The 72,089-nt window shown below is 40.0% G+C and overlaps 1 protein-coding gene across 2 annotated transcripts; it reads left to right on the plus strand.

The window, feature by feature from the left end:
* Nucleotides 1-6,221: 6,221 nt before the first annotated feature.
* On the plus strand, nt 6,222-45,734 carry LOC121395073. Of its 2 annotated transcripts, none has more exons than XM_041567615.1 (5): nt 6,222-6,256; nt 8,018-8,267; nt 8,342-8,553; nt 8,939-9,010; nt 44,833-45,734. In XM_041567615.1, exons 2-5 carry the CDS (start codon nt 8,135-8,137, stop codon nt 44,839-44,841), a joined length of 426 nt encoding a protein of 141 aa, XP_041423549.1. In that variant the 5' UTR covers nt 6,222-6,256; nt 8,018-8,134; the 3' UTR covers nt 44,842-45,734. The 2 variants fall into 2 exon arrangements, with proteins under 2 accessions (XP_041423549.1, XP_041423547.1); XM_041567613.1 differs by lacking the exon at nt 44,833-45,734 and adding an exon at nt 9,285-10,388.
* The last annotated feature ends 26,355 nt before the right edge of the window (nt 45,735-72,089 follow it).

A 72,089-nucleotide genomic window follows, 5' to 3' on the forward strand; every position in this document is an offset into this window, starting at 1 on the left:
ATGCTGCAGGGTAGAAATTTTGAGGTGATTTTTGGAAATGTCAACAAAATCACCAAATTTAGGAATGGTTTGCGGCTTTGTACTTTGGAGTACAAAGACATGCATACCCAATTTAGATTCGTGGGAATGTGTACTTTCTGAAAATATATAGTTTTCTGGGGTGAACTTATTTTTTTCTACTTTTGACTCTCCCAAAATGATGTAAATGTGTTGATTTTGCTGTACCTGAAATGACAGACCATATGGGGGTCTTCCTTTTGGGGCCCCTGTATGCCATGTGCTTGGGTACACCTATACATATTGGGCATCAAACTGTTCAGAGGACCTTAGGCTTTCATATTTGGGGTGATTTTGCTTGATACCTAAAAGTATGTGGGTAATACAATGCTGCAGGGTAGAAATTTTGAGGTGATTTTTGGAAATGTCACCAAAATCACCAAATTTAGGAATGGTTTGCGGCTTGGTACTTTGTAGTACAAAGACATGCATACCCAATTTAGATTCGTGGGAATGTGTACCTTCCGAAAATATATGGTTTTCTGGGGTGAACTTATTTTTTTAACTTTTACCCCACCCCAAAACGTTGCAAATGTGTTGATTTTGCAGTATCTGGAATTACAGAACTGATAGCTCAAATGAGGTGTCTACATTTTAGGGCCCCTATATGCCACTTGCTTGGGTACATGTGAGGCATGGGGACATTTTCTCAAAGAAAAATACTCTTCTTGATGAAAAAAAAATCAGAGGTTTATTTAACTTTCCAGACCTCCATAAAAAAACAATAAGAAACTTTTTGTTAACAGTTCAAAAACTTGCAAAGCAGACTGTTACACATAAAAAAAATGATTTCTGCATCATACAGCACCACTTGTTTAAGCCAGCACTTCCAACTTGTGCTTTACAAATGACTCCCCTGCTTTCTAATCACTCCAGCCTTTTATAGGAGTCAGAACTCCCAACATGCACTGCAGCATTCCCTTTAAATTCCAGGAAGTGCTGCTGGCCTGCCTCTTAAGAGGTGCAAGCCACCACACCAGGCTGTATCACAGGTAAAACTTTTAACTTCAAAGCTGCATTTGCAATCACGCTGTATTTTAAAATCCTTCACAATATAGTTACCACAAATTACATTTCCTATGCATATGTGTACATTGTAGCATTTATCTTACACATTTAAATGTAACACAATAGCAGTTAGGTTTTTTTAACACAAGCTAGTTAATTACATGCATGGTTCACAGGTGCTGACAGATTTAGAGTAGAGAAAGGAAAGTGCATTAGGTGGCCAGCCTAATGGAGAAGAGGAAAAGTAACAGAAAGGAATACCATTCATCCAGCATAGGTCTGTCAGTCCATGTGAACACTTGCATTAAAACCAGTGTGACAGATTTTAGTACATATTATATACAATTTGAAGCTGTACCATTCACATCTCCACATTCCTCCCTCCTTAAAAGGAAGCTTGTCCTTCCGCAAACATTACCTCAGCACCATATCTGGACAAATGGTCAGCATTCAGGTGCTTCTTCCCTGACCGATGACCAATCTCAAACTTAAATGGTTGTAATGCAAGATACCATCTAGTGATTCTAGCATTTTTGTCTTTCATAGTATTTATCCAAGTTAGAGGATGATGATCTGTAATTAAAGTGAACTCTCTCCCTAGTAAATAATAGCGTAAGGCTTCTAAAGCCCATTTGATTGCAAGTCCTTCTTTTTCAATAGTTGAGTATCTCTGTTCACGAGGGAACAGTTTTCGACTTATGAAAAGGATAGGGTGTTCCTCACCATCTATCTCTTGACTAAGGACTGCACCCAGTCCTACCTCTGACGCATCAGTTTGTACAATAAATGGTTTTTCAAAATTTGGGCTCTGTAAAACTGGTTCCTTACACAGACAATTTTTTATTTTCTGAAAAGCATGTTCACATTCTATTGACCATGTAACATTCTCTCGCTTGTTCTTTTTAGTTAAGTCAGTCAGTGGGGCAACTATGGCAGAAAATTCAGGTATAAAGCGCCGATAGTATCCTGCAAGCCCAAGAAATGACCTGACTTCTTTCTTTGTAGCTGGAATATTGGCAGCCTGAATAGCGTGGACTTTTGTGACTTCTGGTTTTACTTTACCGTTACCCAAAATAAATCCAAGATACTTGGTTTCGTAAAAACCCATTGAACATTTTTTTGGGTTAATGGTAAAACCTGCCTGCTTTATTTGGGCAATTACTTTCCTCAAGTGATCTAAATGATCTACCCATGAATGACTGTAGATCACAACATCATCCAAATAAGCAGCACTGTACCCTACATGGTCCCGTAGGAGTATGTCCATAGCCCTTTGGAAAGTGGCTGGCGCACCATGTAGTCCAAACGGCATTGTTTTAAATTGATACAACCCACTAGGCACTATAAAAGCAGTTTTCTCCTTAGATTTGACATCTAGAGGGATCTGCCAATACCCTTTGGATAGATCTAAGGTAGATATGAACACTGCTCCACCTAGCTGATCAATGAGATCATCTATGCGTGGCATTGGGTAACTATCAAAAGTGGAGATTGCATTAATTTTACGGAAGACAATGCAAAATCTTGTTGTTCCATCTTTTTTCCCAACCATCACTACTGGGGAACACCAAGGACTTTTGGATGGTTCAATAACCCCCAATTTTAGCATCTCTGTAACTTCCTTTTCCGCTGTTTTCTTAAATTGTTCAGGCATTCGATATGGCTTTTGTCTAATTGGAGCATGAGTCCCAGTATCTATCTGATGGGATACTAGGGACACAAGTCCAGGTTTACTCATAAACACATCAGCGTATGACTTAATCAATTCTTTTAAGTCTCCCTGTTGTTCTTTAGTTAACTCAGGGTTAATTTGCACATCCCTCCACTCAGTCTGACTCTTTAACAGATTATAAATCTGTTCAGACATATCCTCTGTAGACTCTGAGACAATATTGTAGGCAATATTGTTCTTAGTTTTGGTTTTAGGTTCAAACCAACGCTTTAGTAGATTTACATGATATACTTTACTGGTTGATTTTTTACCTGGAGTTTCAATTTCAAAGTCAACAGGACCAGTTTGACGAAGGACCTTATATGGACCTTGCCACTTAGCCAATAGTTTATTCTCACAACTAGGAAGCAGGAGTAAGACTTGATCACCAACTCTAATGGTCTTATTCCTGGCATGCTGATTATACCATTTTTTCTGATTTGTTTGTGCCTTCTCAACATTTTCATGTGCTACTTTTACCAAGATCTGCAACCTCTCTCTCATTTGTAACACATACTCAATAACATTTTTCTGATGACCAGATTTATCTTCCCACACTTCTTTTATAACATCTAGAAGACCTCTGGGACGTCTACCATATAAGAGTTCAAAGGGACTAAAACCAGTTGACTCTTGTGGCACTTCTCGATATGCAAATAATAGAAATGGCAACCATTTATCCCATTGTTTTGGATCATTATGCACAAATTTCTTAAGCATTTTCTTTAAAGTCTGATTATACCTTTCTACAAGGCCATCTGTTTGTGGGTGGTATGGGGTTGTTCTAAGTGGCTTAATACCCAAAAGTTGGTACACTTCTGACAGTAAGGTAGATGTAAAATTGCTACCTTGATCAGTAAGGATATGTTTTGGTAGCCCAACTCTACTAAACACATTCAAAATCTCTTCAGCAACCCTTTTAGCTGTAACTGTTCTCATTGGTATTGCCTCAGGATACCTTGTGCAGTAATCCACTATTGTAAGAATAAACCGGTTACCTTTTGAGCTTTTCTCCAATGGACCAATTATATCCATGGCAACAGTATTAAATGGCTCATCAATTATGGGTAGTGGTACCAAGGTAGCTTTAGGGGGTACAGAAGCAGTGTACTGGCATTCTGGACAAGAACGGCAATGAGCTATAACATGGTCATATACCCCTGGCCAGTAGAACCGATAAAGGATTCTAGCTAAGGTTTTCTTGTAACCTAAATGACCAGCTATGGGAATATTATGAGCCAAACTCACTATTTGCTCTGTAAATTTTTTAGGTACCACCAACTGTTCTACACGTTCTCCTGTCTTGGGGTGAACACATACCCTATACAGTTTTTCATCTTGGACTAGATAATAGGGTGGCACAAGTCCCTTTTCATCTGCTTTACAGTTCTTTAAACCCTGCTGATATAAAGATTTTAAACCAGCATCTTGTTTTTGTTCTAAAGCAATATCAGTGTCCCATAGTCCGATACTTATATAGTCACCTGTATCCTTGGCAGGATTCATCACAAGTTTCTTCCTATGGACATTAACTTGCTGTGCTGGGAGAGTCTGTCTCTTTGGGGAGGGTGATACCACAATATCCTCATGAAAAGGAAAAATATGTCCCAAGGCATCGTTGGGATCTTCTTCCTTTTTCTCTTGTGATCTGGTTGTCACAGCACAGAGTTGTTCTTCACCTTTCAATAAGTCATCAAACCCAGGAGCGGTTCTCCCAAGTATAACTGGAACTTGAAGATTAGGAATAACAGCAGCTTCTACTGTGAAGATCTTTTCCTGAACTTGTAAATCAATGTGTGACCTTGGGTAGGTTTTTGTGTCACCATGCACACAAGTGATTGGAATCTTTGGAAACACTTTCTTTTGAGTGACCAAATCAGCCTTTACCAAGCTGAGTTTACTTCCAGTATCCAACAAGGCATTTACAGGGTGTCCATTAAGTAGTGCCGGCATGGTGTAGTCACTGTAACCACAAAAAGAGGAGTGAGTTGAAGCCCTTTTAATCTTCTTGGGACAGAACTTGGCTATGTGTCCTCTTTTTTGGCATTCAAAGCAAACCATTCCCATTAAATCAGATTTTGCTGGTGCCTTAGATTCCTGCTTTGCTATTTCACTTTGCACTTGTGGCTGCTGGAACCTCCTGGTATGTCTACCAGCATCTTTCTTGGCAAGTAGGTAGTCCTCAGACAATGAAATAGCTTTCTCAGCAGTTTTTGGTCTGTGTTTCTGCACCCATGAACCGACATCCTCTGGCAAAATTTTAACAAATTGTTCCATTACAATTGTCTCTGTAATTTGTTGATGGGTCTTCAGTTCTGGCTTCATCCATTTTATATACAGGTCTGTGAGACGAGTGAAGACTTCCCTTGGACTATCAGCAGCAGAGTATTTTAACTGACGGAATCTCTGCCTGTAAGTCTCCTCACTAATATTATAACGTCTTAGGATTGCCTCTTTCACCCGATCATATTGTGCTGCTTCATGGATCTCCATATTACTGTAGGCCATTTGGGCTTGGCCTGTAAGGTATGGAGCAAGCCTTACTACCCAATGTTCCTTTGGCCACATACAAGCAAGTGCTACCCTCTCAAATGTTGTAAGGTAGGCCTCAATGTCATCTTCTTGAGTCATTTTGTTAGCTTTGGGTCTTTCCAAGGAGACACTGCTACTTGTCGAGGAGGGACTACAGGTTGCTCTGGTCTCAGCATCTGGATCAGATCTTTCCAGCGTTCATCCTGTTTGTGCAATTCAGTCCGATACATCATTGTTTCCTCATGATGTCTCCTCTCAGCTTCAGCTTGCTGCACTGTCAGCCATTTCATCAACTCAGTAATACTCTCAGATAAAGTCTTTTCTGGAAGTGCAGGATCAATCTTTTCTGTGGCACCAGAAATAGTGGTTTTACTTTTCCTTGGAACAGCGCCCTCTAGTTCCACTTCTTTTTCAGATCCACTTGCCATTTTAGTCTGCTTTACTTTAGGTCTGGCACCTTGGCTCACAGCTTCTTTGCCTGCTACAGTACGCCAGGTACGGGTCTTGTACATAATTCCTCTAATTTTAAGTTGATGTATTTGGAGCAATACTCTTCATTAACCATCCCACTTCTGACACCATATGTGAGGCATGGGGACATTTTCTCAAAGAAAAATACTCTTCTTGATGAAAAAAAAATCAGAGGTTTATTTAACTTTCCAGACCTCCATAAAAAACAATAAGAAACTTTTTGTTAACAGTTCAAAAACTTGCAAAGCAGACTGTTACACATAAAAAAAAATGATTTCTGCATCATACAGCACCACTTGTTTAAGCCAGCACTTCCAACTTGTGCTTTACAAATGACTCCCCTGCTTTCTAATCACTCCAGCCTTTTATAGGAGTCAGAACTCCCAACATGCACTGCAGCATTCCCTTTAAATTCCAGGAAGTGCTGCTGGCCTGCCTCTTAAGAGGTGCAAGCCACCACACCAGGCTGTATCACAGGTAAAACTTTTAACTTCAAAGCTGCATTTGCAATCACGCTGTATTTTAAAATCCTTCACAATATAGTTACCACAAATTACATTTCCTATGCATATGTGTACATTGTAGCATTTATCTTACACATTTAAATGTAACACAATAGCAGTTAGGTTTTTTTAACACAAGCTAGTTAATTACATGCATGGTTCACAGGTGCTGACAGATTTAGAGTAGAGAAAGGAAAGTGCATTAGGTGGCCAGCCTAATGGAGAAGAGGAAAAGTAACAGAAAGGAATACCATTCATCCAGCATAGGTCTGTCAGTCCATGTGAACACTTGCATTAAAACCAGTGTGACAGATTTTAGTACATATTATATACAATTTGAAGCTGTACCATTCACATCTCCACAGTACACCTATATATATTGGACATCAAACTGTTCAGTGGACCCCAGGCTTTCATATTTAGGGTGTTTTACATTGATACCTAATGATGTGTGGGAGATATGATTCAGGAGATTGGAAGCTTTGAGGTCATTTTTCAAAAAATTCACCAATTTCTATAAAACATTATAACTTTAGGAAACAATTGCAACTTGGTAGTTTGGAGTACAACGATATGTTTACCCATTTTTGATTCACCAGAATCTGTTCTTTCTAGTAATGGGTAGTTTTCTAGGGTAAACCTACTGTTAGTGGAATGTTTGGCCTTGAAATCAGAAGTATGCTGTTTGGGGAGTGGTGCTTTGGAAATTTGGTACTGTACTGCTTGTAGATTTTGATATATACAAGTGAGAAATCTCCATAAAACTATATATATTTGGTATTGCCGCGTTCAGGAGACATAGACCTTTCCAAATCAAAGCTGTGTTCTCATACATAAAGTAAATAATGTTTCTGATATACAGTATGTGATTGTTCTTTGTGAAACATGATTTTTTTCATTTTATTGGACACTTAGAAGCCTATATTTTTTTTACAGAAGTAGAATTACACCAAAATTCTTTCATATTTTGAAAGTTCAGGTTGTCCTGAAAAAAATATATATTGTTTTCCTGGTTAAACTAAAAGACAGCCCCAGGAAAGGCCCTTAAAGTGAAAGAGTGCAAAATATCTAAAAACTGCTTGGCAGTAGATGTTCGCATCTAGGACAAAACGGCTGGCAGGGAAAGGGTTAATATTGTTCTTTTGTATTTGTGTACTAAATCCCCCTTAAGCCAGTTTGTTCATTTCGATGCAATTCCCTGAGGGTTTAAGACTTCTCTATCTTTTGTTATGCTTGTATTCTTCTTTCTCTGGTGTTTTGGGGTCTGCCACCAATCCTCCGTTCTAAGATCATTTTCTTCTGAAACTTTTTTAGGGTTCCATCCTGGTAGGTTTATTCTCTCGATCCCCATTTGAGTTAAAAAATCATCTGTTTCCCCGGGCAGTCTTAGATTAAACCATTGCCCATCTTTTTTTGCAGAAAGGCAAAACGGGAACCCCCATTTTGTTTGGATGCCAGCACTCCTTAGTGTGTCTATCAGTAGTTTCAGTAACCGTCTCTTTTGTAATGTTTTACCAGAGAGGTCCTGTAATAGGAGGATTTCAATGTCTTTATATTTTACACCCTTTGCCTCCCTTGCTTTCTGCATTATCTCCTCTTTTATAGTGTAATCATGTAGGGCACATAATAAATCCTGGGGTGCACCTTGTGGTGCGTTTTTTGCTTTAAATACTCTGTGGCATCTGTCAATCTTTAATTCTTTATCTTGGTCCCTCTGCAATATATTATTGAACAGCGAGAAATTCCCTGTACACATTGAGGGAGATCTAAAAGCGATAGCGCCCCGGAGGGATGTCAAAGAGGAAGAGCTAGCGGACACGCCTACAGCAGGGAACCAATCACTGCGCTCCTTATGCAAGGGCTCATTTACATACAGTTATCAGTGAAGCTGCAACACAGCCAGGAAGCAGCCGGCTTGAAGGGATCTGCTACCAGCCGCATCCACACTGACATTGAATTACACGCTAATCTTACAGCGATACCAGGTAAGCGTATTATCGGCGAAATCTCCAAAACGTACTGTGAGGTATTACACTATTCTGCACACTTAACCTAACAGGCACACGAACGACGGCAACAGATCCGATGTACTTTTACTTTCTGCGATATGATCTCTTTCTAAATGAAGCAGCCGGCTTGAAGGGATCTGCTACCAGCCGCATCCACACTGACATTGAATTACACGCTAATCTTACAGCGATACCAGGCACACGAACGACGGCAACAGATCCGACGTACTTTTACTTTCTGCGATACGATCTCTTTCTAAATGTGAGTAGAACTGCCATTCAACAGCAGCCTTGCATACAAAGAATAATACACCATAGAGGCTTTGTATATTCTTGTTCCTATAGGATTCCCCCGTGTATCTTCAGCGCACCTCCATCACCCCTATGATATTATTGAATATGTGTTGTAATACATCTCTTAAGTCATTCTGTATTACTGTCTCTGGTAAGCCTCGCACTCTTATATTACTTCTACGGCTCCTATTTTCATAATCTTCAGTCTGCCGTTCAAGGTCTGCTATTTGTATAGACTATGCATGTATTTTATCATTTAGAGATTTAGAGTATGTTATTACCTTTTGTTGGCATTGTTCCAGTTGTTCAGTTCGTATTAACATACTGACAAGGTCTTTTCTTATCTCTTTCAGTTCGTCATGCAGTGCCAGCGTCACCTCCTGCAGCATCCCTTTGATCTCAAGCTTTGTTGGAAGGCATTTCAGGTAAGAGTGCATATCTGTCTCCTCCTCACTGTCTATGTCCGTCGTGTATGATGAAAAACTCGGGTCTCTTGAGCTCCTTTCTATCGCTTGCTTCCTGACCGGCGCCATTTTCTGCTCTTTAGGTACGTCCTTGTGCGCCTCTTTTCCTTTTGTTAGGAGCTCTGCGATTGAGTTAGATGCAGGGTTACTGGCTACTTTACGCTTTGTTTGCTTTACCTTCGGTGATTGCAGTTGTGTGTTCGGCTTGTTATGTCTTCCCATTTTGTTTTCGCAGGGTTTTAGGAAGGATACCCCATATGCAGCGTTAGCCCCTAGGCCATCGCGGCCATCTCGATGAGCGTTGCGTGCGCGTGTGTGCGCGCTCAAGCACATGAGCGTCAATCCTCCGTCTCCTCCTCTCCTGATCTGCCCCATTTTGCCTTTAATCTGCACAAATCCTGGTTAACTAGCCAGACAGCTTCTCATCATCTGATGGGGACACCCTTTCCCTGATCTGCCCAATCTTTGCTCCTGTGATGTCACTGGCCTCCATTTCACAACATGGCGATAAAATGTTTTTCAAAAGGTAGCAACCATAGTGGTTATCCCTTTAAAATAGTTAAGACTTTACTCTGTAGTGAGTTGGCAGATTGTACACTGAATCAGGATTGGACAATAAAATCTCCTCAGAATTTCAAGAAACCTGTCTCTACCCCAGCATTTCTAGCTTGCAGAATGCCTTGCTTTCAAACCAAATGCACAGGGATACAGAGGGAGCCCCTGCTGCAGCAGCCAGCCAGTCAGATCTGTCGAGAAGTTAAAGTGCAGTGTGTGATTAAAGGAGCTGCAGTAACAGAGAGCTGGATAGCTTTGAGCATTCAGTCTAAAGGGAGAGGTTACCCTGTGTTCAGTTCAGCTGTTAGATGTCTTTTGAAATCCTTGTATGTTTCTGGTGTGAAGAACAGGTCTTGCTCGTGTACCTGCCACATGGGAGCGGCTACCAAATCCAAAGGGAAAGGTACCTTGGGGCAGGTAGCTCTACCTGGGGACATAAGAGCTCTTGGGGAAGGGAATTGAACTGTGTTAATATGCATTTATCCACCCAGAGTGGAATGTGGGACTGTGTCAATGAAAGACTGTGCCAAGGGTTTGATAGTCACACCGGTTCCCCAGGGCAGAGTTAATTGTGTGATTGTTGTGATCCTCAGTGCTTACTAGGTGGAGGCATTGCGCTGTAAATCCCAGTTCCCAGTATCTTTCATATGCAAAGGGTTAATTGCTGTTTAAGAGTTACATATATGTGGGTGAAATAGCACTTTACTTAAAAAAAAAGTTTTTCTGATCTAAAAAAATTGCTTTTTGGCCTTAGCACTTATCATTTATAGAAAGATTTATGAAAGCTCACAATAAATTCCAAAACAATTGCAGAAACTGAGAGTTCCTGAATTCATTCACATTTTCTGCAGTTGATTACTTTGGCTCATTAGTGTAAGTTTAAAACACTTGTTTTTTTTTTTGTTTTTGTTTTTTTAAAAAACTATTTAGAGGCAAGCCAGCAAGTCAAAAACTCATTTGCAGTTCTTGCAATCATTTTGCCAGAATCTGGATGCTCAAGCATTTATAAATCTATCATTATGCACGACTACTGCAGCCAAAACTCATCACCCTAAGAAAACCATCACCACAGCGAAGTATGATGGTGGCAGCATTATGTTGTGGAATGCTTTTCAGTTCTAGAATAAAAATTGGTTAGTCTGTAAGAGACCTGAGACTAGGGTAGAATTTCACCTACAAGCAGAACAATGATCCTAATCATCCTAAACACATGGTCCAGTCCAAGTCCAAGCCAAAGCCAATCTGAATAAGAATCTGTAGCAATAAAATTGCTCTCCATCAAAAGTTCCCATCCTGCCTGACACAATTGTTTTTAAAAAATGTGTGTTTTAAATATATTAACATTCCATGGGACATTTAAGTAAACATGTCTGTAACCAAGGTAAAGATAAGAAACAGTTTACTCAATGTCCATTGAGAATTGTTTCAAAAAGATAGAGGTGATAACATACTTTAATTTCATACAGTAAAGTAAAATTAAATGAATTATTTAATACAGACCTCACCTCAGTTCCTGCATAACTGTAGCAACAGCTTTCAATTAAACCAATTAGTGGCTTGATGGGGCCTTTTTTATTAAGTAGCTCTACAAACTTGGAAGCGCACCAAAAGAGTAAGACTTTTTTTGTGATGCTAATGTTTTAAATGATACTACAAACAAGATTATGAACAGAAAAAAACAGAAACAAAAGAAAATCATTGTCCCTTTTTTAGCTTTCAGGGAGGAACTCCACGGGTGATTTTGGTGCAATCCGACGTACTGCACCAAAACGCAGGCGTCAAGTCAGATGTGAGGGAAATAAGGTAAACAACAGGAACGTCGGATGGTGTTACATCGTTCCTTGGATGCTGAACTCACTGCATCCAACAGTCGTGCCGCATCGGATGAACACTGCGACTTCATCCAACATTTCCATTTCTTACCTTATTTCCGTTGCATCCGACTTGATGCCTGCGTTTTTGCACATCGGGTCGTGTCAAAGTCCCCCGTGGAGTTCCTCCTTAACTGAAGAACTTCTAAGCCCGTTCTAAGCCTGCTCCCCTAGGGGGTTTATTGAAACCACTACTTATGCAGTTAAAACACTTGAGATTTTAGCAAACTGCTCACAGAAAATATATGTTCCATCAAAGTCAATTGGAAGGGAAAAATAACATAGTATATTAGAGGGAAATTGTGGAAGCACTCAAGGCTAAATCAAAATATATTTAAATATAATGGAAGTGCTACTTACAATGCACTTCCCTGGGCCCCTGTCTCATAAATAATTCAGTATAAATGCAAGTGCATGTTTACAAAACAGGGGTTTTTAGTTACCAAAGTTATGATCATAAAATTGAAAAGCCACCATACCACGTCAAGGTAAACCCCATATGGTGGTCCCTAACTTACTTATTAAAAAGAAATATTTCTCTGCATAATAGCATTACCTGTGTTCAGTGTATGTTGAGCATTGGTTTCAATTTGAAGGCTGAATCCTCCTCCGCCAGTAAAGGCTTTTAAGAGAGAGGGATTGCCCAAACCAACGCCCACATTTAAAAGCGTAGGACCACCATTAGTTTTAAGGGGTGGGTATGGGGTGCTATTGAAAAACCACATGAAGCTATGCCACAGCTTCAGGCCAATATACTATATTAGAGGGAAATTGTGGAAGCACTCAAGGCTAAATCAAAATATATTTAAATATAATGGAAGTGCTACTTACAATGCACTTCCCTGGGCCCCTGTCTCATAAATAATTCAGTATAAATGCAAGTGCATGTTTACAAAACAGGGGTTTTTAGTTAACAAAGTTATGATCATAAAATTGAAAAGCCACCATACCACGTCAAGGTAAACCCCATATGGCGGTCCCTAACTTACTTATTAAAAAGAAATATTTCTCTGCATAATAGCATTACCTGTGTTCAGTGTATGTTGAGCATTGGTTTCAATTTGAAGGCTGAATCCTCCCCCGCCAGTAAAGGCTTTTAAGAGAGAGGGATTGCCCAAACCAACGCCCACATTTAAAAGCGTAGGACCACCATTAGTTTTAAGGGGTGGGTATGGGGTGCTATTGAAAAACCACATGAAGCTATGCCACAGCTTCAGGCCAATATACTATATTAGAGGGAAATTGTGGAAGCACTCAAGGCTAAATCAAAATATATTTAAATATAATGGGAGTGCTACTTACTTACCAAAGTTATGATCATAAAATTGAAAAGCCACCATACCACGTCAAGGTAAACCAATGATCATAACTTTGGTAACTAAAAACCCCTGTTTTGTAAACATGCACTTGCCTTTATACTGAATTATATATTTAAATATATTTTGATTTAGCCTTGAGTGCTTCCACAATTTCCCTCTAATATAGTATATTGGCCTGAAGCTGTGGCATAGCTTCATGTGGTTTTTCAATAGCACCCCATACCCACCCCTTAAAACTAATGGTGGCCCTACGCTTTTAAATGTGGGCGTTGGTTTGGGCAATCCCTCTCTCTTAAAAGCCTTTACTGGCGGGGGAGGATTCAGCCTTCAAATTGAAACCAATGCTCAACATACACTGAACACAGGTAATGCTATTATGCAGAGAAACATTTCTTTTTAATAAGTAAGTTAGGGACCGCCATATGGGGTTTACCTTGACGTGGTATGGTGGCTTTTCAATTTTATAATCATAACTTTGGTAACTAAAAACCCCTGTTTTGTAAACATGCACTTGCCTTTATACTGAATTATTTATGAGACAGGGGCCCAGGGAAGTGCATTGTAAGTAGCACTTCCATTATATTTAAATATATTTTGATTTAGCCTTGAGTGCTTCCACAATTTCCCTCTAAAAATAACATAGTAACATAGTAAGTTAGGCTGAAAAATGACACACGTCCATCAAGTTCAACCTTTAAAGGAACAGTTCAGTGTGAAAATAAAAACTGGGTAAATAGATAGGCTGTGCAAAATAAAAAATGTTTCTAATATAGTTAGTTAGCCAAAAATGTAATATATAAAGGCTGGATTGAACAGATGCCAAATAAAACAGCCAGAATCCAACTTCCTGCTTTTCAGATCTATAACGCTGAGCTAGTCAGCGACTTGAAGGGGGGCCACATGGTACATTTCTGTTCAGTGAGTTTGCAATTGATCCTCAGCATTCAGTTCAGATTCAAAAGCAACAGATATGACCAATGTGGCCCCCCCTCAAGTCTCTGAATGGTTACTGCCTGGTAGCCAGGGTAACAAGTCATTGTAAACCAAGAGAGCTGAAAATCAGGAAGTAGTGTTCTGACTGACATGTTATACATCAAATCACTCCAGCCTTTATACATTACATTTTTGGCTAACTAACTATATTAGAAACATTTTTTATTTTGCACAGCCTATCTATTTACCCAGTTTTTATTTTTACACTGAACAAATCCTTTAACCTTTTCACTGCCAGCCAATTTGGCCAAGTTGAAACTTCTATTGCCAGACCGTTTTTGAAAATTTTTTGCTCTTTCACTTTAGGGGACTTGCCTGGGGGGGTCTTTTAGTTTACCCATAAAACAATGTATCATTTTTCTCAGGACAACCTAAGCTTTCAAAATATGCTAGTATTTTGTTGTAATTCCACTCCTGTAAAAAGATATGGGCTTCTAACTGTATAAAAAAACAAAAAAAAAACACATGTATCACATGATAAAAAATATATATCAGAAGCATAATTTATTTTATGCACAAGAACATGGCAGATTTGGAAAGTTCTGTGTCTCCTGAACGCGTCAATACCAAATATATATAGTTTTATGGATATTTCTTACTTCTATAGATCAAAAACTTTGAATCAGTAAACTACCAAATTTCCAAAGAACCGCTCTACAATACTGCATACATCTGATTTCAAGGCCAAACATTCCACTAACAGTAGGTTTACCCTAAAAAAACTACACCTTATTGGAAAGAACAGATTCTAACGAGTTCAAAATGGGTAAATATATATTTGTACTCCAAACTACCAAGTTGCAATTCTTTCCTAAAGTTAGCAGTTTTTATAAAAATGTGTTACATTTTTGAAAAATTACCTCAAAGTGTCTAGTCTACAGCATTGTATCTCCCACATATCATTATATACCAAGAAAAAACACCCTAAATATGAAAGCCCAGGGTCCGCTGAACAGTTTGATGCCCAATATGCATAGGTACACCTAAGTATGTGGCGTATCGGGGCCCCAAAACGAAGACACACCATATGAGTTATCAGTTCTGGAATTCCAAATACTGCAGAAGCCACAAAAAAGAAAGCTCTCTGTTTGATTTCAAATTAAGCAGAGAATCCCTGTCTAAGGCAGGATTTTTTGTTCTCATTTGGTGTGTGAAGGTGTTAGCTACTTGGTGTGTGAATTTTGGGGAGTTTTGATTTGATTTACTTTATTTAAAATCGAATTTTATTTTGACCCAGAAGGTGACTGATTGCTAGCCCAGTTCCCTTCACTTCCTGTGGGCTACAAACTCACTGACAGATCCCCTACCCCTCCCCCACACCTGGGTGTTAGTTTCACTTGTTTTTTGTATTTAGTTTCAGCTGAAATTTATCACTATTCGCACAGATTGTGTGTGTGCTTTTATTTTTATCCTTGTTTTGTAAGGAGAGAAAGCTAAAGGGAGAAGGATTTAAGAAAATAAAACAATTTCTAGTAGCAGTGCAACTCCCAGGCACCTGCTCATATTAACCTTCTCGCTGCTAAAGCTTCTCATTGTTGCATTTACTTTTGTTGATTAATAGAATTAAGCTTACTTTTTTGTGGATTGTTTTGTAAAATAATGGGAGGGAATAAAAAACAAAATTATAAAAAAAATACCTCAGGCTCCTAAAGGAAAAGGAGCTGAAAAACCTGGCTGTAGCACTGCTAAAAAGCACCAGTCACAGCCATTGTCAAAAAGCTCTACTGCTTCTGTTTCTGCTGCTGCAGCCAATGTGACCCCTGCTAAAAGTTTTGCACAGGCAGTAGCTACTGGTAACAACCCAAGCCAAGTCACTGCTGGGGTAGAGCAGCTTACAAGGAAGCATGGGGTTAGATGTCTAATGTCAGGAGTTCATGGCATAGAGGCTTACATAAAAGCTGCAGCTGAAGTGGTTGGCCCCTCTGTAATAGTGTCAGCAAGTAAAATGTATGGGAAAGCCATAATATTTGCCCGTACACTAACTGCAGTGCCTACTCTTGTGCAGAGAGGCATCACAGTAGGGGGTAGTTATATCCCTGTAGAACCCCTAGAAGGATAAGGCATAAAGATAGTCTTATCTAATGTGCCCCCCTTCCTGCAAGACCATTTATTGCTACCCCACCTGCAAGCCCTCGGGGAAATAAAGTCAACTATTTCTAAACTTCCCTTGGGTTGCAAGGAGAACAGATTGAGACATATCCACTCTTTTAAAAGGCAGGTGCAATTACTTTTGCCTCGGGGTCAAGATACTATTGAGGGGTCCTTTGGTGTTCCGTTTGAGGGGGTGCTGTATAAAATTTTTTACTGCACAGAAGAAGTGAGGTGCTTCCTTTGCAAGAACCTGGGGCACACTCGCCAGAGTTGCCCAAAAGGGCATATTAAGACGACAGTCCCTGTTCCTGCCCCCAGTACCTCTAATGCAACATCATACCCTGCTACAGCTATTGCTTCAGGCTCCTCAAAGGAGAAATCCCCTTCAGTAAAGAACCTTAAGGTGGTTGTTACACAACCCACCTCTGAAACCTCCAAACCTCCTCCTTCTTCACTCAAGTTATCTAAGGATGCAGCCTACATTTCAATTTCAGCAAAGGAGAAGAGGGGAAGGAATGTCAATGCATCCCCCAGTGCTGCAGTTGTTTTTGCCAAAAACCAACTTAACCCTGTTATGAGCAATCCTAAGGGTGTGGGGGTGCCGGTGGTTGTAACACCTGTCATGGTGGAAGCAGAGAGTAGCATTTCCTCTTCAAATGACAAGAAAAAGAAGAGGAAATTTAAATCCAACAGGCTGATACCTGAGGAATGGGTTTCAGTGGTCAATGATGGAGCACCCCCATCCAAGGGCAAAAAGGGCAGCAAAACATCTGCTCCTCATGTGGTGATATTGTCTGGTCCAACTGTTGGATGCAATCAACTGGTGCCAGACCATGCACCTATAGACTCCTAACCCCTGCAGAGTGGGTCGTAAGTGTTCCTGAGGTGCTGAGCTTTGGGAACTACAACCAGCCTCAGTGTTTAGTGCCTCAGGGTATTTCACTCCAAGAAATGGAGAATATTGGGAAAACCCCCATACAGGACCCTGCAGACAATGCTATCAGGGAGGATAATGAGGCTGGAGTTGTAAATATGGAGGATAGCCAGACAGACTCGGTAAGGTCTACTGTGCATGTTAAGATCTCTCCTCCATTCTCTTCCACTGATCCCAATGTTATTGCCATTCAGGAGGCACAGGAGGCAGTGGAAAGGGCAGAGGTTGCCCATCGAGCCTCTAAAGCTTCTGTTGATAAGGAGCCAATTCCATCTGCTACATCTGAGCCAAACACCTCCAAAGGTGTTCCAAGTAAAATTAAAGTATTATCTGAGCTGTTGCAGGGTCTCCAGATAGCAGGTGCTTCTGATCCTTCTCCTGCAACTTCTTGTGTAGAAATTATCAAAGCTCCAGTGGAGAGGGGGAATTATCAATCCCTTAGCCAAGAAGAGTTCATGGATGAGGGGGACTTTGAAGTGGAGGTTGACTCAGTTGTGCCAAATCCTTCTATCCCAATCATCCCAGCTGAGGAACTCAAGATGTTTCTTGAGAGCACCCTTGGTGTTAAATTGGAGAAGAAGCTACATATGGCTCTAGAGAAGTGGCATGATTTGACTTTGGTGATCAGTTCTGTGAGACAATACATCAAGATCATAAAAGAGGCCAAAAACTATGGAACTGCAGAATATCTCCGTAGTGTTAAGTTCCACAAAAAGTGTTTGTCTCACCAGACCTATGTGAGGGCTAAAGCATTTACTAACACACAATAATGGCTCTAAGTATAAGCACGCTTAATACAAATGGCTGTCGGGAGCCTTTTAGAATGTTTCAGGTACTCTCCTTTCTACGCCAAGGAGGGTACTATGTGAGTTTCCTTCAAGAGACCCATATCACTCGGGAGCTTGAAGCGACCTGGCATCTGGAATAGAAGGGCAGAGTCTTTTTTAATCACCTCACATGGACATCATGTGGGGTGGTGACCTTGTTCTCAGAATCCTTCCAGCCAGAGGTACTGAGCGTTAATTCTGTCATCCCAGGCCGTCTGTTACGTCTCCAGGTACGGGAGTCTAGTGGAACATACAATCTGATAAACTTGTATGCCCCAACTACTGGACCAGAGAGAAAGCATTTTTTTAAAAGTTTATCAGCCTATATGGAGACAATTGACTCAGATGAAGCCGTGATTATAGGGGGTGATTTCAATTACACTCTTGAGGCTCGGGACCGAAATGTTCCCCAGAAAAGGGATTCATCTGAGTCAGCCTTGCGGGAACTCGTTGCCCATTTCACCTTGGTAGACATCTGGAGAGAACAACACCCAGAAACCGATGCTTTCACCTATGTTAGGGTGAGGGATGGCCGTGTGTCTCAGTCCCGGATTGATAGGCTTTATATATCTAGACATATTATGTCACGAGTTTGGTCCAGTAATATTAGCTTGGCACCTTTCTCGGACCACAATTGTGCTTCTTTGATAGTGGCAGTTGCACCATCTCTGCCCAAAGCAGCCTATTGGCACTTTAATAACAGCTTATTAAAGGATCAAGGGTTTGCAAAGGCAGTCCGGGAAATGTGGACAGACTGGAAGGGTTATCAGGATGAATTTGCCACACTGAGTCAATGGTGGGATGTAGGCAAGGTTCACCTAAAGCTCTTGTGTCAAGAGTATACAAAATGTTTGATCAGACAGAAAAACGCAGAGATTGAGGCTCTGAATAGGGTGGTGCTTGATCTTGAGCAAAGGCTGTCAAGCTCTGAAGACCAAGCCATGCAGTATGAATATGTAGAAAAGAAAGAGACTCTGCGTAACATGGAACAGCGACAGGCTCGTGGTGCTTATGAAGCCGCATGCAGTTACTCTGTGATATGGATCGTGGCTCACGATTCTTCTATGCTCTGGAGAAGAAGAAGGGGAATCGAAAACAAATAACGCTTTCTTGCGGAGGATGGCACCCCCTTGAAGATCCGGAGGCTATCTGGGACAGAGCCCGGTCCTTCTATCAGAACCTTTTTTCTCCAGATCCCATCTCTCTAGATGCCTGCAGGGAGCTATGGAATGGGCTTCCAGTGGTCAGCGAGGGGAGAGAGAGAGAGGTTGGAAAAACCAATCACTCTGAATGAATTCTCTCAAGCACTCCACTTAATGCCCCATAATAAATCTCCAGGACTGGATGGATTGACTGTAGAGTTCTTCCAGTTCTTCTGGGATACTCTGGGACATGATTTCCATAGGGATCTAAATGAGGCCCTCAAGACCGGTGAGATGCCACTTTCGTGTCGTCGAGCAGTGTTATCACTGCTACCTAAGAAGGGGGATCTCCGCCTTATTAAGAATTGGCGACCGGTCTCATTGCTCAGCACAGACTATAAAATTGTAGCCAAAGCTATATTACTCAGGCTCAAGTCTGTGCTGGCAGAGGTGGTTCATCCTGACCAGTCCTATACAGTCCCTGGCCGGACAATTTTTGACAATGTCTTTCTGATTCGGGATTTACTACATTTTGCCGGGAAGGCTGGTCTATCTCTCGCTTTTCTCTCCTTGGATCAAGAGAAGGCATTTGACAGAGTAGATCACCAATATCTTTTAGGCACTCTGCAAGCCTATAGCTTTGGCCCACAGTTTTTGAGCTATCTGAAAACACTGTACACCTCTGCATAGTGTCTACTTAAAATCAACTGGTCTCTGACTGCACCTCTGGCCTTCAAACGAGGAGTTCGACAAGGATGTCCTTTGTCGGGACAGCTGTATGCACTGGCCATTGAGCCCTTTCTGTGTCTACTAAAGAAGAGGCTTACAGGACTGGTGCTCAGGGAACCTGACATGAGGGTAGTTCTTTCAGCATATGCTGATGATGTCATCCTTGTGGCCCAGGACCTAGTTGATCTTGAGCGAGCACAAGAATGCCAAGAGGTTTACGCTGCTGCCTCATCAGCTCGAATCAACTGGACCAAGAGCTCAGGCCTTCTGGAAGGTCCTCTACATGTAGATTCTTTGCCTTCTGCTTTTTGCGACATCTCGTGGGAGACTAAAGTCATCAAATATTTAGGTGTCTATCTGTCAGCTGAAGAGCGTCCTGTTCCACAGAATTTCATTGAGCTTGAGGAGCATGTTCTTACCCGCCTGGGAAAGTGGAAGGGTCTTGCTAAAATGCTTTCTATGAGGGGGAGGGCTTTGGTGATTAACCAACTGGTGGCCTCTCAACTCTGGTATAGGCTGACATGTCTTAGCCCAACCCAAGAATTCATTGTTAAAATCCAGAGAAGGTTGCTGGACTTTCTCTGGATGGGAAAGCACTGGGTCTCTGCGGGTGTTTCAAGCCTACCCTTGAGAGAGGGAGGACAGGGAGTTGTATGCATACGCTCTCAAGTACATACTTCCTGTCTCCAGCAGATACAGAGATACTTGTATGCAGATCCTTCTCCACAGTGGTGTACCCTAGCATCCAGCTTTAATCATCAGGTACGCAACATGGGGTATGACCGGCAATTGTTTGTCATCGAACCTGAAGGATTCTTAAGAAGCCTCTCACCATTGCCGGCTTACTACCAAGAGACTCTAAAGACCTGGAACATGGTAACTGTGCTAAGGCAATGAGGCATTCAGGGGGAGGACATTCTAACTGAGTCCCTACTTTACAATCCATCTTTAAAGACTAGGATGTTGGAGTCCACCAGCATCCGCCACCGCCTTTTCAGGGCTCAGCTAACCAGAGTTGGGGATCTCCTGGATTTTGAGAGGTCATATTGGGTGGAAGCTCGGGTAGTTATGCCACGCATGGGGTACCTTACCACTAGAGTTCCACATCGTCTGCTCCAGGAGATCAAGAATAACCTCTCGCCTGACTCTCACACATTTATTGATGGGGTTTTACGTGGTGGAGAACCACATCCACCTTGGAACTCTCCACCTCCAGCCATAAAAATAGCACCCAAGACCCGTCAATCCCCTGACACACTTCCTTCCCCGAACTTGAGCCAGTTGCAGAATTTACCTTGACTAGCTTTTATGACATGACAAGAAAGCTATTGTACTCCCTCATGCTCCACACTGTACACTTTCTTGCTCTTGTCTCCTGCTATGATACCATCTGGAGGCCGGTGTTTAATGAGGGTGAGAAACCCCAGTGGCGAGCCCTTTATTCCAGCCTGGTGCCCAGACCCACTGGAGACTTGAGTTGGAGAGTGCTCCATGGTGCTTTGAGCACAGGAGAGTACCTGGTCCATTTTACAGACTCCACAGCTGCTTGCCCTTTCTGTGGCAAATGGGAGTCTGTGTTGCATGCTTATTTTTCGTGTGCCAGACTGCAACCTCTTTTGGCTCTTTTGAGGTAACTTCACCTGCAGTTCTGGTTACATTTTTCCCCTCACGTTTTTATTTTTGGATGCCCAGTATCCCGGGACAATCGAGAGAAAGACCTTCTCTTCAACTTGCTCCTAGCTTTAGCCAAACTAGCCATTCATAAGTCTAGAATGCAATGTTTGGAGGGTGGGAATCCTCTACCGGTAGAGGCTTTGTTCCGGGTGCTGGTGCATTCCCGCATCCGCGCAGAGTACACCCAGGTAGTGTTTACTGGCCGGTTGAGTGAATTTGCTGACCAGTGGGCAATAGATGGGTTGCTTTGCTCAGTATCCCCAGATTTGGTTTCTGTTAAGCCAACTCTCACACTTCATATTTAAGTGCACTTTAATTTAAGTGACAGATCTATTATATTCATCATCAACGTCTCCTTTGAGGTGTAATTAATTTTGGTGAGCAATCACTCACCTGTAATTTGAATAATATTCCAAATACTGCAAAATCAGCACATTTACAGCATTTTTCAAGGGTCAAAAGTACAAAAATGCATGTTCACCCCAGAAAACCATATATTTTTGGAAAGTACACATTCTGACAAATCTAATATGGGTATGCATGTCTTTCTACTCCAAAGTACCAAGCCATAAAGCGTTCCTACGTTTGGCAATTCTTATGACATTACTGAAAATCATCTCAATATTGCAAATCTGAAGCATCGTATCTCCCATATATCATTATATACCAAGAAAAAGCACCCTAAATATGAAAGCCCAAGTATGTAGCGTAAATGGGTCCCAGAACGAAGACTCTGTAATTCCAAATACTGCAAAATCAGCACATTTACAGCATTTTATAAGGGGCAAAAGTACAAAAATGCATGTTCACCCCAGAAAACCATATACTTTTGGAAAGTATGCATTCTGACTAATCTAAAACGAGTATGCACGTCTTTCTACTCAAAAGTAACAAGCAGCAAAGCACTCCTACCATGCTAAAGCATTGTATCTCCTACATATCATTATATACCTAGCTAAGACACCCTAAACATGAAAGTCTGGGGTACGCTGAACAGTTTCATACCCAATATGCATAGGTACACCTAAGTATGTGGCGTATAGGGGCCCCAGAAAGAAGACACCCCATACGAGTTCAAATACTGCAAAATCAGCACATATACAGCATTTTGTGACAGGCAAAGGTACAAAAAATTACGTTCACCCCAGAAAACCATATATTTTTGGAAAGTACCCATTCTACCGAATAAAAATTTTCTAAAACTGTCTTTTTACTCCAAACGTACATACTGCAAAGCAACGCTAAAGGCAGCGGTTGTTATGATATTTCAGAAAATCGCCTAAAAATGTTGCAGTTGGTCACACTTATCCCACCCAATTGCTTACATGCAAATGGAAAACACCCTAAATACTGACGTCAGGAGTCTACTGAACAGTTTGATGCCCAATATGCATAGATATACCAAAGCAGAGGGGCACGTGCAGACCCCCAAATGAAAACAGTGCATAAGAATTTTCTCAGCTGTCAATTCGCCTTCTGTGAACATAGCGCCCTGACTGCATATAATGTGCCCTAAGACCCCCTAACAGTACAAAGACCAACCAAAACCATATCTTTTTGGAAAGTACCCATTCTGCCGAATAAAAATTTGCTGAAACTGTCTTTCTACTCCAAACGTACATACTGCAATGCAACGCTAAAGGCAGCGGTATTTATGATATTTCTAAAAATCGCCGAAAAATATTGCAGTTGGTCGCACTTATCTCACCCAATTTCTTACATACAATTAGAAAACACCATAGATATTGACACCAAGGTTCTACTGAACAGTTTTATGCCCATTATGCATAGATATACCAAAGCAGGTGGGCACGTACGGACCCCAAATGAAAATAGTGCATAAGAATTTTCTCGGCTGTCAATTTGCCTGACTGCATATAATGTGCCGTAAGACCCCCTAACAGTACAAAGACCCCCCAAAACCATATATTTTTGGAAAGTACACATTCTAAAACTGTCTTTTTACTCCAAACGTACATACTGCAAAGCAACGCTAAAGGTAGTGGTTTTTATGATATTTCTGAAAATCGCCTAAAAATGTTGCAGTTGGTCACACTTATCCCACCAAATTGCTTACATACAATTAGAAAACACCATAGATATTGACGCCAAGGGTCTACTGAACAGTTTTATGCCCATTATGCATAGATATACCAAAGCAGGTGGGCACGTACGGACCCCAAATGAAAATAGTGCATAAGAATTTTCTCGGCATATTGGAATGTCTTGTTAAAATCAATAAAAATCTTTATTATAAAAAAAAAAAAAAAAAGAATTTTCTCGGCTGTCAATTTGCCTGACTGCATATAATGTGCCGTAAGACCCCTAACAGTACAAAGACCCCCCCAAAACCATATATTTTTGGAAAGAACACATTCTGACGAACACAGGATTGCTAAAAATGCGTTTCTACCCCAAATGATCAAAGTGTAAACAATGCTAAAAAATGACACAAGGAAAAACAATGCAAGCATAAAACTGCAATAAAAATCGCAAAAAATCAAATACAATTAGGAAAATCAACAAAATAACAAAATAACTGATCCAACAGCGTGGTTAGTGGTCAGAATGCTTGATCCAGTAGTCACGCTATAAATCTAACGTTTTTAGGGAAATAACAAGAGGGAAACTTGAAAATGAAGAACTAAAAAAAAAAAAAAAGGAAAAAAAACCCCTATAAGTGTGTGTTTGTTTATGCATGGATGTACAGCTCTAAAAAGTGTATACATTTGTGCATATGTGTATGTGAGTGTGTAAATAAGTGCAAAAGTGTGAAAAATCTAAAAAATCAGAAAAGCAAAATAAAACAAAAACTAATTTTACTAATATGTGCACTGTGTATATGTAAATGCTTGTAAATGTACTAAATAAGTAAAAAAAAAAAAAAAAAGGCGCACTTAACCGAATCTAGATGAAGGGGGTCCTTTTCAGAGCTGTAGGGTCCAGGATCGCTGAGTTACTGCAGCAGGAAGTGCGTGGGCGGCTCTGGAACACGTGAGGTCCGGGTCCTGCGACAAGGAAGCTGTTGCTGCGTCTGTGTCGCTCGTGGAGAAGGGGTTCGGCGGGGGTCGGCGATCTGCTGCAGGTAAGCTCGTTGCCTAGGGGGTTGTGGCTCTCATCGCTCCTCTCTGCACGCTGATTTTGCTGTGCGTGCAGAGAGAGTGCTGTTTTAGTAAAGAACGTAGCTCCTACGTTCTTGGCACTTAAAGCCTTTTTTTTAAAAGAACGTAGGAGCTACGTTGTTGGCAGCCAAAAGGTTAAGCTCTACCTTAACTTTCCTAACTGCTAGTTGATCCAGAGCAGGGGTAGGCAACCCGCGGCTCCAGAGCCTCATGCGGCTCTTCATCCTGCTTGCTGTGGCTCAGTATTTTGGCTTTGCCTGTCACGTCATCTATAAGCTAACCATGGTCGCACACTTAGGAAGCCGCCAGCAGGTGTGAGGGCTGTATAGACATCCTATGAGAGACAGGCAAGACCGAGCCGCAGCAAGATGATTCATCATGGTCCTTACCACGAACACACTCAAGACAAGAGAAGGAAGATCATCATGGAGCTTCAGAAACAGAAGTCACATTAAACAGATGAGAACAATAGCATTTAATAGGGCTATTCAGTGTTTAATTTATTTCAAAGTAGGCCTACACATACACACTGTACTTCTGTATTTTGTTGTTGTAACAGTTAAAATTAAAAAAAAAGGTCACAATTTTTAAAAGTTTATAAGCTGTGTTATGTTTTGCGCCTCCAGGCTATTTTTCTTTAGTGGAAGAGGGGGCAAAATGGCTCTTTTAAGTAAAGGTTGCTGACCCCTGATCCAAAGGAAGGCAAAAAATCCCATTTGAAGCCTCTCAAATTTTGATATATACTTTTTATTGAACATTCAGTGAAAAAAGGGAGGGGGATACAGAAAGAAGGAGGGGGGAAGGGAGCATTGTTACATAGCACTGATTGCAAGATTTATACATATTCGACTAAGTCTCTCAAATTTGCCTCAGTCCCTGGATCAACTTGAACTATGAGCTATCTTAAATAACCCTGTATTTCCTCGATTGCTAAAAAGCTATCCAACCTTTTTTAAAGCTATCTAATGTATCAACAACTGATTCAGGGAGAGAAATCCACAGCTTCAAGGCTCTCACTTTAAAAAAAAACAAAAAAAAAACCCTTCCAAATATTTAGGCAGAACCTCCTTTCTTCTAAATGGAATGAGTGACCTCACGTCAGCTGGACAAAGTCAGAGGTAAAGTGCCACACTCACACAACTCACTGTTTGCAGTCTCGGGTGCACGCTGAACTCCTCTCTGCATAGGTTCTCCACACGTGAATAAACAATTGCAGCAGCACTCCAATATGTGAAAAGACTTTTTATTCGTGCAACAACGGCAACGTTTCGGACTATTCCAGTCCTTTATGCAATTGTTTATTTACTCACGTCAGCTGGAAAGACCTACTGATAAATAAAGCCTTAGAAAGATTATTACTGTATATGATCCCCTTATATATGTATACATAGTATCATACCGCCCCTTAAGTGCCTCTTTTCCAGCATGAACAACCTCAATTTGACCAGTCTTTCGGTATAGCTAGCGATGGGCAAATCTGTCCTGTTTTGCTTTGCTGAAGAATTCAAAAACTCCAAACGGCAAAACTGCAAAAAAATTTGCGAATCTGTGATAAATTTGCGAAACGCATTGAATTTAATGGGTGTCAAAATAATTTTGATGCACGTCAATTTTGACACGAGTGACAATTTTTATATGCTCGAGTCTTTTGTCCAAATTCATTAAAGTCAACGGGCATTCGATTAATTTTGGCGCATGACATTTTTCTGCATGCACCAATTATGACATGACAATTTTTTTTGTTGCAGCAAATTTTTCCATGGCAAATTTTCGCAGCAGTTTCATGAAAACATTTGCGGGTTGCGATTTGTGGAAATTCGCCACAAATCCATGCCTGGAGAATAAATTCACCTATCACTACTCATAGCTAAGATTTTCCATACCTTTTACCAGCTTAGTTGCCCTTCTCTGTACCCTCTCCAATTCAATAATGTCTTGTTTCAGCACTGGAGACCAAAACTGTACCGCATATTCTAGATAGGGTCTTACCAGTGCTCTATACAGTGGAAGAATGCCCCCCTCCTCCCCCTTTTAATACAGCTCAAGACCTTATTTGCCTTTGATGCTGCTGACTTTCATTGCTTGCTACAGTCAAGTTTATTATCTACAAGGACTCGACTGTCCTTTTTCATTATGGATTTGCCTAGTGCAGTCCCATTAAGGGTATAAAGGGATTGGATATTTGTACATCCCAGGTGCATTTATCAGCATTGAATCTCACTTGCTACTTAGCTGCCCAGATTGCCAGTTTGTCAAGATCCTGTTGCAAGGATGCCACATCCTGGATGGAATTAATTGGGCTGGATAGTTTTGTGTCACCAAACACTGATACATTACTTACAATAGCCTCACCTAAGTCATTAATGAACAAGTTAAAAAATACCTTTATTATCTTCCTGCCATAATTTTTTTCATTAATTTCTTTTCCTATACCCATCTAAACATGCCTAAAAATAGAATTTAATATTGTTATATATATATATATATATATATATATATATATATATATATATATATATATATATTGCTGTATTGCAGTGCTGGGTACCTCAATTTAATGCCAGAAGGGCCACTATAGACAATAAGTTTGAATCTTATCCTTTATTCAAACTCAAACTCTAAAAAAATACAGGCAGATTAATTAGTGCCTAATAAAAATATCCATGATGTTTATGAAAGTAATAGACTGTAAGCCCTTAGAGGTCAAGGACAGATGTCAATGTTGTAGAATATGTTGGCACTATATAATTTTGTTTTGTAGAAGCATGAGTAGCCACCTCTAACACCATCATTCAAATACTCAATATATAATCAAAAATGCAATTACTCAAATACTACTGACTTTTCAGCGAAGTATCTCTAAACTACATTATTACTCTTACTTGGCAAAATTGATAATTGGTCAGTAACATGACCTTTTATGTATATATTTATGTATAATACACAAGTGACATTAATATTCTGTAAATGTATATTCTCGTAAATGGTGCTTAGTGATGTCATCAGTTATAATTTGTGCTTAGCATTATAATTTTTATCACATGAAACTAAAATAATATAACAAACTATATACTCAGTATTGTATTATATAGGATATTAAGGGGTTATTTATCAAAATCCAAAAATTTCTCAAAATTTTTTTATATACCACTCCGGCCAAATGCGCAGACTTCCCCACTTATTTATCAATACATTTTCACAAAATTTCTTGTTAGGGATGCACAAAATTCAGGATTTGGTTCGGGATTCGGCCAGGATTCGGCCTTTTTCATCAGGATTCGGATTCGAACCGAATCCTAATTTGCATATACTTTTTGGCACAAAACAAGGAAGTAAACATTTTTTCACCTTCCCACCCCTAATTTGCATATGCAAATTAGGATTCGGAATCGGTTCGGTATTCGGCCGAATCTTTCACGGAGGATTCGGAAGTCCAGCCGAATCCAAAATAGTGGATTCAGTGCATCCCAATTTCTTCTGCAGGAAAAATCCGAATATTTTTCAGGTTGTTCCCAAAAACGGAGACTTTTTTGGAATTGACGCATGAAATCTGCGACCATGACATCTTCAGATTATTGAATGAAACTTAACACAGATCAGGATATCTTCCAGTTGTAAACTGGACATCTGCCATTGACTTCTACATGAACTTGGCAGGTCTGAGATGGAGTACTTTTTATTAGGACTTTTAACACCATCGGCCATTACCTTTCTTAATGTTTCTTAACCTCACTTTTATTGTACAGGTATGGGATCCCTTATCCAGAAACGTATTATCCAGGAAATATTTTTTAGCAGACTTAAGGTATGGTGATCCAAATTGTGGATAGATCCATTATCCACAGCAGCTGTTTGCCACATTTAACTCACTCCTATGCCCCCTCCACCCCCTCCACCTATTAATGTTACCGCCCAAGACCTTGCTCAAATCGATCTCATTAGGCTGAGCATACCGTCCGACAACAATCTCAGACCAACGTGCAGTCCGCTCACATCTACTTTGCACTCCTTCACCCCTGCAACTCTAGATGAAGTTAGCAAACTTCTAGCCTGCTCAAAACCCACGACCTGTTCCCTGGACCCCATACCCTCTCGCCTCCTCCACCCAATCTCTGATACACTTTCTCCTGTACTTACCCACCTATTTAATCTTTCATTCTCTACTGGTACCTTTCCATCATTATACAAACAAGCACTAATCACTCCTATCCTCAAAAACCCTTCCCTTGATCCCAGCTCTCCCAGTAACTATCGACCGGTCTCCCTTCTTCCATTCGCATCCAAATTACTAGAAAGGCTTGTTTACAAATGCCTGATCCAGCATCTCACTCACAACTCCCTCCTCGACCCCTTCTGCCCATCACACTCGACTGAAACTGCACTCACCAAAGTAACCAATGATCTTCTATTGGCAAAGTCTAAAGGTCACTATTCCATTCTAATCCTTCTAGATCTCTCTGCAACCTTTGACACAGTTGACCACAGTTGACCTCCTTAACATTCTACACTCATCTGGCATTCGGGACACTGCTCTTTCATGGTTTACATCTTATCTGTCTGACCATTCCTTTAAAGTTTCCTTCTCTAACTCTACTTCTACTGCTTTCCCACTCTCTGTTGGAGTTCCTCAAGGCTCTGTTCTTGACCCCCTGCTATTCTCGCTCTATACAACTTCACTAGGAAAACTTATTCAGTCATTTGGACTTCAGTATCACCTTTATGCTGATGACACCCAACTCTACTTGTCTACTCCTGATCTTTCTAATTCTGTCCTTTCCCAAGTCACACACTGTCTCTTTGCTGTCTCCTCCTGGATGTCACAGCGCCACCTGAAACTGAACCTTTCAAAAACAGAACTCATTATATTTCCTAGATCTTCCCCTGTCCCTCAGATATCACTCACCGTAAACAACAACACCTTTCATTTCACCACACAGGCACGCTGCCTAGGAGTTATCTTAGACTCACATCTGTCTTTTTCACCACACATTCAAACACTTACGTATTCAACTGCGCAACATTGCTTGAATACGACCATATCTCAGTTCAGAATCAACTAAAACACTGATTCAGTCTCTCATCATCTCCCGCCTTGATTACTGCAACTTACTCCTCACAGGTATTCCAAGAAGTCACAACTCCAATCTGTTCTAAACGTGGCCGCTAGACTCATTCATCTAGCTCGCCGCTCAACATCAGCTGCACCTATATGCATGTCCCTTCACTGGCTCCCAATCTCTTCTAGAATCAAATTCAAATTACTTACACTCACATTCAAGGCCCTTTAAAATGAAACCCCTCCCTATATTTCATCTCTAATCTCCAAATACACTCCTTCACGAAACCTTCGCTCTGCTTCTGATCTTCGCTTCACTTCTCCTCTGATCACTTCTGCCCATTCTCATCTACAAGACTTCTCTCTGGCTTCTGCTTTTCTCTGGAACTCTCTGCCACAAGCTGTCAGACTTTATCCTTCTTTCCAAACTTTCAAGCGCTCCTTAAAGACCCACCTGTTCAAAGAGGCTTATTCGATGTACCTTAATTAATCATTGCTGTATCAAAAATGACAAAGTGTTTATATAATCCTAATGTCTCAATTGTGCCCTAACCTTTAGTTTGTAAACTCTAATCTCTAGGTCCTTCTAACCCTATTTTACTCTGTAATCCTTGTTTGTTATCCACCATTTAGTCCCTGTTTGCTATAACTGCAGTAAAGCACTGCGTATCTTGACAGCGCTATATAAATAAATGATGATGATGAAATGATGATGATTATCCAGAAAACCCCAGGTCCTGGGCATTCTGGATAATAGATCATATACCTTTATATTACAGTATAATCCCTATTTTAAAGGAGAACTATAGCTTAACTATAAGTAGGCTAGAAATGTTGTACATTATGTTATGGGCTTCTGTACCAGCCCAAGGCAACCACAGCCCTTTCTGCCGATTCAATGCACATGCCCTGTACTGCTTGTCAGTTACATGAGCAGGGACCAACTCAAATTATACTATTTATTCATAATAGAAATGTCAAAATATAAGGCTGATTAGTACTTAATACAGATAATTACTACATAGCAGCACAGAAACCAGTGGCCTCAGAATTTAATAATCAGCCTTGTAGTATCGTCACCATTTATTTATATAGCGCCGACAAGATACGCAATGCTTTACCTTGGTTATAACAAACAGGGAATAAATGGTGGATAACAAACAAGGGTTTACAGAGTACAATAGGATTAGAGGGTCCTACAAATTAGAGTTTACAAACAATTGAGACATTAGGATTTTAGAAACAATTTTGTGATTTACGATACAGCAATGATTGATTAATTAAGGTTCATTGAATAAGCTTCTTTAAACAGGTGGGTCTTTAAGGACCATTTGAAAGTTTGGAAAGAAGGAGAAAGTCTGACAGCTCAAGGAAGAGAGTTCCAGAGAAAAGCATAAGCCCGAGAGAAGTCTTGTAGATGAGAATGGGCTGAAATGATGAGAGAGAGAAGCGAGGCGAAGGTCAGAAACAGAGTGAAGGTTGCATGAAGGAGTGTATTTGGAGATCAGAGATGAAATATACGGAGGGGCTTCACTGTTAAGTGCCTTAAATGTAAGTGTGAGTAGTTTAAATTTGATGCTAGAGGAGATTGGGAGCCAGTGAAGGGACATGCATATGGAAGCAGCTGATATTGAGCGGTAAGATAGATGAGTCTAGCGCAGCATTTAGAACAGATTGGAGTTGTAAAAGGTGACTTGTTGGAATACCTGCGAGGAGTAGGTTGCAATAATCAAGATGATAAGAGACTGAATAAGTGTTTGATTGTGGTTGATTCTGAACTGAGATATGGTCGTATTCGGGCAATATTGCACAGTTGAATACGACAACATTTTGCAAGTGTTTGGATGTGTGGTGAAAAAGACAGATGCAAGTCTAGGATAACTCCTAGGCAGTGTGCCTGTGTGGTGGAATGAAAGGTAGTGTTGTTTACTGTGAGTGATATCTGAGGGATGACAAGGGAAGATCTTGGAGGAAATATGAGTTCTGTTTTTAAAAGGTTCAGTTTTAGGTGGCGCTGTGACATCCAGGAGGATACAGCAGAGAGGCAGTCTGTAACGGAAAGGACAGAAGGAGAGAGGACAGGAGTAGACAAGTAGAGTTGGTTGTCATCAGCATAAAGGTGATACTGAAGTCCAAACAACTGAATACGTTTCCCTAGCAAAGTAGTGTAGAGCGAGAACAGCAGGGGGCCTAGAACAGAGAATTGAGGAACGTACTGTAGTAGAAATAGAGTTAAAGAAGGCAACTTTAAAGGAACAGTCATATAGATAAGATGTAAACCATGAAATGTCTAAGAGGAGTGGGTGGTCAACTGTGTCAAAGGCTGCATAGAGAATCAGAAGGATTAGTATGGAATAGTGACCTTTACACTTTGCCAGTAGAAGATCATTGGTTACTTTGGTGAGTGCAGTTTCAGTTGAGTGTGCGGAAGCCAGATCATCATCATCATTTATTTATATAGCGCTGTCAAGATACGCAGATTGCAGGGGATTGAAAAGGAAGTTGTGAGTGAGATGCTGGATCAGGCCTTTCCAGTAATTTGGATGCAAATTGAAGAAGGGAAGTTAGTGGGAGAGCTGGGATCAAGGGAAGTTTTTTGAAGATAGGAGTGATTAGTGCTTGTTTGTATAAGGATGGAAAAGTACCAGTAGAGTGTGAAAGGTTGCATAGGTGGGTAAGTGCAGAAGAGAATGTATCAGAGATTGCATAAAGGAGGCGAGAGGGTATGGGGTCAAGGGAGCAGCTTGTGGGTTTTGAGCAGGCTAGAAGTTTGATAACTTCATCAAGTGTTGCAGGGGTGAAGGAGTGCAGTGTGGACTGCATGTTAGTCTGAGATTGTTGTCAGACAGTATGCTCAGTCTAATGAGATCAATTTTTGGGCATATATCTTGGGAAGTTATATTAATGGGTGGAGAGGGTGGAGGGGGGCATAGGAGTGAGTTAAATGTGGCAAACAGTCGCTGCAGTTTAGAGGACAGAGTGGAGATTATAGAGGAGAAGTACTTTAGCTATTGATAGAGCTCGATTGTGCAGGAGAGCATGAATTTGAAGTGGATGAAGTCAGGATCAGTTTCTCCACCGTCGTTCAGCTGATCTACTACATCTTCTGAGGTAGGGTTGGGGTTCAGCTGGTCCCCTGTGACAGGTGGTAGAAGAAGCAAGGGAGTCAAGAGCTTTTGAAAGAGCAATGCTTATCCCTTTCATGCTTCCCCTAAAGTGAATGTCCTGATATACAGCAGGGGGGGGGTCACATGGGTGAGGGCAGGCAGTTGATTAATTAAGACAAGTTTAAAGACACAAGAATCTCCTAGTCTGCTAATCCAACAGAACATCAGTCATTAAACAATTAATAGGACTGAGCCAGATGTGGCAATAAAGTAGACATGCCAACCCTTCACTCAAGTAGGAAAGTTACTAGCTAAACTTAAATCAATATAACATTTAACACATACCCCACAATTGAATAATTGGCAATTGACTTGAATGGTGAGTTGCAGAAAGCAAGGAGTAGTAAAGCTGAATTAGAACAAATTAGACAAACCTGGAAAAGGTATCAATGGATAAAAGTTCTCAACTCTGTCTAACTATCTGTTGAACTTCAAATTTCTGTATCCGCTTATATTACAGACAAGCCTCATTTTCTGCTTGTAAATTTGCGATGACTCCTAAGCTCAGCTTCTCGAAAGCTGCTCAGAGCCCACTGATCTTGTGAGTGTCACCAACACTTTCCAAGATGGTGACCCCCTGTGACAAATTTGAAGTCCTGGATCATTGCTGATGTTGAGATGCTGAAACTTTAGGCTGGTACTATAAGTTCAGTATGAAAAATATGGCATTTTTAACCGTATTACTTTTTTTTTTACTGTGTTAAGCATTGCAGCATTAATATTACACTTTCATTTGAAGCAACGTAGGGGGTTCTTCACAGTCAGGACAGTGAGGTTGTGGAATGCACTGCCGGGTGATGTTGTGATGGCTAATGCCTTTAACAACAGAGATAATATCAAAGGCTATTGTGATACTAAGCTCTATAGTTAGTATAGATATTGGTATATAGAATTTATGTAAAAGTAGGGAGGGGTGTGTGTATGGATGCTGGGTTTTTATTTGGAGGGATTGAACTTGATGGACGAAACGGGTCAGATTCCCCATCACTACCTACGACCTAGGGGTTTTCGAATAAGGTATATTTCCATTATTTGGATCACCGTACCTTAAGATCTAAAATACACGCAGCTTGATTAACAACATGTTCAAGCTACCGTTAGACATTGCTTTTAGACAATATCTTTACTGTAGGTGGCTCTGAATTTTATATTTAACAATACATCAATATAAATGTAACTCTTGGCACTTATCAAGAAAGAATATGTTTAGATGGCAGACTATGTTCTCTAAATCTTGTATATTAAAAACTGTGTCTGATTGTTAACTGAGAAAAAAAGGTGACTAGAGCTAAATATTGGAACAACATATGCCAGCTGTTTGGTCTGGCAAAGGGCTTTGTATACTTGTAGGATATATCCAGAGCGACCTTTTAGATTCCATGTACATAGTAACAATTAAAATTACACAATGACTTGACAATGTTCACTGTGACAGACTGCAGGTTGGCTGCTTCCCATAACAGCCTCCCAGGCAGCGAGAGACAAAGAGTGAAAGCCCATCTGTACATTACTCTGAATGCCTCATGTTCCAAAGAGCCTCCTCTGTTTCTGCAAATGCCCCAGGAAGCTCTTCAACAAACAAAATTCAGGGGCCAGTGGAGCCAAGTCAAGGCATTTATATAATGAATTCTGGATTAAAATGACAGGCATTACAAGAAATAGATTATTTTGATAGCAAGTTGTTGGTTTGATTAAATGGATTTGTTTGGCTTAATATTGATTGATTGATAGTTTATTAGTAGTCGAATACTGCTGTCCTACACAGAGAGATTAGGGTTATCTACAAAAGTGCAATACATCAATATTGAATTGCTGCTCATCTGGCACACTGATGATTTTCAAATTTTAAATAAGAATAAGATCTGTATTATTTTTCTAAAAATGCTTGTACTCTGGTGACACCATTAAAATGATTTGGAGTTACACCTCATTTTCATTTCAAAAGCTCCAAATTACAACAGAGCTTGCTAGCAAATGTCATGTGATATATATATATGAAAATACCAAAAATTTATATATATCCCATGAAAAAATTTACCAATAGAGGAAATTAATAAAATAGTAAATGAGGGGGGTGAAATTAGTGTAGCTATCTATAAGTTTCAAATATACAGTATGTCTTTTTTTGCATTTTTGAGTCTGAGATGTCAGATATGTCAAATAAATTAATGGTTTTCTCTTTCTCCACACAGGAGGCCCTGCCATGAATATTCATAAGGGGGTTATTGACTAAAACTTGACATTTTCTCATTATGTTATTAAAACAAATTTGACCGAACTCCCATCCAACATTTTACCTTATTTATCAATAAAATAACTCCAAAAAACTTGATGCGGGAAAGACTTGATAAAATAGTGCAAAAATTCTAAAGGTACAGTTATGGGATGCGTTGTCCGAAACCCAATATCCAGAGAGCTCCGAATTTCGGACAGACCCTCTCCCATAGACTCCATTTTATCCAAATAATCCAAATTGTAAAAAATAATAATAATAAAATAATGCCTTGTACTTAATCCAATCTGAGATATAATTAATGCTTATTGGAAGCAAAACCAGCCTGTTGGGTTTATTTAATGTTTAAATTATTTCCTCGTAGACTTTAGATATTAAGATCCAAATTACAGAAACATCTGTTATCTGGAATACCCCAGGTCCCAAGCATTCTGGATAACAGGTCCCATACTTGACACCCAAAATTATTCGGATTATCGCCTGAAAACCAAAGCAGATCAGGATATCTTCCAATTGTAAAAAGAACATCTGCAATTAACTTCTACATCGCCTTGACAGGTTTGAGATGGAATATTTTTGGATTGGGACTTTGAGCAACCTCAGGGTACAATAAATCTCCAAAAAATTCAAGATATATAAAATAAAAATAACCCCTAAATATTGATAACCTGCTTATATTTAATGATAAGCCTATGTTTTGGGACTATACTATATTTTCCTTTTTTTGTTGGTGAACAGTTTTTAACCATTTAAGTGGCAGATTGTGACATTTGTGGCATTTTTGGCACTGTCATGTGAAAAAGGAATTGCCTAGTAATGCATGGTGGTTGTTGTTGCCTCCAGGATTTGCACTCAAAGAGTTAAACTTAGCCCAGCTTCCACTCTGCAACCAATAAATAGGATGTTTAATGGGTGTTGTTTATTAAGTGGGTAGAAGTTATGTTAACAAAATATAGAATATTTTTGTTCCCTTCCTCATCTTGTTTCTGTCTATTCTTCTTAATAGATTTTAAGCACTTTGAGTCAGGAACCTCATCCCAAATGGGTACTGTGATGCAGGTGTCGAGACTCAACTTCAATTTTCAAATGCCCATGTGTCTTTATTTATTTCATTACAGTGGGGAGGAAACTGTCTGCAAGTAGCGGCAATCCTTGATTCGGGTGCTAGCAGTTGTTTCATGCATGCAACTTTCGTAAAGATCCATGAAGTACTGTTGTTGACAAAGACTCACCCAATCCTTATTAAGATGGCTGTTGGTTCTCCACTTAGTTCTTGTCCTGTTACTTTGGAGACTTCACCTTTGTTTGCTTCAATAAATGATGAGCATCATGAGTTTGTTTTGACGTGGTCTCTTCACTTTTATTTCCAATTATTATTGGATTACCATGGTTGAAAGCACACAACCCAGTAGTCGATTGGACATTGGAGACTGTAATCTTCTCCTCTCCATATTGTTTCCAAAGTTGTTTCTGATCTAAGGTTCATCCTGGAACTGTGGCATGTACTGCGGTGGAGCAAGAACTTTTACATCCCTGCATAGATTATCGTGAGCTCAATAAAGTGACCATCAAGAACCGCTACCCTCTTCCTTTGTTCCATGAACTTTTTCAACAATTTCACTTTGCACCAGTATTTTCTTAGCTGGATTTGAAGGGAACATATAATCTTATCCGAGTTAGAAAGGGAAATACGGGCTTCCGAACCAGATACGGACATTATGAATACCTTTTTATGCTGTTTGGATTGTGTAATGCGCTGGCAGCTTTTCAGCACTTCATTAACTATATTTTCAGAGATGTTCTGGACATATATATGGTTGCTTATCTAAATGATATTTTGGTGTATTCTTCATCTCTGGAGGAGCACCTGAGTCATATGAGGGAAGTGTTTTGCCGTTTACATCTTCATAATTTGGTGGTTAAAGCCGAAAAATACGAGTTTGAAAAAGACACTTTCGAATTTCTTGGGTTCATCATTTCGGTTAATGGAATCATCATGGATCCCAAGAAGATGCTATTTTGGACTGGCCTACTTCCACCAATCACAAAGCAGTACAGAGATTTGTGGGGTTCTCGAACTTTTATCGTAAATTTATTAGGAACTTTTCTATGATCATTCGACCAATCACTGACTTAACAAAGAAGTGTCCTAGATTTGAGTGGTCATCTCAGGCCCAGGAAGCATTTGACACTTTAAAGAAAAGTTTTACAATGGCTCCTATCTTGGCACATCCCGATCTCAACGCTTGGGCGCTCAAAATCTTCTTAATCTTTCTCAAAGAAGCTATTAAGTTTGGAATGCAATTATTATGTTGGAGACAGGGAACTGTTAGCTATCAAATTAGCTTTAGAAGAGTGGAGACATTGGTTTACATGGACCTTAAAAACCTTGAGTATTTATGCACCACCAAATGGTTGAGGCCTAGAAAAGCTAGGTGGGCCCTTTTCTTTTCACGGTTTCAGCTTCATATTACTCATCATCCTGGCTCAAGGAACAACAAGGCTGAGGCGTTGTCTCATGTTTTCTCAAGAGTATCCTTCAGTCAAGTTATCTGAAACCATCCTTCCAGCTAACAGCTTCTTACTACTGCAATCCTCACTTTTACATAGGATTCAATAAAGATCTAAGATCTAAGACCGATCTCCCACAGATGTTTCTTTATACCTTCAAGAAGGTCTTTATTTCTTTGGGGAAAGACTATTTGTACCCGCGCCTTTTAGGACCAAGGCTTTAAAAGCTATTCATGACCCCCCTCTGGCTGGATATTTTGTGTTATGTAAAACCTTAGATTTGGCACGGCGGCATTTTCGGTGGCCAAAATTGGGAAGTGATTGTTCAAGATTTATTCAATATTGTGAAATCTGCGCTCATTGTAAAGGCTCATCTATTGAACCGATTGGAATTCTCCATCCGTTACCTATTCTGAATCGTCCTTGGGCTTCTATCTCAATGGATTTCATTGCTGAGCTTCCACCTTCCAAGGGTTGTTCCATTATATTTGTTATGTTAGATCGATTGACCAAGTGGGCTCATTTTATTCCTCTGCCTGGAGTTCCAACTGCATCAGAAACAGCGAGTACTATCATTAAAGAGGTGGTGTGTCTACATGGTTTACCAAATGATATAGTGTCAGACTGGGGAGTTCAGTTTACCTCAAAATTCTGTAGGGCCCTTTGTAGAGGGTTAAAATTAAATTGTCTCTTTCATCTGAATATCACCCACTGACAAATGGTCAGACTAAAAGAACCAACCAGACACTTGAACAATATTTGAGATGCTTTTCGTGCTTCCTTCAAGATAACTGGGTTGAGCTTTTACCTATGGCAGAGTTTGCTTATAACAACTCCATGCACTTGTCTACTAAACAAACTCCTTTCTATGCTTATTTTGGATATTATCCTTTCATGATTCCTGGATTGTTAAAGAAGGAATATGTACCTGCTGTTCAAGAAAGACTTACCCTGTTAAAATCAAATGCTGTGGTTTTTACTCCAGAACTTGTTAAAATTCGCTGACAAGAAGAGGAATCCAGATCTGGAATTTGTTGTTGGAGACAAGGTGTGGCTGTCGACTCAGAATCTGAGACTGAATGGTCCATCAAAGAAATTAGCCCAATGTTTTGTGGGGCCTTTTGAGACTATTCAAAAAATTAACCCGGTGTCTTATAAATTGTGGTTGCCTGACTCATTTAGTATACTGTACATCCAGTGTTCCATTCCGCTCTGCTGAAACTGTCAAACCAATTCCCTGGTCGTGGAAATTCTACTCCAGACCTAGTTATTTTGGAGGATCATATGGAATTCGAGGTTGAGTCCATTGTGGATTCAAGGCGCAGAAGAGGCAAGCTCCAGTATCTCATCAAGTGGAAGAGATTCAGCCCTGAAGATAATTTGTGGAAACCAGCTATTAATGTTCATGCTCCAAGACTTGTGAGGATCTTTCAGTCACGGAATTCTGGTAAACCTGCTCATGTTCGTGTCCAGAAACTGCACCTAGGGGGGGAAATGTCAGGATCTTCACGGTACTGGTGTCGTCCTTCGGCGCAGGCGTGGAAATCCTCAACGTTGTGACGCAGCTCGTCCGGATTCAACAGCCGTTATGATGCAGCACTTTCAATTGATGCTGGGGGACTATTTAAATGTTCTTCCAAGGTCAGGACCTTGCTCAGACATTGTCTTGGTGACAGTACTTGAAACTTTTTGCACTCTATTTCATGTATTAACTCCTGGAATTCATCTTGACTATGTTTGCTGATCTCCCTTTACTGTTGTGAAGTTATAAATGTTATGCTTGTCCAAAAAAATTTCTATGCTATGAAAGGAAAACTATACCCCCAAAATGAACACTTAAGCCACAGATAGTTTACATCATATTTAGTGGCATATTAAAGAATCTTACCAAACTGGTCTTAATATTTAAGTAAGTCTTGCCCTTTTACATCACTTGCCTTGAGCCACCATTTCGTGATATCAGCTGACCAGAAATACTGCAGCTCTAACTGTAACAGGAAGAAGTGTTGAAGCAAAATACAGAACTCTGTCTGTTAATTAATCCATGCAACCTAACAAGTATGATTTGTTGGTATGTTTGTGTGCACAGTGAATCGTACAATCCCAGGGGGCAGCCCTTATTTTTTAAATGGCAATTTTCTATTTATGATTACCAATGGCACATACTACTCGAAAAGCATATTATTATTAATATTAAATGGTTTATTTGCATGAAGCGCTATATAAATAAATGATGATGATGATGATGATGATGATGTTTACATATAAGCTGTTTTATGCAATATCTTTTTATAGAGACCTACATTGTTTGGGGGGTATAGTTTTCCTTTAAGACATTAATAGAATTTATCATCACAACACAATGGCCAAAGTATTCATCACTGCACTCTCTGTAAAAAATCATTTTCAGTGTTTCAAATTTTCTCAAAGAGTGAAAATAGCCCCACACCCCCACTACCTATTTTTTATGTAACGTAATGTACTTATAACCCCTATTAAGTGCCTTTCCTTTCGAGAATACAAAAATCACCAGCTGGAGCAGCACACTCCAGATCTTCACAGAAATCACTAACTTCAATATTTTATTTAAACGGTATCCATTTTATTAACACATTTGATAACAGATAAGCGTCCGAGGTCTGACGAGTTTCGTGTCTACGCACATCCTCAGAGACCTCCTTTCGAGAATATAACCCAAACCTTGTTAAGTCATTCCCCATAGTTTAATTGTTCCACTTTTTTTTACCAGTTTAGCTGGAGATCTCTGCATTCTTTCAAGCTCATTAATAACCATTTAAAGGACCAAGGCCCAAAAACTGCACTTCATACCTAAGGTCAGGCCTTACTAGGGATCTATACAGAGGAAACATTTTTTTAACGCTTAAGTCTATGCCCTTTTTATGCAAGACAGAATTTATTTGCTTCAGATATAGTCTGAAATTACACAGTCTGTTATCCACACACTACCATTTATCAAAATGTAAGTTAAGAGCTTACTCACCCACATTTAAATGGCGATAAATACAATTTTTTTCTCTTAGCAAAGTGGTAGCCAAGTTTTATTTTGTGGATATATTTTTGCAAGTGTTGTGGTGGTGGTGGGTCTATGCCCACGTTTAATTTTATTGATGGTTTCTTCCACCCAGGAGGGAATTATTCTTTTTTGCATGCTCTCACATGCCCACCTAATACACTGGGTAGCATGTAGAAAAAAAGAGAGAGAAAGTGTTTCCAATCAGCACTCGATGAGGTTTTACTAGTATTAAGTCAAACCGAGGGCATTAGTTCATTTGGCCATCCAACTAGAAACTCCAAACACCCATACTATTAAAATTTCCATGTTTAATTCATCATTTTAAAATATAAATGGTTAATACATGCAAAATTTCATGACAGTCCAAGTATCTGGTACAAATACATTGAAAGTAGAAATAAATTAATCAAGATGATATATTAAATAAATGCAGTTGATAAGTGAGAAAAATCAGGCTGGTAAATTCATTCCGAGCCGTTTTTGCTGATACTTCATAAATCCTGTTAAAAATGAAGGAGGAAACATGTCAAATTGATAAATATGTATTTGCTCCAAAGTTGCAGTATGAGATTTTGTTTGAGATGCCGCGTGCTGAAAATTGAAAAGTCAATAATGGCGTCTGTGGGGAAACATTATGCTATTGGTTAGACGCCCAATTAATGCAGCGAATTCCGCTGCTATCAAGATGAAGACTTTCAATAGTGCTTGTAATGAATACACCGGGTTATCCGCTTACTAGACACACACATGGCCAAATGAACTAATGCCCTCAGTTTGACTTAATACTAGTAAAACCTCGAGTGCTGATTGGAAACACTTTCTCTCTCTTTTTTTCTATAAGCTAAACTTTTTTGTTTCCAGCACCACCTCTAAATGTGGTAGAATGAGACTAGAACAAAGATAGTTGGGTAGAGTGCTGTGCTTTTCTATATATACAGATAACGGTTCCTATTCTCTTTTTTCTTCAGGCACATTGCACCTCCCAAAATTATTATTATAAATCTAATAACAGTATTAGAGAGCATTAGCCCCGGGTCATCCAACTAGTGAATTGAGCAGCTTTGTAACAATGGCCTTTGCATTTAGTGACTCCGAATGGGAGTCAGATATCAACGAAGTTTTTGACAACTCTTCTACAGCGGATAGTATATCCGACTTAGATGGTCAATCATTAATTGCTGATTTCAAATTATATAAAAAAACGTTAATCCAACAGATGCGCTTAAGATGGGAGATCTCTAGCCTAGAAAATTATGTTAAATCTAAGATGGTCCCAAGGGGGCTCCGTATAAAAAAAATTCCTGGGCAGAATTTGAAAAAAAGTGGAGGCCAGGAATTTTAGACAAATGGAACAACATTTTATCTGATTGTTCCTTTAAATTAATGCAATTAATGATTGACGAAAGTACCAGAAATATTTTACTGGTTAATAAACAAGTTGAGATTGAAAAACTAGCGCTAGAAGAAAAAAGGGAAGATAAGCAATTTAATGAACTAAATGAGAATGTCAAAAAAGAGCTAATTAAAATCCAGCAGGAAATAAAAATTAGGAAAAAGAGAAAATTTATAAGAGATACAGAGGACTATAAAAAAGGACAAATTTATGCGTTACATGATTTTCAAAGTAGCATGAGTGATAGTGAACAAGAATTTACCGAAAGTGGGCAAAAAAAGAAACAGTCAAAAAACGGGGAAAAAGACCGACACGACGGTCAAAACGAAAAAGACGGGCAGATTCAACTGCGGGACAGGTCCAAATGGGGATATCCATCCAAGAGGAGATACAGGAAGAAAACTTAGTAAATGAGATGCAAATAGTGAATCTGTCAGGTATAGAATTGTCTGATTCCCATATTTCATTGCTCAAAAAAGGTTTGAGTTTCTGTCCAACTAATAAGTTTGATAGATTTAAAGTTATTAAGGATCTACATCTTTTTGCCCGTAGGTTAACTCTGAAGAAAATATATAAAAATATGCCCCAAAAGACAGTTTTAACTACTAATGATAACTTGGGAGTGGACTTATTACAGTCACTCTTAAGCGAATCAGATCCAAATGAAGAAGCCAACAGTAATGAAGATGTAGGTTTTTCTTCTCTTAAGAAGAAATCTACCTATATGCCGAATATGTCCCAAGCACCAAACATTAGAGCTTTTGTCCAAAGAGTTGAAAAAGAAATTCTAGCACTCCCATTGACTCCCATTACAGCGGATAATCTAACTAAAAGTGAGCGGTCGGCGTTATTTGATTTAAGCCACAAAAAAGATCTTATTATAAAAATAGCCGATAAAGGAGGAAATGTAGTATTAATGGATGAACAAAAATATAAGCAAGAAGTGAAAAGACAGTTGCATGATAGACAACAATATCAGATTCTAACAGCAGATCCGAAAAGTACAACTAAAAAGAAATTAGAACAGCTTCTTTTAGATGCAAAACATGATGGCATTATTTCGAAAAAAGAGTTTGAGTTTCTCAATGTACTTGAACCAGTAACTCCAACTTTTTACGCTATCCCCAAAATACACAAATGTCTGGACAATCCACCTGGACGTCCAATAGTTTCTGGGATGGGCAGTATTACAGAGCCTTTAAGTAAATATGTGGATGAGAGTCTCAAAATCTTTCTTCCAACTTTGTCTTCATTTGTATTAGATACCACTGATGTTATTAGAAAAATTGATCAACTGCCCATCTCAGAAACTACATGGTTAGTGACTCTAGATGTAGAAAGTCTTTATTCTTCTATCCCCCACGAAATAGGTGTAAAGGCATGCCAAGATTACCTATATAGCAGGGGGATAAAATACAGACAACATTCAGATTTCATACTAAGTTGCCTGAGGTTCATACTCACCAATAACATTTTTGTATTTGATGACAGATTCTATCGCCAAATTAGGGGGACAGCGATGGGTGCCACGTGCGCCCCGACGTATGCCTGTCTACATTTGGGTCGATGGGAAGACCTTGAGGTTCAGGCAGTGATGGATGCGTGGGCCGGGACGCATGTGGCACTCTGGGTCAGATATGTGGACGACATACTAGTCCTATGGGAAGGAAGCTTACCCGAATTACAAAGGTTTGTGGATGAACTAAATTCGAATGAAAAAAATATCAAACTCACCTTAAGTTATCATGCTGAAGAGATATCTTTCCTTGATTTACTCATTTTTAAAGATAGAGGTACATTATGTACAAAAACTTATAGAAAAAGCACAGCCACAAATACCCTTTTGAGAGCTGAGAGTCACCATCCGGTGTCCCTAATTAAGGGGATACCGATAGGTCAATTTCTGCGTGTTCGCAGAAATTGTACACATGATGAAGACTTTGATCTGCAAGCATCTGAACTAACAGAGAGATTAAATAATCGTGGATATGACAAAAAAATAATTAACAAGGGGTTGTTGAGAGCTAAGGAATCAACCTGTTCAGATCTCCTGTATAAATCTAAAAATAAAAAAGATGATAACACAACAATAAGATTTATTACAGAATATAACAACCAATGGGGAGATATTCAAAATATATTAAGAAATAATTGGGATCTCCTTTCAGTTGATCCTGATATACAAGCGTGCATTGGAATGTATCCAAAGATGACCGCAAGACGGGCTCCCTCTTTAAGAGATAAACTTACTAGAAGCCATTATGTAAGCTCACGAGTAGATAAAACCATCTCGTGGCTACCAGCACCTGAATTTGGTATGCATAAGTGTGGCCACTGCAAATGCTGTAAGTTTATAAAAAAATGTACCCACATTAACCATATTAATAATGGAAAAAAATACAAAATACGCAATTTCATTAACTGTCAAACTAAGGCAGTCATTTATTTGATTGAATGTGAATGTTCTATAAGGTATGTTGGGAAGACAAAGAGAGCCCTAGGAACAAGGATACTAGAGCATGTGGGAGACATAAGGAGAAAATCTACGAAAAGTACAGTTGCCTGTCATTTTAATTCTGTACATGGGGGTGATCTAAAATGCCTAAGAGCAATAGGTCTTGAGCAAGTGACAGTGGGCATTAGAGGAGGAGATATTGATAAAATACTATTACGAAAAGAACTGCAATGGATTTATGAACTTAATACAAAATGGCCTAATGGCCTGAATGAAGACATTAAATTTGGCGTGTTTCTGTAACATGTAAATTGCCTCTTGATATTCTAATTATTTACTCCCCTTTTTCCATTCCTGCTATCAAGTGCAAAGCTGCTCAAATTTGACAGATTCATGGTTATGAATGATTGAATTTCATAGGATATATGTCAAATAAATAGTTTTGTTAATTTCTATGAATATTTCTAAAAATAATTTCTCTGTGTAGTTATAGTGAATTAATAATAATACCAAATAAATGGAATCCTTCGACTAACCTAGCATCAGTTAAAATGGTTCCGAACACTCATTGGTAACAATGTTGCAGTTAAGATAAAAAGTGGTAATAAAGTATATATGTAAATGGGCCGAGTGTTTTTAAGCCCATTGGCTAATTTTTTGATGCAATTCACCCTTAGGCGACTTAAATAGCAGCTGGGCACTGACATCATTACGCCCTGATGAAGCCAATCTGGTGAAACGCGCGTCGGCGTGTTAACATGGAGGCAGTATTTGCTCCGGTTCCTAACAGTTGCAGCAGAGAGTGAGGCCACGCTAAGTTTGAACACAATCAGTCGGGAGATAAAAAGAACATAAAGTATTATTTGTATAAAGGAGAAGGCCGCCCACACATACCCTGCATCCTGGACGGCGAGCTTCATGACTGAGCCGCATTAAACATCCCAGCAGGCTACCGGAGGGTAACGTATATGGCGGTGACATCTTAATGTGTAGGATACTAAGCTCTCCTCTATAATTCTAATATACTCCCTGCTGACAACAGCGAATTGAACTTTGCTATTGAAATACCGGAGATATCTGACTTTTTATGATACCGTGGAAGAGTTAGTGCAAAAAAAGACTGTGTGTCTAGTAAGCGGATAACCCGGTGTATTCATTACAAGCACTATTAAAAGTCTTCGTCTTGATAGCAGGGGAATTCGCTGCATTAATTGGGTGTCTAACCAATAGCATAATGTTTCCCCACAGACGCCATTATTGACTTTTCAATTTTCAGCACGCGGCATCTCAAACAAAATCTCATACTGCAACTTTGGAGCAAATACATATTTATCAATTTGACATGTTTCCTCCTTCATTTTTAACAGGATTTATGAAGTATCAGCAAAAACGGCTCGGAATGAATTTACCAGCCTGATTTTTCTCACTTATCAACTGCATTTATTTAATATATCATCTTGATTAATTTATTTCTACTTTCAATGTATTTGTACCGGATACTTGGACTGTCATGAAATTTTGCATGTATTAACCATTTATATTTTAAAATGATGAATTAAACATGGAAATTTTAATAGTATGGGTGTTTGGAGTTTCTAGTTGGATGGCCAAATGAACTAATGCCCTCGGTTTGACTTAATACTAGTAAAACCTCATCGAGTGCTGATTGGAAACACTTTCTCTCTCTTTTTTTCTATAAGCTAAACTTTTTTGTTTCCAGCACCACCTCTAAATGTGGTAGAATGAGACTAGAACAAAGATAGTTGGGTAGAGTGCTGTGCTTTTCTATATATACAGACACTGGGTAGCATGACAGGCAACCCAGTTTGTGGTTTTTTCTAATGGGCAAGAATTTCATGTGGGGGTGTATAGTTGTTATTTTGTTATTTTGTTATTTATGCTAATATTTTAATGCTAATTTTTAAAGGCCTTGCACCTTTGTGCTTCACAGTTATGTGAATACTTAAAATATAAGCCCATAGATACCATGCATGACATTAGCAGAGCGACATTTCGGGCTATTCCAGCCCTTTATCAAGCTAAATGCACTGTGTAACAACATACTTAAATAGGTGACTTAGGGGGAGGGGTTACACCATGGTTCCCACCTCCCAGTGTGGGACACGATTCCCAGCATTCCCAGTGAGAATATCCAAAAAATTAGTGAATCAAATACATTAATGGTGAATAATATAAGAACAGTTAAAACATTTATAATACAACAAATGTTAAAACGTATATACGTTTTAACATTTGTTGTATTAAAAATTTTGGATTTATAATACAACAAATGTTAAAACGTATATACGTTTTAACATTTGTTGTATTATAAATGTTTTAACTGTTCTTATATTATTCACCATTAATGTATTTGATTCACTAATTTTTTGGATATTCTCACTGGGAATGCTGGGAATCGTGTCCCACACTGGGAGGTGGGAACCATGGTGTAACCCCTCCCCCTAAGTCACCTATTTAAGTATGTTGTTACACGGTGCATTTAGCTTGATAAAGGGCTGGAATAGCCCGAAACGTCGCTCTGCTAATGGCATGAATAAATAATCTTTGATTCACACATCGGAGTGCTGCTGGAATTATTGCTTTACAGTGGAACTTTTCCTTGGGCAGAGAGGAACACAGCTGTGCACCCGACGCTGCAAAAGGCGATCTAGTGTAAGTGTGGCACCTTATTGATTTGATTTGACTATAGATACCATGCAGGGACATCGCCAATTCCCTAGTGAAAGAGACCATCGCTAATGCAGTTTCACACCCTATCGTCAGGCAACTTTTCGGTCAAAACAAACGTGGGCAAGGTTTAATATACATACTACACAAGTTAACCCCAGCACTCCAATAACACTTTCACTTAGGTTAAGACTGACGCATGGCATGGACACTGCCTTGATGGGGTGCATCAGTTTATGCATACTTTGTACAAACTTTGTAACTAAAAGTGTCTTTTTTTATGAAAAGTTACAGTTCAGTTGTGCAAAAATGTTTTTCCAGGGGGTTTTATATTGGAGTGCTGGGGTTAACTTGTGTAGTGTATATTAAGCCTTGCCCACGTACACCCAATCAGAAAGGGATGAGCTACATTTCAACTTGTTTTTTTAAAATTTTATATTGTGGGGAGGTGGCTCTCTCTACTTAAATGCTTGCTCTCCCAACCCCCTACCTAATGGTGTCTTTGGAAGAGATCATGCTAAATAAAGAGTGAAGCAGGTATGGTCTTTCTCACACCAAAGATAACACTTTCACTTAGGATAGGACTGACACATGGACACTGCTTTGACGAGGTGCATCAGCTTATGCATACTTTGTACAAACTTTGCAACTAAAAGTGTCTTTTTTTTATGAAAAGTTACAGTTCAGTTGTGCAAAAATGTTTTTCCAGGGGGTTATATATTGGAGTGCTGGGGTTAACTTGTGTAGTATATATATATATATATATATATATATATATATATATATATATATATATATATATATATATATATCTATATATATATATATATCTATATATATATATATATCTATATATATATATATTTATACCAATTCAAATTGACCTAAGCGTAAGAGTACTAATGAAGGTTCGATAGGCAGAATTGAATGCTAGCGAAACATCGCTAAGAAATGCTCGCACTGGCGAATTAACACTAGCGAAACTTGCCAGTATTGCTGAGACGCAGCTTAGCATTTTAGTGAATTAGCGTAGTGATAACGAATTTATGCCTGGCGAAGTAGTGTCACTGGTGAAAATTCCTCCTTTAGTGAATTTTCCCCTTAGTTTTTTAATTACTACCTTTTACCATTGTCTGTAACACATCATTTTAAAGGAGCATTTTATGATCACTGTTCTCTAAGTGCTCACCAGTGCTGCAGATAGATTTATTATTCTCAGATATAGCACTGAATGTTTGATCATATATGTAACTTGCAATTCTATATAATACTTTGGTTTCTACACTGTTTTACAAAGTATCTTTTTCATGATAGCTGCAGAATCCACAAAATAATGTAGATCAATGCTCTTCTGCCTATTTATACGGTATATTGCTGTTGCATTGATTACCCCTCTGAAAATGAAAACTGAGCTACATTCTACATAGGCAACAGCCTAAGCATTGTATATATTTAGTTCTGGACCATATATGCATGTGTCGAAGATTATGTTATCGTCTGTTACAATGGGTAAAGAACAGGAAAGCGTAGAATATTAAAGTTTAGTGAGAGAAGCCCATTAAGTTGGCACCAGACATGTGTCATTAATAGTAGTAATATAAACATAATAGGAGACCAATGTTATGACTGATGGAAAAAAATTATTAGCCGGGAGGGATTAAGCTATTTCATCAACACATTTCCAGCTGCAATCTAAGTATTTTTAAATAAAAATTAGCACACTTAACAAGGAGTTTGATAGAGTGTTAACAATCCTCAACTTTACACTGAGCTGTTAACCAACAAAGTAGTCATTAACTGTTGGTAATAATAGCATATAGGGTATAACTACTGCTAATTATTAATGTGATATAGTCAATCTTAACTTTTGACATAGGTATATATTTTCCATTAAGTCAGCTTATATTCTTTTCAAATGCTGAATCAGGTAATTCAGCAGCTCAAGTATGGTAAAATAAGAAATAAAAAAAAAGAAAAATAAAGGAAAACAATTCTTTCAGTTTACGATAGAGCTTTTGAAAACTGTTTAATGTTGATTTCTCCTGAGATCTTTAACTAACAGAACTACAGCATTCTAAACGTTTGCATGTTGTATAATTTTTCATGGTGTGAAAGGATGCAAAATAGGAAAAAGTCATGGTATTCATAAATGTACTCCTTTTTTTCAAGTTAAACAATATACTGCCATTGTGAAAAGGTCATGATATAGTCTGATTCAAAGAATTTGAATTCAAGGAAATAATTTAACATGTAACAACTTAACTACAGTTGTAACTGTAATATAAATATTCTAAATGATTCAAGGCATTAGTAAGTCAAATATCACAAAATCATTTATATCCTATATTTATCAAATAGGAGGAAAGCAGCAAAAGTAAACAATGAAAGAATTTAGTATTACTAATGTTGTCTTAAGACCCAGGAACAAAGTTTGTTTCCTCATGGTCACTAAAGAACCAAACTAAACTCACCTGACTGTGGCCTAAAGGGTAAATAATTACAAGGAGACAATCAATTGTGGATAATCAAAGGCCACAGCTTTTATTAAATTGATATAACAATAATAAACACGTTATGGCAACTGTTGCAATAGCAACAGGCATGAATAACACAACAAAACCGGAGTCTCCGGTTTGAATCCAAGCTGTGGGCTACAGATCCTCTCACCTTTAACTCACCAATTAAATTTCATTTTCTCTGACAGTGTGTCATACTCCTTCACCGAAAATCCAGCTAAACCTGGCTGGATTTGTGCCCTGGCACTGCCAGACCTTTTTCAATTCCAGTTTGAAGATCCATGTTATGTATATCCAACTCTGTTGGGTTCAAATGCACTCCATCTTTTCTCAACATGCATTTGTTGTCTTTTTCAAGCTCAGTATGCCTTCCACAAATTTCAAAACCGAAAGATTCAGTTTTTCTTCTACACTTTCCAAACGCTTTTGGATTCCTCGCCCCCCTCCAGTATGCTCTAGCTACAACCTTCGACAAAACAATAACTAAACCATTTACAACATTTTGCTGTGTCTTGTTTTATGCTACAGTATTTATCGTGTCTACATTTTTTAACATACCCAGACCATTACCACCTGCGTGGATAACTAACCCCCTCCAGACCCCCCTGCTGCGCCAGAGTGCCGACTTTGTGCACATGCCCCATCGGCCCAGTCTGACCCTGACCCTGGCCTAGTCAAATTCCCCTTAATTGTAACACTTCTGGTAATATTTGATCCCAATGTTAACCAGGTATACCTCTCCAAAGGATTCTCACTTCCTGTGCTGAAAGACCCAGCTGTCTCCCATAGGTTCTTGCTGCTGCTCTCTTTGTACCCCACTTTACGAGTGTCCAAGAATCCAGCAATACACTGGAGGAATACCTAAATAAAAAACAAGACGTTTATTTGAATTTTACAAATTTGGGATTCATTAACTTATGTGGACTGATGTAACCTTCGAAACTGTTGAAAGACCATCTCCCAATTTTCTTTATTCTGTCAGGAGAAAATTCCAAGGCTAGCTTCTGTCTGTGAACCAATTGGCTCGGGGTATAGAATATACCTTTAAACAGGATCTGAATATGTATAAAAATTGATAATGTGAAACATAGCTTCAATCCTCATGTATAAGGAATGGGCCCTGGTTGTTTTTTCTCATTTTCTGTTTTTTAATGTTACTGGGCAGCAATTGCCACCAATTGCTGACAATAAAATCTTTTTGCCTTTTCTTGACTTATCTGTTTTGAAAAAGTGGATATTTATTGATATTGAGTGCCCTGCTACTTTTATCATACTTTTTTCATCCATACTTCCCATAGAAATTACACCGCAAGCAAATACCATATGTCCTATTAACGATTGTTTTTAAGTAACTTTTTGTTGAACTCTTTGCTCTGTTAACTAATAATGACACCGTTTACAGTGTCTTATGGCAAGTGAAATACCCTCCATTTTTTCATTAGCCACAGGCACACCAAAATGTGATGTTTTCTAGAAAAACAGGTGGGAGCAAATTATTTATTCGGCTGGGCCTACAAATAAAAAATCATCAAGGTAATGTAACACACGGGTTTTTTGTTGTTGTCCATTGTAGAAAAGTGCTAAAAACTTCAAAATAATAACAATATATGACACAGCCTATAGGGAGGCACATATCCACAAAATACTTTCCTTCAAAGTAACATCCCAAGAAGTGGCAGCACTCAGAGTTTATCGGTAACAGCCGAAAAGCAGATTCAATGTCAGATTTGAACATTAACCCTTTGCCTGCCAAGTACGTACGGCGTATGTGCTGGCAGGCAAATGCTCAGGCTGCCAAGAACGCACATGGTACGTTTTTTAGCAGCTGAACTCTCTCTCTGCTTCGGTGGCTTTTGCCGCCTCTGCAGAGAGTGGGGAGAGAAGACAGCCCCCTAGGCAACGAGGCTGGGGGCTGTCAAGTCGGATCTGTGACTCGATTGTCGCAGATCTGACTTCAACGTAGCAGACGCATCGCATGGAGCATCTGCTACTTAACTCACCTTCTTCCTGCCTGCAGAGCTGCCCACGCACTTCCTGCTGCGCAACAACTCTGCAGACACGCTGCCAGGACATCTCCAGCGATGACAGCGATCATCCTCCTACTCCAAAAACGGTAAGTGCACGTTTTTTTACACACTTACCTGCACCTACACATACTCATACCTCCCAACTGTCCCTTTTTTGGAGGGACAGTCCCTCTTTTGACAGCTCAACCTGCAGTCCCTCATTTGTACTGGACAGTCCCTATTTTCTCTGCACAGAACAGCCAGAAAAAGAAACAAAGTTTCTCACTTAATTGGCTTTTAGAAGAGAGCCCAGAACAGCTAACAGGTGCAAATAAGATACTTTGTAACAATTTTGAGACACAAAAAAACTGTTTAGATAAGGAGAAATATTTTTACATTTTAATAACCTGCCAAATTTTGTAAAATGAACATGGTAATTAGGGGGTGTGGCCACATAAATGGGTGTGGCCAAAGAAATTGCTGTTCTACATGCAAAAAGATTTTTTGTCCCTCTTTTTACTTCCAAAATGTTGGGAGGTATGCACATACTTACAGTACATTTATACACTTACATATACATTTTAGTAAAGATTGTTTTTTTTTATTTTATCACACTTGGTCCCTTTTGTACAGTTATTTACACTAATTTACATGTATTTGCACAACTTTTATTAGTGCACAAATATGTATACACAAACAGGTTTTTTTTTTTTACGTATTCATTGTACTGTTATCTTTTGTTTTTTTGCCTAAAAACGTGTCATTTTGGCAGCGTGACTATTGGTTAATCGATTTTGGCCACTAATTATGCTGTTAGAACAATTATTTTGTTATTTCATTGATTTTCGCTATTTTTGTGGTTGTATTGCAATTTTATCCCTGCATTATTGTTCCTTATGTATCTTTAGTATAGTTTTGCTGTTTGGTGCTTTGGTATAGAAAGATAGATTTTACTTAGTTTGATCCGCCAAAATATGTGCTTTCCAAAAATATATGGGTTTCTGGGGGTCTTTTTACAGTTTGGGGGTCTTACAGCACATAACGCACAGTTAGGGTTCTCTTTTCTGCAGCTTAGTTGGCTAGCGTGAAATTCATAGCCACGTTTTTCATTTGGGGTCCATACACAACACATACTTTGGTAAATCTATGCATATTGGGCATCAAACTATTCATTAGACCTCTGACGTCCATATTTAGAGAGATTTTTCTTTGTACAGTATGTAAAACATTGTGTGTGATAAATGCGGGAAACTGCAACATTTTTAGGTGATTTTCAGAAATGTTGTAAAAACCTATATGTTTAGAAAAGCTTTGCAGTTTGGTAGTTTCGTGTAGAAAGACGTCGTTATATTTGTTGGAATTGGCAGAATGTGTACTTTCCAAAAATATATGGTTTTGGGGGGTCGTTGCTGTTAGGAGGGTCTTGAGGCACATAATATGAAGTCAAGGGTCAATGTTCACAGAAGGCGAATCGGCAGCGGAGAAAACTCGTATTCACTATTTTTATTTGGGGTCCGCACATGTATGTATGTATATTTTTATTTGTAAAGCGCTCCTTGAGGACAAAGCACTGTACAACAAAACAATAAATTAGTAGAAACAAACAAGGGGTCAATACAATTCACATAAATATAAAATATAATTACAATGCAGATTAAGTGCTCATTGTCAAGGAAACAAAAGGCTAGAGGACCCTACCCCGTAGGGTTTACAGTCTAAATGGGAGGGTAACATACAGACACAATTCAGAGGGGTATTAAGGTGCTGTGGGTTACAGTTTGTTACACTGTTATATAAGTGCCAGTTCAGGTGTTATCCAGGTGCTCCCAGAGGTCGTCTTTGAGTTTTGTTTTAATGCCAGTTGCCTTGGTATATCTATGCATATTGGGCATCAAACTGCTCAGTAGACCCTTGGCATCAATATTTTTTGGTGTTTTACAATTGTATGTAAGAAATTGGGTGAGATAAATGCGGCCAATTGCAATATTTTAGGCGATTTTCAGAAATGTAAAAACCGTTGCTTTTATCGCCAAATTTAGGAAAGGCTTGCGACTTGGTACTTTGGAGTACAAAGATATGCATACCCAATTTGGATTTGCAGGAATGTGTACTTTCCAAAAATAAAAGGTTTTATGGGGTGAACGCACTTTTTTCTACCTTTGCCCCCCCAAAACAATGTAAATGTGTTGATTTTGCAGTACCTGAAATGACAGACCATATGAGGGTCTTCCTTTTGGGGCCCCTATATGCCATGTGCTTGGGTACACCTATACATATTGGGGATCAAACTGTTCAGAGAACCCTAAGCTTTCATATTTGGGGTGATTTATCTTGATACCTAAAAGTATGTGGGACATACAATGCTGCAGAGTGGAAATTTTGAGGTGATTTTTGGAAATGTCACCAAATTCACCAAATTTAGGAATGGTTTGCGGCTTGATACTTTGGAGTACAAAGACATGCATACCCAATTTGGATTCGGGGAATGTGTACTTTCTGAAAATATATGGTTTTATGGGGTGAACTTACTTTTTTATATCTTTGCCCCCCCCAAAACAATGTAAATGTATTGATTTTGCAGTACCTGAAATGACAGACCATTTGGGGGTCTTTGTTTTGAGGCCCTCATTTGAGTACAAAATGTCTAAAAACTGCTTGGCAGTAGATGTTCGCATCTAGGACAAAACGGCTGGCAGGGAAAGGGTTAAGGGGCAGGTTCACTTAAGGGCGAAATGGCTAACACTAGCGATATTTTGGCAGAAATCCCATCTGCAGGGACATCGCCAATTCGCTAACAGGCGTAGAGGACAATTTGCTATCAAACAAGACTGTCGCTGGCGTTTGTTCGGACTCTATCACCAGGCGACTTTTCGCTCTGACAAACAGTCATTACTCTGCAAATTCAGTAAAATGTGAACTTTAGTGAACATTACCTCTCATGTCAGTTACATAATATCCTCTCTGCCGGAAATGCATATAAGTACTTAAAACGCTGGCGACTTGTCCTTTTTTTTAAGCGGGATTGCCGGCAAAAGTTCTAACTATTAAACTTTTTAGTGTTAACATTTTCCCCAGACATTTGAGGGGCATGGGACATTCATTTTGTGGTGGGCTCATGTGTAGAGCATTAGAAGATCTCTTTTGTCTTTATTCAGGTTCCTTGGACATTTGTAATAAAAAGTGGCCACTTCAAGCATTTGCTCCAACATCTCTAATAAAGACGTCCATACCACTTTACTGTACCTGCCCTATTCAAATTGGCCTAAGGGTAAGAGGGCTAATGAAGTTTTGCTAGGCAGAAGCGATCGCTAGCACCATTCCGCTTTGAAGTAATGCTAGCAAAAAGTCATCAGCATTCGGTGCCCAGGACGCAACTTCGCATTATACTGAATTAGTATAGTGGTAACTAACTTTCACCTGGCGAAATGGTGTGAAGTGTGGTGAAGTTGCGGCCTTTACTGAATTTGCCCCTAAGGCTCCTCTGCCTGCTGTTCTAGTGCCCTGTCAAAAGATGCATACTGGACCTTTGATTCCTCTTTATCAATCCCATCATTAACAGATGCCACCTTTAGGTAAGATAGTTGCTGTATAAGCCTGAATTTTCCTGGTTCCTTTTCTGGAACCAAACCTAAAGGAGAAATTCTCAAATTCTGAATTGAAGCGGAATCAAAAATACCAGCCATTCTGCCCAAGGAAATTTCTTTACTTATTTTTACCCTATTTTTACCCTGTCAGTATTGTTTTCCACAGATTTTAGGTTTTCAGACCATGTAGGTAAATCAAAAGGTATCCAAAATCCATCATAAAAATCTTGCATGCTCATTGGGGTAATTTCTTTAGTGGCAGCATCCTTTCCTTTTTCACTGGGGTCCTCGGCTTTAGTAGGTGTTTAATTACTGTACTATCTACAGTGACTTTTATTGTACATCCAACAGACCCCTTTCCTTCCAGTTGCGGCCGATGTCCCACTTGCTGAGACAACGATCCCATTCTGAAAGTTATGTTGTTGTCTATAACTTTACACAGAAATTAGAGTTCTCATCTGTTGATCCATATACCTTTTCAGGTGTCTGGTGCTAAACAGCATATAAGGCCCCCTGCTAAGAGCCAGCACAGTTACAAAAAAGTCCAAAGTTGCTATAGCACTTTGTGCTACAGCAACTTTGGACTTTGTTGTCCATAACTTTGCCTGTTGGTGTCATAAGTAAGAGCAACAGACTCATATACTGACAATCCCATCTCATCTGGGCCCTTGATGCCATTCTGCATCTAAATTGCTCATCATATTTTAGCCAGCAAATGCCACAATATGTTTTGTTAGCACCCCAAATCATTTCTAAATATTTTTTTGGGCAATTTTTTGCATAGCACACTTGCATATGTACTAAAGCCATGTACCCAATTATTGATCGTGCGTGGCATTTGTTTAACTGTAACCCCTTCTCTACACATGAGTTTATAAACTGGCCAGACCATTTTTTTCCCTTTACATCATTGTCAAGATGCAGCCCCAATGGTGCAGCCTCGCATAAGGGAACAGTACTAAGGTTAGTTCTGCCTTCTGTATATTCTATTGGCAGCTCCATATTCTGGGAACCACTTAACTGGTTGACTAAATCAGGGGTTACTTGCCTACTGAGTAAAGGACCCTCTCTTGCCAGCCTTTCAGATACCAAATTAAGAATCCTAATTATCTTCGCATTTGAGTCATAAGTATTGGCGGTTGAACCCCCCCCATACCCCTGCAGCATTCTACTCACCAGTACTTGCGGAAGATCATGGCTGTAATGCATTTTGCACCGAATAGGAGTTATGTGGCAAGTTAACCTAGTGAGTTGGAGAGTTCTCCTTATATATGTGGGCGAAGTCTGCTACTTTTGTCCTCTGGAACTTCCTGAGCTTGGTTCTTGCGACCGTTCAGTGCGCAGACCAACTCTGTCAGGCATCTCCTTATTCCGTTCTGCTGTAGTCAGTACCAGGTCCCGCTCCTGTACCCCATCCTGAAAGATGTGGCGTCGCTGACGCTGTGGTGAATTTCTACCTGCTGCACTGTTTCTGCTGCGACCTGCTAACATGCTGGGAAATTCCTGGTGACTTCTACTACTGTATCTTCCCTTCCTGGTGGCTCCTGCTGGGCTTCGGCTTAAACTTTTCGCTGCCAGCCAATTTGCCCAAGTTGATACTTTTATTGACAGACCATTTTTGAACATTTTGTGCTCTTTCACTTTAGGGGCCTTTCCTGGGGGGTCTTTTAGTTTACCCAGAAAAACAAGATATTGTTTTTTTCAGGACAACCTAAGCTTTCAAAATATGCTGCTCGAATTTTGTTGTAATTCCACTCCTGTAATAAGATATGGGCTTCTAAAGGTGCCCATACACTGAGAGATCCGCTCATTTGGCGATGTTGTCAAACGAGCGAATCTCTCCCCGATATGCCCATCTTGAGGTGGGCAATAGCGGGCTGATCCGATCATGGGCCTTAGGGCCCAACGATCGGAATCCTAACGAATAGCAATGGGCGGTCGGAGCACGGGACCACATCAATGAATAGATGCGGCCGCAATCCGACGGGATTTTTTGTCCCATTCGATCGAGATCTGGCCGACTTTCGGCCAGATCTCGATGGGTGAAGCCCGTCGAGGGGCCCCAAACACGGGCCAATAAGCTGCCAACACGGTCTGTCGGCAGCTTTTATCGGCCCGTGTATGGCCACCTTAAGTGTATAAAAAAAAAAACAGTTTTGCATGATACAAACGCAAATATCAGGAACATAATTTATTTTAAGTACGAGAACACAGCAGATTTGGAAAGTTCTGTCTCCCAAATGCCCCAATACCAAATATATCTAGTTTTATGGAGATTTCTCAGAAGCAGCAAACTACTAAAGAAACTAGAAGCAGCAAACTACTAAATTTCCACAGCACTGCTCCACAAAACTGCATACATCTGATTTCAAGGCCAAACATTCCACTAACAGTAGGTTTACCCTAAAAAAAAACTGCACATTATTGGAAAGAACAGATTCTAACGAGTTAAAAATGGGTAAATATATATTTCCGTTCAGCTGTAGTCAGAACCGGAATAAGAACTTGTTTTTTGTATTTAGTTTCAGCTGAAATTTATCACCATTTGCACAGATTGTGTGTGTGCTTTTATTTTTATCCTTGTTTTATAAGGAGAGAAAGCTAAATGGAGAGGGATTTAAGAAAATAAAATCTTTTCTAGTAGCAGTTCAACTCCCAGGCACTTGCTCACATTAACCCTCTCCCTGCTAAAACTTCTCATTGTTGCATTTACTTTTTGTTGATTTATAGAATTAAGCTTCCTTTTTTGTGGATTGTTTTGTAAAATAATGGGAGGGAATAAAAAACTAAATTATAAAAAAATACCTCAGGCTCCTAAAGGAAAAGGAGCTGAAAAACCCAGCTGTAGCTATGCTAAAAAGCACCAGTCACAGACAGCCTTTGTCAATAAGCTACACTGCTTCTGTTTCTGCTGCTGCAGCCAATGTGACCCCGGCGAAAACATTTGCACAGGCAGTAGCTACCGGCAACAACCCAAGCCAAGTCACTGCTGGGGTAGAGCAACTTACAAGGAAGCATGGGGTTAGAAGTCTAATGTCAGGAGCTCATGGCATAGAGGCTTACATAAAAGTTGCAGCTGAAGTGGTGGGCCCCTCTGTAATAGTGGCAGCAAGTAAAATGTATGGAAAAGCCATAATATTTGCATGTGCACTGCAGTGCATACTTTGGTGCAGAGAGGCAGCACAGTAGGGGGCAGTTATACCCCTGTAGAATCCCTAGAAGGATTAGGCATAAAAATAGTCTTATCTAATGTGCCCCCCTTCCTGCAAGACCATTTATTGCTACCCCACCTGCAAGCCCTCGGTGAAATAAAGTCATCTATTTCTAAACGTCCCTTCGGTTGCAAGGAGAGCAGATTGAGACATATCCTCTCTTTAAAAAGGCAGGTGCAATTACTTTTGCCTCGGGTCAAGATACTATTGAGGGGTCCTTTGGGGTTCCATTTGAGGGGGTGCTGTATAAAAAATTTTACTGCACAGAATAAGTGAGGTGCTTCCTTTGCAAGAACCTGGGGCACAGAGGTGCCCCAAAAGGCATATTAAGACCACAGTCCCTGTTCCTGCCCCCAGTACCTCTAATGCAACATCATACCCTGCTACAGCTATTGCTGCAGGCTCCTCAAATGAGAAATCCCCTTCAGTAAAGAACCTCAAGAACAACCCACCTCTGAAACCTCCAAACCTCTTCCTTCTTCACTCAAGCTGCAGCCTGCATTTCAACTTCAGCAAAAGAGAAGGGGAGGGGGGGAATGTCAATGCATCCCTTAGTGTTGCAGTTGTTCTTGCCAAAAACCAACTTAACCCTGTTATTAACACTCCTAAGGTTGTGGGGGTGCCAGTGGTTCTAACACCTGTTGTGGTGGGAGCAGAGAGTAGCATTTCCTCTTCAAATGACAAGAAAAAGAAGAAGAAATTTAAATCCAACTGGCTGATACCTGAGGAATGGGTTTCAGTGGTCAATGATGGAGTACCCCCATCCAAGGGCAAAAGTGGCAACAAAACATCTGCTCCTCATGTGGTGATATTGTCTAGTCCAACTGTTGGATGCAGTCAACTAGTGCCAGACCATGCATCTATAGACCCAGTTGGGGAAGAGGAGATAAATGGTCTGGAGAAACTTGAACAGGGGATTATGGGTCTCCCCTAAGATTCAGGGGTGCTGCATCTGTCCCCAACAGAGGATCTTGCCCTGGAGTATAAAGGGACACCTAATGAGAGCGGGCCGTAAGTGTTCCTGAGGTGTTGAGCTTTGGGAACTACAACCAGCCTCAGTGTTTAGTGCCTCAGGGTATTTCACTCCAAGAAATGGAGAATATTGGGACAACCCCCATACAGGATCCTGCAGACAATGCTGCAAGGGAGGATAATGAGGCTGGAGTTGTAAATATGGAGGATAGGCAGACAGACTCTGTGAGGTCTACTGTGCATGTTAAGAGCTCTCTTCCATTCTCTTCCACTGACCCCAATGTTATTGCCATTCAGGAGGCACAGGAGGCAGTGGAAAGGGCAGAGGTTGCCCATCAAGCCTCTAAAGCTCCTGTTGTTAAGGAGCCAATTCCATCTGCTACCCCTGAGTCAACCACCTCCAAAGGTGTTCCAAATAAAATCCAAGTATTATCTGAGCCGTTGCAGGGTCTCCAGATATCAGGTGCTTCTGATCCTTCTCCTGCAACTTCTTGTGGAGAAGTTCTCAAAGATCCAGTGGAGAGGAAAAATTATCAATCCTTTAGTCAGGAAGAGCTCATGGATGAGGGGAACATCGAAGAGGAGGTTGACACAGTTGTGCCAAATCCTTCTACCCCAATCATCCCAGCTGAGGAACTCGAGATTTTTCTTGAGAGCACCCTTGGTGTTAAATTGGAGAAGAAGCTACATATGGCTCTGGAGAAGTGGCATGATTTGACTTTGATGATCAGTTCATTGAGACAATACATCAAGGTCACAAAAGAGGCCAAAAACTATGGAACTGCAGAACATCTCTGTATTGTTGAGTTCCACAAAAAGTGTTTGTCTCACCAGACCTCTGTGAGGGCTAAAGCACTTACTAACACACAATAATGGCTCTAAGTATAAGCACTCTTAATACAAATGGCTGTTCGGAGCCTTTTCTAATGTTTCAGGTACTCTCCTTTCTTCAGCGACAGGCTTGTGGTGCTTATGTGCGAAGCCACATGCTGTTACTCTGTGATATGGATCATGGCTCGCGATTCTTCTATGCTCTGGAGAAGAAGAAGGGAAACCGAAAACAAATCACATGCCTTCTTGCGGAGGATGACACCCCCTTGAAGATCCAGAACCTTTTTTCTCCGGATCCCATCTCTCCAGATGCCTGCAGGGAGCTATGGAATGGGCTTCCAGTGATCAGCGAGGGCAGAAGAGAGAGGTTGTAAAAACCAATCACTCTGAATGAACTGTCTCAAACACTCCACTTAATGCCCCATAATAAATCTCCAGGGCTGGATGGATTAACTGTAGAGTTCTTCCAGTTCTTCTGGGATACTCTGGGACATGATTTCCATAGGGTTCTAAATGAGGCCCTCAAGACTGGTGAGATGCCACTTTTGTGTCGTCGAGCAATGCTATCACTGCTACCTAAGAAGGGGGATCTCCGCCTTATTAAGAATTGGCGACCGGTCTCATTACTCAGCACAGACTATAAAATTGTAGCCAAAGCTATATCACTCAGGCTCAAGTCTGTGCTGGCAGAGGTGGTTCATCCTGACCAGTCCTATACAGTCCCTGGCCGGATAATTTTTGATAATTTGTTTCTGGTTCGGGATTTACTAAATTTTGCCCGGAAGGCTGGTCTATCTCTTGCTTTTCTCTCCCTGGATCAAGAGAAGGCATTTGACAGAGTAGATCACCAATATCTTTTAGGCACTCTGCAAGCCTATAGCTTTGGCCCACAGTTTGTGAACTATCTGAAAACACTGTACACCTCTGCAGAGTGTCTAGTTAAAATCAACTGGTCTCTGACTGCACCCATGGCCTTCAAACGAGGAGTTCGACAAGGATGTCCTTTGTCTGGACAGCTGTATGCACTGCCCATTGAGCCTTTCCTGTGTCTACTAAGGAAGAGGCTTACAGGACTGGTGCTCAGGGAACCTGACAATAGGGTAGTTCTTTCAGCATATGCTGATGATGTCATCCTTGTGGCCCAGGACCTAGTTGATCTTGAGCGAGCACAAGAATGTCAAGAGATTTACGCTGCTGCCTCATCAGCTCGGATCAACTGGACCAAGAGCTCAGTCCTTCTGGAAGGTCCTCTACATGTAGATTCTTTGCCTTCTGCTTTTCGTGACATCTTGTGTGAGACTAAAGTCATCAAATATTTAGGTGTCTGTCAGTTGAAGAGCGTCCTTTTCCACAGAATTTCATTGAACTTGAGGAGCATGTTCTTACCCGCCTGGGAAAGTGGAAGGGTCTTGCTAAAATGCTTTCTATGAGGGGGGGGGCTTTGGTGATTAACCAGCTGGTGGCCTCTCAACTCTGGTATAGGCTGACATGTCTTAGCCCAACCCAAGAATTCATTGCTAAAATCCAGAGAAGGTTGCTGGACTTTCTCTTGATGGGAAAGCATTGGGTCTCTGCGGGTGTTTCAAGCCTACCCTTGAGAGATAGAGGACAGGGAGTTGTATGCATATGCTCTCAAGTACATACTTTCTATCTCCAGCAGATACAGAGATACTTGTATGCAGATCCTTTTCCACAGTGGTGTACCCTAGCATCCAGCTTTTATCATCAGGTACGCAACATGGGGTATGACCGGCAATTATTTGTCATAGAACCTGAAGGATTCTTAAGAAGCCTCTCACCATTGCTGGCTTACTACCAAGAGACTCTAAAGACCTGGAGCATGGTAACTGTGCTAAGGCAAGGAGGCATTCAGGGGGAGGACATTCTAACTGAGCCCCTACTTTACAATCCATCTTTAAAGACTAGGATGTCCACCAGCATCCACCACCGCCTTTGCAGGGCTCAGCTAACCAGAGTTGGGGATCTCCTGGATTTTGAGAGGTCAGATTGGGTGGAAGCTCGGGCAGTTATGCCATGAATGGGGTACCTTACCACTAGAGTTCCACATCGTCTGCTCCAGGAGATCAAGAATAACCTCTCTCCAGAATCTCACACATTTATTTACGTGGTGGAGAACCACATCTACCTTGGAACTCTCCACCTCCAGCCATAAAAATAGCATCCAAAACCCGTCAATCCCCTGACACACCTACTTCCCGCAAATTGAGCCAGTTGGAGATTTTTACCTCAACGTGCTTTTATGATATGACAAGAAAGCTATTGTACTCCCTCATGCTCCACACTGTACACTTTCTTGCTCTTGTCTCCCGCTATGATAACATCTGGAGATGGGTGTTTAATGAGGGTGAGAAACCCCAGTTGCGAGCCCTTTATTCCAGCCTAGTGCCCAGACTTGAGTTGGAGAGTGCTCCATGGTGCTTTGAGCACAGGAGAGTACTTGGTCCATTTTACAGACTCCACAGCTGCTTGCCCTTTCTGTGGCAAAAGGGAGTCCGTGTTTCATGCTTATTTTTCGTGTGCCAGACTGCAACCTCTTTTGGCTCTTTTGAGGAAACTTCACCTGCAGTTCTGGTTACATTTTTCCCCTTACGTTTTTATTTTTGGACGCCCAGTATCCCGGGACAATCAAGAGAAAGACCTTCTCTTCAACTTGCTCCTAGCTTTAGCCAAACTAGCCATTCATAAGTCTAGAATGCAATGTTTGGAGAGTGTGAATCCTCTACCGGTAGAGGCTTTGTTCCGGGTACTGGTGCGTTCCCGCATCCGAGCAGAGTACACGCAGGCAGTGTTTACTGGGCGGTTGAGTGAATTTGCTGACCAGTGGGCAATAAATGGGTTGCTTTGCTCAGTATCCCCAGATTTGGTTTCTGTTAAGACAACTCTCACACTTCATATTTAAGTGCACTTTAATTTAAGTGACAGATCTATTATATTCATCATCAACATCTCCTTTGAGGTGTAATTCATTTTGGTGAGCACTCACTCACCTGTAATTTGAATAATATTCTAAATACTGGAAAATCAACAAATTTACAGCATTTGTCAAGGGGCAAAAGTAAAAAAATGTATGTTCACCCCAGAAAACCATATATTTTTGGAAAATACACATTCCAGTGAATCTAAAATGGGTATGCATATTTTTCTACTCCAAAGCACCAAGCCGCAAATTTGGCAATTTTTTTGACATTTCTGAAAATCACCTCAATACTCCAAATCTGAAGCATCGTATCTCCTACATATCAATACATACCAAAATAAAACACCCTGAATCTGAAAGCTCGGGGTCTGCTGAACAGTTTGATGCCCAATATGCATAGGTACACCTAAGTATGTGGAGTATAGTGCCCCCAGAATGAAGACAGTTCTGTAATTCCAAATACTGCAAAATTGGCACATTTACAGCATTTTTCAAGGGGCAAAAGTACAAAAATGTATGTTCACCCCAGAAAACCATATATTTTTGGAATTTACACATTCTGTTGAATCTAAAATGGGTATGCATGTCTTTCTACTTCAAAATTCCAAGCCGCAAAGCTTTCCTACATTTGGCAATTTTTATGACATTTCCGAAAATCACCTCAATACTCCAACTCTGAAGCATCGTATCTCCCACATATCAATACATACCAAGATAAAACACACTAAATCTGGAAAACTGGGGTCCACTGAACAGTTTGATGCCCAATATGCATAGGTACACCTAAGTATGTGGTGTATAGGGGCCCCAGAACGAAGACACCCCATACAAGTTATCAGTTCTGTAATTCCATATACTGCAAAATCAGCACATTTACAGCATTTTCCAAGGGGCAAAAGAACAAAAATGTATGTTCACCCCAGAAAACCATATATTTTTGGAAAGTACCCATTCTGAAGAATCCAAAATATATAATTGTGTCTTTCTACTCAAAACTACCATACTGCAAAGCAATGCTAAACGCAGCGGTTTTTATGACATTTCTGAAAATTGTCTAAAAATATTGCAATTGGCCACATTTATCTTACCTAATTTCATACATACAATTGTACACCCTAAATATTGACGCCAAGGGTCTACTGAACAGTTTGATGCCCAATATGCATAAATATACCAAAGCATCTGGCATGTGCAGACCCCCCCAAAAAATTGTGTATTTGATTTTTTTCTGTTTTCTTTTCGCCTTCTGTGAAAATAGACCAGTGACTGCGTATTGCACCACAAGACCCCCTAACAGCACAATTACCCCCCGAAACCATATATTTTTGGAAAGTACACATTCTGACGAATCCAAAATAGGTAATTATGTCTTCCTACACCAAACTACCATACTGCAAAGCAACGCTAAAGGCAGCGATTTTTGACATTTCTGAAAATTGTCAAAAATATTGCAATCGGCCACATTTATCTCACCCAATTTCTTACATACTATTGACTGCAAGGGTCTACGGAACAGTTTGATGCCCAATATGCATAGATATATCAAAGCATCTGGCATGTGCGGACCCTAAATAAAAATAGTACATATGAATTTTCTGCGCTGCCAATTCACCTTCTGTGAAAATAGACCCTGGACTCAATATTATGTGCCCAAGACCATCTAACAGCGGAAAGACCCCCCAAAACCATATATTTTTGTAAAGTACACATTGTGGCGAATCCAAAATTGCTAAAAATTTGTTTGTACTCCAAATTATCAAAGTACAAACAACGCTAGAAAAACAACAATGCAAATAACAATGCAAGCATAAAATCATAAAAAATCAAAAACAATTAGGCAAATCAATGACATAACAAAATAACTGATCCGAAAGTGTGGCTAGCGTTCAGAATCCTTGATAGAATCCAATAGTCACACTGTGAAATCAACAGTTTTAAGCAAAATAACAAGAGGAAAACTGATAAAATTAAGAAATAAAAAAAAAAATTAAAAAAAAAATATTTGTGAGTGCTTGTGTATGCATGTGTGTACAGCTCTAAAAAGTGTGTAAATGTGTCTATAAGTGTATGTAAATGTGTAAATATGTGCAAAAGTATGTAAGTGTACATAAATGTTGCATGGCAAATACCTGAAATTACACCAGATGGATATGAATTTCAATATATTGGACCTTCCTAGGAGTTTAGATCTTGCAGATTTGTTCATTCTTCTACAGTTAAATAATATTATTGTCGCTTTTCACATTTGAAATTTGGGAAAAAACTTTATTCTGCTTCATTCTGGGAAAAACATGGATGTTGTGTACAAAAACTGCAATTTGCATAAGGCATTGTGTCTATAAATGAGGTCTATTGTGTCTATATTTGAAAGAATTACTTTTATTTTAAAGAAACTTAAATGAAAAGGGCAAACATAAAATAATCTCTGCCACAAAGCTGCTGATTATATAAGTAAAATTTCAGGACTTTTTGTCAGACTTGTAGTTAAGGAGAAAAAATGCCTTATACAAGTTTACTCTAATATTTAATCTAAAATGTATGTTCCATAAAACATGGTGTTTTGTTTTTTTAAATGTTACCAAACAAGGATTGCTTAATTTTAAGGATAGTTCTTGTTTTTGCACTTATCTTCCTTAAGGTAAATATCAGCTTATTCTTAAAACATCTTCACAGGATATGAATATCTGAATATGAGCAAATTTTTATATAAATGAGTTCACAAAATATGGGGTTTCTTGTTCCAATTTTATTTAAGTATAGTACATTTGTTTCAAGTCAAACTGAATGAATTTATGAGGGCAGCTTAACATTACCTAACATCTGCATCATGTTTTACTTGCCACCAGTGAGAGTAAGTAATTGGGATTACTTAGACCAAATGAACAAATGACTAGGTGCTAGACATGTGCATTTTGATGCAGAGAAGAGCTTGTCACTACAAAATTCCTATAAAATATAAAACAAGTTTGAGTTTAATTTAAAAGCAAAAAGCAATAGTTTGTTACGTTATATCGACGTTAAACTTTTATGCAGTAAAGTGCATATATAAATGTTATATGTTACACTAGATTTGCTAAGATTATTTTTAATTTGCAAATTAAGATGGATTTGATGTAACAATAATTTCTGAATTCAGTTTTCACTTATCTCTTATCTCTTACAAATAAAAATTGTGTCTCAGCCAATCAAGCATGGGTAAATTACAGTCATATAGGTGCCAGTAGCTTGCGTAACCAACAAATTATAATTTACATTTTGCATATGCATTCTGCATTATTTGGTGCATACACAGAGGTAAGGGTGTCCTGAGCAGAAAATGTGGCCCTGCTTTTCTGTAATATTTCATGGCTAAAGGTTGCATTTGGAGCTATTACAGCTATTGGTGTCAACAGCCAATGCAAAACTATAACTAACAGAAAAAAAACCATTATATAGCTTTATAAAAGTATACTGGGGTTACATGCGTAAAACACATAGTGCAGCAAAACTGCTTGTGGTAAAAACCATAGAACAAACAAAATACATGTATTAGCTCCCAATATATAGGGTATTATTTATTAAAATCTGAATGCAAAAAACTAAAAAAAAAATCCACATAGCATTTCCAGGATTTATTATACTCAGAGGATGGAAAAAGTCCAAATCTGAAAATCCAGCATCTCAGACTTGCCGAGGTTGTATATAAATCAATAGGAGAAGTCCCACAAATATCCTGATCTGTGCTGGGTTTCGTGTAATAATCCAAAGATTTTGTAGTTTTTGGGCAAAATCCAAAAAAAGTTTTTGGGTGGAAAAACCGGAAAAATTTGTACGATTCGAAGTTTTTTCGAGTTTTTTCCTGCACTGGAATTTTTCGGGAAAATGTATTGATAAATAAGCAGTGTCAGACTGGCCCACTGGGGTACCAGGAAAAGTCCCGGTGGGCCTAGGTGTCAGTGGGCCCTCATGCTGCTAAACATTTGGCCTATTTCATGGCCATTCCCTATTTCTATGAGAACAAAAAATTTAGTATAGCATGTAAATAAAAGAGACTAGGAGAATAGAGGTTGAGTGAGGAGAGGAAGAAAAATAGTACTAAGAGAGGGCCCCTAGTCAAAGGTTTTTGGGTGGGCCTATGGTGTCCCAGTTCAACAATGTAAATAAGAGGAATTAACCCATGAGGATTTGGTCGGAGTATATTTCAGAAAATAATGAGATATATTCAGATTTTGATAAACAGGCTGCTGACTGGAAAAAAGCAACTAAAAGCAAACAAATCAACTGATATGGATATGTATTTGTTATTAACTTCTATTTTATATTAAGGTTTTATATTTAACTACTGTGGTTTTATTTTTTTATATAGTTTTTTTTTTCTGTCTTGGGTGCTAAATAGCAAAGTTTGGTGTGCTTACAGCAAGTGTGTCACAACCTGGTTTACTTTGCAGTTAGTTTTCCCTCAGTTTGAGGGGGGTGGGCTTTGATTAGTTGCACCTGAACAGACTGTATAAATAGAACCCCTGGGACTACAGTGGAGCTTGCTCTATTTTTTTAGCTGCTCTTAAGTGTTTGCTCTGTAAGTGTTTGCTCTGTAAGTGGAGTTACAAACACAGAAGTTTCAAACTAAAGGAGGTTCAAACTAGGTCAAAAGTTTATTCTAAACCCTATTTCTTTTTTTTCTGTTTTGATCTGTAACTGGGATAATGAGTGCTAGTAAGATTGACTCAGTGCACAGTCTGCCATATGTATGCAGATTTGGAACAAGAGATCCAAAATGCTTTCCTCTGTGGTGGTTGTGAGCAAACTGCCACTTTGGACGCTCGAGTTAGAGCACTGGAGCAACAAATTGCAACACTGTGGCCGATTGACAATCTTGAAAGGAGTCTCTTGCTCACTGAGCAGGACCTAGCAGGGTCAGATATTTTGGGGGGAACAGAACAGCAACAGGATGTTGAGGCAGCTAGCTGGGTGACAGTTAGAAAATCTAAGGTGGGTAGGGTTGCCACCTTTTTCTAGATTTTTTACTGGCTGGTGGGGGGCGGGTACAAAAAGGGGCGGGTGTGACATCAAAGGGGGCGGGGTTGTACATAAAAGGGGCATGGCCACGGCGCGGCCAGGACAAAAATGGAGGAAAAATATAAGTTTACAGGGGATTGGGGGCAGGGCGAGGGGGTCTTTTTAAGGGTATTACAAATTTACCGGCAGCTACATTGCCGGTAAATTTGTAATACCGGCCCCAGCCTTGGCAGGTGTGATGATGATGGGAGTATGAACTCTGGATTGGCAATTCTAGATGGGGCTGATCTCTCCCAGACCAGTTTCTCTAGTAGTGGTGGGGAGGAGAGTAGAGTCAGGCCTAAGCATATTGTGGTTGTAGGGGACTCAATTATTAGGAAAGTGGATAGGGTAATCTGTCGTTCGGATCGCTTCAACCGAACAGTTTGCTGTCTACCTGGTGCCAGGATTCGGCATGTGGTTGTTCGGATAGACAAATTATTGGGTGGGGCTGGGCATGACCCAACTGTCTTAGTGCATATCGGTACTAATGACAAAATAAATGGTAGATTGGAGACCTTAAAGAGTGATTTCAGGGATCTAGGCTCTAAGATCAAGGAAAGGTCTTCCAATGTCATCTTTTCTGAAATTTTGCCCGTGCCACGTGCAAGTTTAGGAAACCATCAGGAGTTTAGGGAGCTAAATGCGTGGCTCAAGTCTTGGTGTAGGAAGGAAGGGTTTGGGTTCCTAGAGCACTGGGCTGATTTTTCCTTGGGGTACAACCTATACAGTCGTGACGGTTTGCAGCTCAATGGAAGGGGGTCCACGGTGCTGGGGGAAAGAATGGCTAAGAGGTTGGAGGAGTGTTTAAACTAGGCAAGGGGGGGCAGGTGAGATAAAGAATTATGGGGAAGTTAGGGTAGACGGGGCAGCGGGATTAGTAAGGGGTCATGGGGAGGAGTGAGGGGGGCATACAGTTTATCAGCTAAGGAGGTCCCTCTGTTACAAGGAAAACAGAATAATGCTAACTTAATATATAATTCTCCACTAAGTAATGCAAATTTCAAAAGTAAAAGTAGTAACCTTAGCTGTATGCTGGCAAATGCACAGAGTTTGTCAGGTAAAATGGGAGACTAGAATTAATTGCAGGCTCTAAAAATTATGATATAATTGGTATCACTGAGACCTGGTGGGATAAAACATGTGACTGGATTGTGAATTTAAATGGTTACAGCCTTTTTAGGAGGGACAGAGGAATTAAAAAGGGTGGAGTGTGTTTGTATGTAAAGCCTGAATTTAAGCCATGCGCTAAAGAAATAACCATAGCTGGCACTGGTGAGGGTGTAGAATCCTTCTGGGTAGAGATTTTGACTGGGCAAAAAGGTTACAAAAATAATTTTCATTGGTGTATGCTATAAAACATCTCGTATAAGTGTCGAGTATGAAGCCCAGCTACTCTTGCAGATACAAATGGCTTCACAGCTGGGTCAAGTTGTTGCTATGGGTGACTTCAATTATCCAGCCATTGACTGGGGTAATGGGGTTGCCAAGACAGAAAAAGCTAGTAGGTTTGTAAATATGCTGAATGACAACTTTTTATTCCGGCTCGTTCAAGAACCTACTAGGAATAACTCTCTTTTGGACCTTGTAATAACTAATAATACTGAACTCATCTCTAACATTTGTGTGATCTAGGTGGTAAGATTTTACAGCAGACCAGAAAATAATGATCATAACATGGTCTCCTTTGAGATTCTGTTGCAGAAGCAATTCTATAAGGAATTAACTAAAACACTAAATTTCAGACTAGCAAACTTTGACAGAATAAGGGCGTCTCTGCAACATATTAAGTGGGAAATGCTTTCCACGGGGTTAAAGGACCAGTAACATCAAAAAAAATGTTTAAAAATTCGTTAGTGCACAACGAAAAATAAACACCCAGACAAATAAATCTTTTAAAAAGCAAAGCCTTTATTAAGAAATAACTTACAGAAAATCCACTTCCTGTCCTCTTCAGAAACCGCGAAAAGGCGACCATCCACACTGCAGCAATCGATTTCTCCTTCCTGGATATTCACTGACAGGCATCTTCCTCCTCCCGGCGTCCAGCAACAGCTGTGTCTCTCCTTCCCCATGGATCGACTTCCCTCCTTCGCTCTCCTCACCAGCAGCTGCGGGGCACAGAGTGGGTAGTGATTTAGGAGTCGGTGTGAGCGGAGGCAGGGACGGAGCTCTAAGAAGCAGACAGTGCAGTGTAAAATACTTGTCTGTGTGTGAAATCCTTCCCATCGCTTCATACAATGCAGAGCACGGGAGAACGGCAAACAATCCTAGCGTGTGTATTTGATTGTCTGCTTCTTTTGCCCCCTGCAGACCTGGGCTTCTAGGACAATTAGTCGCATTGAGGGTCCCCGCAGAGAGAAATACAAAACCGGCTGCCAAAGTCCCCAGACTGAGCTAAGTTGCCTGCTCGTTGCTGTCAGTGAAAGATACGTGGAGCTGCTGGGATGGGAGCAATACCGGCAAAGAACAGTATGTGTAAAGAGCTCCGTCCCCTGCCTCCGCTCACACCGGCTCCTACATTACTACCTCAAATGCTGAATCCCATTTGACACTGAGAATTAACTCCTAGGAGCCAAGCTTTAACCCGCTTCCCCTTGGCTGTAGCTCCCACTTACCTGCACTCCTCATTGTGCAGCTCCGAGTCCCTCTGTTCAGCCTTGGTGCAGTTCTGCTTAGTGGGGTCGCCGGCAGCGGCTACAGGAAGAGCCCGGGCAGAACGTTCCCGGCGGGGTCGGCGGCGCTGCACAATGAGGAGCGCAGGTAAGTGGGAGCTACAGCCAAGGGGAAGCGGGTTAAAGCTTGGCTCCTAGGAGTTAATTCTCAGTGTCAAATGGGATTCAGCATTTGAGGTAGTAATGTAGGAGCCGGTGTGAGCGGAGGCAGGGGACGGAGCTCTTTACACATACTGTTCTTTGCCGGTATTGCTCCCATCCCAGCAGCTCCACGTATCTTTCACTGACAGCAACGAGCAGGCAACTTAGCTCAGTCTGGGGACTTTGGCAGCCGGTTTTGTATTTCTCTCTGCGGGGACCCTCAATGCGACTAATTATCCTAGAAGCCCAGGTCTGCAGGGGGCAAAAGAAGCAGACAATCAAATACACACGCTAGGATTGTTTGCCGTTCTCCCGTGCTCTGCATTGTATGAAGCGATGGGAAGGATTTCACACACAGACAAGTATTTTACACTGCACTGTCTGCTTCTTAGAGCACCGTCCCTGCCTCCGCTCACACCGACTCCTAAATCACTACCCACTCTGTGCCCCGCAACTGCTGGTGAGGAGAGCGAAGGAGGGAAGTCGATCCATGGGGAAGGAGAGACACAGCTGTTGCTGGACGCCGGGAGGAGGAAGATGCCTGTCAGTGAATATCCAGGAAGGAGAAATCGATTGCTGCAGTGTGGATGGTCGCCTTTTCGCCGTTTCTGAAGAGGACAGGAAGTGGATTTTCTGTAAGTTATTTCTTAATAAAGGCTTTGCTTTTTAAAAGATTTATTTGTCTTGGTGTTTATTTTTCGTTGTGCACTAACAAATTTTTAAACATTTTTTTTTATGTTACTGGTCCTTTAAACACAGAACAAAAATGGGAAGTACAAGGAGGCCAATAAATCATGCTATAAGGCAAGCTAAAATTGATATGGAAAAGGATATCGCAGCCAGCAGTAAAAAAAAAATCCAAAAACATTTTTAAATATGTTTATAGTAAAAAAATGAAGCAGGAAGGGGTGGGACCTTTACTATAAGATGGGGGTCAGATGGTTGATGAAAACAAAATAAAAGCACAGATTCTATACTCTATACTCATATTTTTCATCAGTCTACACAAATGAGGAACCAGTTAATGAAGGTTTCCTTCTTAATAGTCCCAATTCTAGTAACACAACTAATGATGTATGGTTCACACATGAGGAAATTCAAAAGAGACTAGAACATGTTAAGATTAACAAAGGTCCGGGTCCTGATGGTATTCATCCCAGGTTACTTAGCAAGCTAAGCTCTGTGATTGCCAAACCTCTTTACTTAATTTTTCAGGATTCATTGTGGTCTGTCATAGTGCCGAGGGACTGGCAATTGCTAATGTGGTGCCTCTATTCAAAAAAGTATCCCGTTCTCAGCCTCAAAACTACAGGCCAGTTAGTCTGACGTCAGTTGTA

Source organism: Xenopus laevis, chromosome 6S (assembly GCF_017654675.1).
Source record: "Xenopus laevis strain J_2021 chromosome 6S, Xenopus_laevis_v10.1, whole genome shotgun sequence".
Lineage (NCBI taxonomy): Eukaryota > Metazoa > Chordata > Amphibia > Anura > Pipidae > Xenopus > Xenopus laevis.

Coding starts and splice junctions, on each gene's coding strand:
- LOC121395073 (XM_041567613.1), top strand. CDS start 8,135: ATGCAAGGGCTCATTTACATACAGTTATCAGTGAAGCTGCAACACAGC. Junction 8,268..8,341: donor TAATCTTACAGCGATACCAG/GTAAGCGTATTA, acceptor TTAACCTAACAG/GCACACGAACGACGGCAACA. Junction 9,011..9,284: donor TTTGTTGGAAGGCATTTCAG/GTAAGAGTGCAT, acceptor TTGTTTTCGCAG/GGTTTTAGGAAGGATACCCC.